Below are 72089 nucleotides of genomic sequence, written 5' to 3'. Positions count from 1 at the left end.
GCAAATCGAGGATATTAAAGCAATTTATAAATAGTATTGCACACTCCTTAACACGTATGACTTGTGAGTCATAGGTTTAAGATAATGCCAGACACAGGTGATACCAGGTATGCAGGATGACCATAGTGAATAACACAGTAAAACTCTACACTAGTAATTCCGTGATGTCTCTCGTGCGAAAGGGCTTAGCAGTGCCTTTTATTTACCCACGTTTCGACCGTTTCTAAATGTCATTCAGTAAAAAGGCTTTTGCTTATTTATATTTAATTGACCACTTGTCATCCGTTTCCCAGCTATGAGGACATTTTGACTGTGTCTTTCACTGTGGTTATGAAGCACAATGATACTTCTGCAGGAAACACGAGTGCACAAGCCAAGTCAACTATACAATGATATTTTTTGTTGCCTACTTCACATACGTTAGAAATATTTAATATACGACAGTGGAGACCTGAAGCTCTGTCTGTCTGTTTCCCCCCCCCTCTCTCTCTCATCAGTGCTAATATATATATATATATATATATATATATATATATATATATATATATATATATATATATATATATATATATATATATATATACAAACAAATACAATAGCTGGTTTACCCTCCAGGTATACCACCACTTTAGAAACCATGCAAAATTAAAAACTGAATGACGAGTGTATGGGTGAGAGCACACGCAGTCAACTGTACATGGTTTGCTATGGCTCAGGAAACAATGACAAGACTGGTTCTGGAGGTGACTGCTTTGGCCGGTAATAATAATATTTCTGCAGGTACATATACAACATAGCCGACATCAGTGATTTACTATATAGAAAGCCCCTTATTATGTAGAGCATGTCGGGCACTTTAGGTCAGTTTTGTCCCTAGGATGCGACCCACACCAGTCGACTAACATTCAGGTACCTACTTACTGTTAGGTGAACAGGGACAGCATGTGTCTTAAGGAAACACGTCCTAATATTGCCACCCGTATCGGGGATCGAACCACGGACCTGAGTGTGTGAACTGAGTGCCCTAGCAACCGAGCCACGGGACAAATATCAGCTAGTGGACTTGGCCCTCATACTTCAGAAGACAGCTAAACACTGTCGTTATGGACAAAATGCGTAATTACGGACTATTATGGTAGAGTCTTCGCGTGTTAGCAAACGGGCAGGAGCAGCGTCAGATTCACAGACGCAAAGGCAGCTGGAAAAGAAATCTTTGGAAAGTCATAATTGTCAGGGGTGGTGCCTCGTAAAACTGATTTAGAGGAAAAAAGCAACACCGTGGCTAATATTCCCTTTTCTTTCATCGGTCATATTCGGGCAATATGTCTTCTCCTTAGACCGGGAAAGAGGGTTCGATACGACGTAAGTTTTCAGTGGCCCTTTACAAACCCAACAAGATGTCCGAGTTAGTGCCTCAAGCAAGGTTAGACATTATTTATATTACACCGTCCGCGAGCGTTCATCTAGTACACACCATGAAGAATAAGACACATGTGCAACACTTGGTATCTGTATTACCAAAACGTTTCGTCTGCACAACAGACTTCTTCAGTTGGATACAGGCGAATATAACAATGGAGACAGTAGGATAATCTGTCAATCTTGGTAGGAAGTAGTCAGACCATCTCTCCTACTTGTCTCATGTATATTTAAGACGCTGTCCTTCCTTCATATAAGTCAATATACACTAATAAGTGTATATACACATTCAGTTTTGTTTACAAAACTTCTAAGAATACTTGACAGTCCCTGGATAAGTTGCAGTTCTCATATACTTGACAAGTTGTATGAAATAAATACAAATTGCAATTATAAGAAACTGCTTGACAGCTAAAAGTATTCAAATTGTTCATTTATGATCTCATTTCCTTTTTAAAAATACAAAGTATAACTCACTGGCAAAGTGTTAATGTTTATAGTATAAGTGGGAATTTTTGCATATAGTTAGCCACAAGTCATGTTAACTTCGTTTGTGTAAATGTACTTGTGGTGTTAAGAAATAAAGGTTGTGTTTAGTGTTTATGTATATAACGAGCTAAATGTGGTTTGTATAGTGTGTTTATCTGGAGAGAGTTCCGGGGGTCAATGCCCCCGCGGCCCGGTCTGTGACCAGGCCTCCTGGTGGATCAGAGCCTGATCAACCAGGCTCTTGTCCTGTAAGTCTGGAACCAGAGTCACTGGACAGGACGTCGAGGGCCTTAATATCGAAGGTGTTCGTCTTCGCAGATAAAATCCATTATATAATATAAGCATGGGGGAGCGCTAAACCCAGATAAAATTCATTGCAGTACTTCGCAGGAGCTGTCCTGGACATAGTCTGTGGTACAGAAAGGTCACTCACTTAGAGAGACGTACCTGAAAATGTCAGACAACGGTCGAAAGTCGAAAAAACAATTATCATGTTAGGAGAACTCTTTCAGTATTAACATTGAGACAATTCTCACATATCCTGTAATGTGATGCTCGAAGTAATATCGTCATTACGTCGCAGTTATATTTCTGGATAATGTAAACTAATTAATTATTTTCACCTTTGCTATCGTGTTTGTTTATTGTCTGGTATTTTTGCTTCATGTCTCAGTTTTGTTAAACATGAAGCCAGTGTGAGCTAAGCTATTATTGTAATCATATGTTAAATTATAATGGGTGTCCTTTGTATGTGTTATGTATATATATTGACGTTTCAATTAAGAGGAGGGGACAGCCAATAGTAAATATAGACCCACGGCGCCATGTAACTTCTTGCAAAGTGCCTGAGTCTACTCAGGTTAACATATGTACTAAATTGTCTACCTTCATTTAACAGCCAGAAACTAAATGAGCAAGACAGTCTCCTAGAGTCGATAATACGACAAAAAAAAAAACACTAAATCTTTCTCTAGAAGATGGACACTGCCATTAATGTATACTTCCGGTCGGCCTCGGGAAAATACGTGACCGGAAGGCTGTGTACACTGATAACAATTCCTGCATTCTTTGTCTGTGTGTTTATTAACATTAATGTCTATTATTATTATTTGTCTATGCGTGTGACGTCCAGCAAATTTTTGGCCGCTAGTCACACTAACTGCCCCAATCAAAATTTCTGGTTTCATGACTCAAATTACATTGAAGGAGCCATTCAGTAGGACACTCCAACAAGGTCCTTAGACTCGCTTCCACAAAAACCTTTAAATAGTTACTCTGAGGTAGCCCTACAGTGGAGAATATAGTTTCAACATCTGAGAAACTCACTGCCAGGAGGCAGTTGAGAGCAGGGGGTTTCTACTGGCTGTCCCTAATTCTTCCCTTGGCACTTAAGGAGGGTGCCTTGATGCTAAGGGGCTCATGATATGAGGAAGTGTATCTATCGTTCCCTTCCCTGAATCGAATCATATTGTCTACCATAACACATGCTGTATGACCCCTATGGGTTTAGCTCTTCCCTGATTATGTCTTCACCGAACACTGGGGGTATCATCGGCAGTGCATAAAAAAATTTAATACCATGGTTTTGGTTGCCGTGGATCAAAGAAAATGATCGTAAAGCAAGGCAAGGCTAACTACATCAAGAGAAGCCTTGCAACAGGCAGATGTTTAACAATAAGGGAGCCGCTCCAACTATGCGGATCCGATAGTAACCAATACACTAGTGAAGGTGCAGCTGCCCGCTTCTTAAGATTCAGAAGCCTAGAAAATAAATGAAATTTGTTCTTCAGTACACTTTTGTTGCTCAAGTTCATATACCCTCGGCTCGTGGGTAAAGTACATTCCTGAGGTGATTAGGGAGCTGTTGTCTGCTACAACCTCAGTGAAGTTTTACATACGTACTTGGTTGACTAATGTGGTAAGTTTATTCTGTTACACACAAATACAGTTATATAGATTATCATACATAGTATATGTGTAAAAAAAGTAGGATAACCCAGAAAAGTAAGAATGACTTATTTCCATTGGGGTCCTTTAAGCCTATCGACTACACAGGATAAGTGAGGCTACACGAAGCCTATTCATCACCTGTCAAGAATACTTAAATCCCTTAAATATAGATTAAAGGTTGAGGTTGAGATGGGTTGGGTGGATCCCGGCCCAGGTCTTCATGCAGTACCCAGCATCATGACCCTCAGGGGCTGCTCCAGGTCTTCATGCAGTACCCAGCATCATGACCCTCAGGGGCTGCTCCAGGTCTTCATGCAGTACCCAGCATCATGACCCTCAGGGGCTGCTCCAGGTCTTCATGCAGTACCCAGCATCATGACCCTCAGGGGCTGCTCCAGGTCTTCATGCAGTACCCAGCATCATGACCCTCAGGGGCTGCTCGAGGTGCTGCCAAATAAAAGGACACAGGGGACACTTTAACAAACAGAAAATTATTATAATTATAATCAAAAGAAGCGTTAAACCGCAAGGGTTATACAGCAAATAAACTGAGAAAAGACATTCAAAGTTTACAAATCGCAACTCCTAAATTAATAAAGATATTTGGATCTTTCAAATGGTGTTTTGTAGAACATATCCTTAGCTGATTTGTCTGTGAATTTCATATTATGTAGACTTAACAAGGCGTGTTAATTTATGTTACGGCCTTGTGACGGCTCTGGTTCATCAATAACAGCAACATCAATGATCAACACAGCACAGGACAACACAACACAGAACAACACAACACAGCACAGAACAACACAACACAGAACAACACAGCACATAACAACACAGCACAGAACAACACAACACAGAACAACACAGCACATAACAACACAGCACAGAACAACACAGCACAGAAAAACACAGCACAGAACAACACAACACAGAACAACACAACACAGAACAACACAACACAGAACAACACAGCACAGAACAACACAGCACATAACAACACAGAACATAACAACACAGCACAGAACAACACAACACAGAACAACACAATACAGCAGAGAACAACACAACACAGCACAGAACAACACAACACAATGCAGCACAGAACAACACAGCACAGAACAACACAGCACAGAACAACACAGCACAGAAAAACACAGCACAGAACAACACAGCACATAACACAGCACAGAACAACACAGCACAGAGCAACACAGCACAGAACATCACAGCACAGAACAACACAGCACAGAAAAACACAGCACAGAACAACACAGCACATAACACAGCACAGAACAACACAGCACAGAACAACACAGCACAGAGCAACACAGCACATAACAACACAGCACATAACAACACAGCACAGAACAACACAGCACAGAACAACACAGCACATAACACAGCACAGAACAACACAGCACAGAACAACACAGCACAGAGCAACACAGCACAGAACATCAGAGCACAGAACAACACAGCACATAACAACACAGCACATAACAACACAGCACAGAACAACACAGCACAGAACAACACAGCACATAACACAGCACAGAACAACACAGCACAGAACAACACAGCACAGAACAACACAGCACATAACAACACAGCACATAACAACACAGCATAGTACAACACAACACAGCATCAGAGACTCGTCGACACGACGGCCTCAAGTCGAGAGGTTAGTTAGTTAGTAAAGATTAGCCGGTATTCTCCCGGCCCGGGCCTTTTCCAAGTGGTGGCCCGGCCTTGGCTCCCTCTTTAGGGAGTGTCTGAGACCTAAGTCTCCCATGGGAGGAGGCACAAGTACCTCCTCATCTTTGGGACCAACTGTCCCCAGGCCTAGCCACAAGCTAGGCCTCTCTGGTCTGCCATCCCCGCCACAAGGGGGCTAATGGGAATGACAGTCTTATGAGCTAAAGGCTCGGGCTCAGGCACCTACCCTACCCTAGAAGGGTTAGGCATGGTGTCGATCAGTCGAGAGGTGAATCACTAGTCCATAATGTACTCATAATGTACTCTGAGGACTCACAGGTAAGGCCCCCAAGGGGCGAGGGGCGAGGGGCAAGTGGGGACAGGATGAAGAAGATAGTCATGGAGAGGAAAAAATCTTAAGGAGGAAAAGTGTCAGGACTATACCCAACTGCTAATCAAGGAAAACATAATATTCAGCATTATCTCTCTCGTGAGCATATCAACTCGCAATGACTGGACACAGCTCAGGCACATGTTACTGCAAAAGGCGACGCAAACGCACGTCGCAAGTACACTTCAGCTCAAAACGCACAAAGACACAGCTCCATGACAATGGCACTTTTAAGTTGGAATATTTAGGCTAATTAAATCAGGTAGTTTATTTGTATTGTGGTGGAGGTGCCGGGTCGTACAACGTTTGAAAGAGATTTACATCATTGTAAGGACGTCTGAGAGTATCTGCTAAGTATGTAGTCCAGTGGTCATTAGGGAGCGGTCAGGTTCACGAGCGCGGAGCAAAAAAAAATTCGACAAAATATGAAAATGGAGTTATTGTTACCAAAAAATAGCTGAACTTTCTGGCTACACTCTGGTATAATTATTATCCTTGTACGATGTTTCTAAAAGGAATTACAGCCATTTATAACAGGCATGGTGACAGTGCTGACGCGTCATATTGCGTAAAAAATGTGATGCCCTAGAGGGAAAAATTTCTATCGGTGTATCCCCTGAAGGTTCGTTCTCTCATACATGTGATGAGAGAAAACGAATTTACAATGGTTAACTGTAATAAAAACTCGTAGGTCACGCAAAAAGTGTAAAATAAAGCGAATTTTTCGGGGAAAAAAATTATTTCCCGGGCAGCTGGGGTGCCGCGCGCTTCGGCCTATTTCTCGAAAGTAACCTATTTACCTATTTAGGGCCACCCTATCTTTATTTATGATTGAATTGACTTGATTTTCACAACAAACATAGGAGAATGATTGATTTACAAGGTAGAGTGTACCTTTCTGAACTATCCCAAATATTTTTAGATTTATGTGGGAAACAAGACCGACATCTTCCAATATGAAAAAAAAGTTATGAAACTTATTTTTTTTAGCATGAAGATAAGGTTTATTTTAGAAATGGTACACTTACAGTGATGGAATTAGGTGTTCTATCAGCAGCAAGTGTCAAAACCACTTTTCCAAGTACCACTAAGTGGGACTTCGCTGCCAAATGCAATTTTTCGTAAATTTGGCATATTTCATTTCCTTTTTGGCCGATATGATTGAAACTTCAGCACAGGAGGTTTTATGTAAGCTTCTAATAGTACACCAAAAATGAACGTAATCGGTTGAAAAATAAAGAAGTCGACCCCGTGAACCTGACTGCTCCGCCAAGACAAACGCACTAAAATTCCAACGCATCCAGAATCGAGCATTACGTTGGGTGTTGGGAGTGAGGTGGGACGAATTTGCCACCAGTGAATCTCTCCACCTCACGACAAACACACCAGCTTTGAACGTATACTGGAAGACACTCAGTGACAAACAACTTGACAGACTTGAAGCATATAACGTCAGAGCGAGTGGAGAGTAAGAGAGTAGAGGTCGAATTAGTGCTTTGTAGAGATGTAGTTTTGTCTTGGGACTGGCTCCTCTCAGCTTATATAACCTTGAGAGTGCAATTCCCGCCTGTGCAGTCTTAGCAGTAATGTGAGATTTTAGGTTCAGTGTGTTGTCGAGGGTAACACCAAGGACAACTGTTGAGAAGGAGCGTGGGATGGGGGTACGGGAGGTGCTTGTTATGAGTTCGACAGGATTCGGGACATCGCGCCTTCTATGGAAGTAAGTGATCTTTGACTTATTTGGGTTGGTTATAATGCGACATAATAATTCCCAGGCGGTAATCCTGTCGACCTCTCTTTGTGTTCTGCGTGCAAGGAAACGAATGTTTTCATGTGTTGTGAGTTGTGTGATGTCTGCGTAAGAAAGGGTAAGTGTGTTTGGGTAAAGAGGTTCAGGTAAATCATTCGTGTAGAGTATATATAGGGTGGGAGATAGGACAGAGCCTTGGTGTACACCCGCTTTTAATGTGAAATAGTCAGAATAATGATCTCTGAACCGTATACGCATCGTTCGGCCATCTAAAAAGTGACATAATAATTTAATCATATTTACAGTTAATTCAAAGGACGTGTAAAGTTTATATTTTAATCCTTCATGCCAAACAGTGTCAAAAGCTTTCTCTACATCTTTGGCGACAAGGGCGGAGGTACAGTTCTGGGCCTTATTGATACGTACATAATTCAGGATTATATTCAAAACGTCTTGGGTGGAACGTTGTTGTCGGAAACCGAATTGTCTTTCAGTAAGCAAGTTATTTGTCTCTAGGTGAGTCCTGAGTCGTATATTTACAAGTCGTTCAAAGGTCTTACCCAAAATTTCAAGGAGGCTAATAGGAATAGGTCTATAGTTCTTGGGGTCAGTCAAGTCTTTTCCAGGTTTTGGTATGAGGCATGCAGTAGCAGATTTAAAGAATGGAGGGAAATAGCCAGATGCAAGGGAAGCATTAAAGAGGTCAGTGATAGCGGAAGCAACAGAAAGTGGAAGGTGACGAAGGACTGAATGTGATAGACCTGAAGCACCTGGAGCTTTTTTTGGAAGGTGTGTTAGTAAAGAGTGAACATCATCTACAGTAAAAGGAGAGTTTAGAGGATGCGTGGAAGATAGGGTGTTTAGGCTTATGATTGGATCAGGATTGGTTAAATCTTCATGATTTGATACCCATCTCTCTATGTCTAATGCATGTGCTATGACAGCTTGGTCTGGTGGATGTGGGTGGAAGATGTTTTTCCATATGTCTTTGAAAATATGTACAGCTTCAGCAGGGTCAGAGATCTGTTGTTGTGATTTATGTGTCTAAAACTTGTGGATGGAGGGGTGCCTGTAAGTCTCCGAATGGATGACCAGAATGCTTTGGGATCTCTTGTGCGCTGGACATCTGTTGTGTTTATAATTGATTGCCAATGTCGGGCATGGTCATCATCTAGGCTATGATAGATGATATGTGTACGTAAAATAGTGAGGTCCCATCGGATGATATTTAGTCTGTTTTGGTTTGCTAGGAAACGGTGTCTGTAACATATGAGTAGTCTTTTTGTTCTTTCTGATGGGCGGAAAGAGTAACGTACTTTGTGGTGTGTCATGGGAACAACCTCTGTAGCGGCTTGGGTAATTGATCGTTGAATGCGTTGAATTTGTGTGTCTATGTCTGATACTGGCCTATTGTCATAGTTGTGTGTGAGATCAAGAGTGTTTAGGCGTTGTTTGAACAGATCCCAATCCGCCTGAGAATAAGCTGGAGAGGGGCGAACTGGAATGAGTATAGGATTTGAGGAAATATGGAAAATTTTTTTTTTTTATATTTTATTTAAAAACTTCATGTACAGATATTAATAGGTACATATACAAAAAAAATGATCAAGGACAACATCAGTAAATCAATATATAAACACAAAACAATCCAGGCAACATCTGCCAGTCTACTATATACAAGTTTTTATAACATATCACAATTTAAGAAGGAATAAAGTTATAATAACAAAGGCCACAAAATGGCTATTAAGAAAACTCCTAAAATTACAACCTCAACACAATAATGCTCCAAGCTTAATGACAATCACCCATAATACCTCCCTCAACAAATACACCAGACCTACAATATGCCTTATTAAGAAACCTGTGCTGCAACACAGGTGACCCATCATCCCCCCCCCACTCACACATACACATTGAAAACTAACCCTATCACCAACCTGAATAATCATGACATTAATTATCCTCAATTTAGGATTATTATGTCACATGTCACTTGAGGAAGCATTATTTACAACCATGAATGGTACAGGACTACCAAAATTACAATACCTTAAATAAGAACAATAATAATAGGTAATTACTACCAAAACTGATGCTGGCCCACGTTACAATAAAACAAAAATAACTCAGTGCTTCAAGGAAATAGTGAAAGGAAAACCCTCTCAAGAAAATTCAAATTCAATTGCAATACCAGTGTAAGTGGAACATAATACGCTACCAAAGAAATATACATGTTATATAATTTATAGGTTATACATTAATACATGTTATATATTTAATCTGCTCCTTACACCTTCCCCATCAAGGGCACTAAGCAAAACTTATCTTGCACAACCTCTCATCTGGTCACACACTAGTACCTCCAATCACACCCAACCACATCACTGCATTCCCAAGGAGGTGAGCCCGTTGAAATCCCCTGAACCCCCCCCCCCTTTTACCAACCCACTCACCCCGGCAGTTAAAGCCCCTTATAACGCCAATAAAATCCCTATTGTTAGTCCTCTATAACCTTCAGAAAAATACTCTTCCCACCTTTTCCCAAAAATGTCTCTGTTGCGACACAAAGTTCGATAAAACGTCGCCGCCAAAGTCCTTCTCAGCACATCCCCACCCACCTTCCCCCTCATACCCCATAACACATATATGTAGTCCACGATGACATATGCTAAACCTCTTACCACACTCTCCTCCACACCACTCATATCAAGACTCAACGCTCGCAATACCGCCACACCTTGGCCCCCCACCCTCACCACTACCTTACGCATCCATACCCTGATGCACTCCAAACCTTCACAAAAATAGACGACATGATACGCAGTCTCTTCCCCACTGCATCTGCCACACCCCCCACCCTCAATAACCCTCCTGTCTCGGAGCATCGCTCCCGTTGGCAAAATCCCATGCAGGAAACGGTACATAACCTCACGCGCCCTAGGTCGTATCCTTAATGTACTAAACCTTCGCCATATTACATCCCATTCATACATGGGGTAGATCCCTTCAACCGGCGCCACCACATGTTTCTCTAACAATTTACACAACGTTCCCACCTTTACTTTTCCTGGTTCCCTGGCTAACATTAAGGCGCGTAACACTGTCTCGCATTCCTTCATTTCCGCCCCTCCATACCATTTCCTCAGGTGAGCATGCACCTTATCTAGCTGACCCTCCCTCCATCCACCTGCACTCATCACTTCCCTCTTAATAAACACACATTTCACGCGCTTTCTCAAGTCCAACAAACCCAACCCTCCCCTACATACCGGCAATGTCACTACCTCCCTTCGCAACCAGTTGCACCCTGAACCCCACAAAAATTTGAACACCATTCTAAGAATACTCGTGATCGTCGTTCCTGTTAACGGCATCACAGCCGAAACAAACCAGACTTTACTATATAGTAATACATTGATGACAATTACACGCTGCCTAAGGGTTAAATGGTGAGGTCGCAGCATTCCCAAACGTCGCTGCACCTGTTCCACCATCCTATTCGAATTGCTAACCCTTGCAGCACTCAGGTCAGCCTCATACATGACACCGCAGATTTTCAGACTCCCGGTCCTCCGCTGCACAACATCACATCCCCACTCTAATCTCTCTGTCCACTCTCCCAGCCCCATGATCATTGACTTTTCCAGATTTACCTTCATCCCAGTAGCTCTCCCAAAAGTGTGTACAACTTCCCCCAAAAGTCCTAACCGTGTCTCCTCACTTGCCAAAATAGTGGTATCATCAACATAGCCCACCAAACCAGGCCACGGCTTCAGCTCACCATCCCTCCCCCCCGGCCTTAGACGATCCTCCACCATCCTATAAAAGGGATCCTGAACACATGCAAACAATATTTGTGATAAAGGACATCCCTGCCGAAGACCCCGCTCCATGTTGACACCCCCCCCCACACACCCATTGATTTGCACCCTTACCTTCGCATTTGAGTACAGCGTATCCACCCACCCCACTATTTCTTCGCCAAACCCCTGTCGTAGGAGAATATCCCTCAAAGCCTTTCTTTCCACCCTATCATAAGCCCCTTGCCAATCCAACGCCACCAACGCTCCTCTTTCCCTTTCCATGTCCTCCAGGAACCCCTTGATAATCCCGTGGCCCACGCTCATTGACCTACCAGGTAAACCAAACTGAGACTCAAACACGACCCTCCCCACAACACATTTAAGCCGATTCCCAAGAATTTTCGCAAATAATTTATAATCAGCACAAAGCAATGAAATGGCTCGATAATCCCGAAGGGTACTCTGCTGTTTACCCTTTGGGACCAACACCACCACCGCCGTTGCCTGAGATTCTCCCATCTTACCTCCGTCTTTCATGGCATTCATTAACCTTACTAGGAAACCCCTAAGCAGACCCCAGTGCTGTACATAAAATTCGCTAGGTAAACCATCTATCCCGGGTGCCTTACCCTTCCTCATGTCCATAAGGGCTCTCCATATTTCCCCCTCCTCAATGACCCCTCCCAGTGCCTCCCGATCACTCCTCCCCAGTTTGCACGGCACATACTCACATACCTTCCCAAGAACCTCACCATCCACCCCACTACTTTTCCCGTATTCCTCAAACCATCTATCTGCATATGCACTCATCCCCTTGGTGTCCCTTAATACCTGACCCTCTCTAAAACCCCCCACAGAAGATATGACTTGCAAACCTGGTATTGTAGTCGTTCGCTGTCGTACCTTCTGTCCTCGCAGCACACAAGCTGATGGCTTGTCGCCCCAGAGTACTTCGTCTAACCCCGCCTGTACCCGTACAGCTGCAAAACGTTCTTCTTGCAAATCCCGTATTCTGTCCTTCAACATGTGTATATCCTCCACCGGGTACACCCCGGCCACCGCCCCCCCCTCGTAACAATTCCGTAATCTAGATTCTAAGTAATTTGACAAGCCATACCGCAATTGATTAATGCGTTTGCCCTCCCTCACATAAAAATGACGTATTCGTAACTTAGCCACACTATCCCACCATCCTACCACGTCTTCCTCAGTTCTTCTGTCGGCACAGAGCTGTTCCCAAAATGTTGCAAACGCTTCCACTCCCTCCCTATCCCCCAAAACCATCGTGTTCAGTTTCCAATAACTTCCCTGCCTACGAGCCAAAGCATCCCATCCCACCTCCACTAATACCGCCCTATGATCGGAAGACACCATCTCTATAGTTTTAAAAGACTCTACCAAAACCCTCCGAGATAAATATAACCTGTCCAAACGAGCCGCATATCCCCTTCTTATAAACGTATGTTCCACCTCCCACAGACCTCCCCCGAATGCATCACGTAACTGAAGATCTCTAAGCAGGCCCCCCAAGACTGAGGAAAAATATCCCGCTCCTCTGGGTTCCACGTCTGTCTTCTTAATTACACAATTCCAATCCCCCCCCACAATCGCGACAGACGGTAACGTGCGTAGGTAATACACGAGCTCCTCCCGCACAAAATCCATCTTCACTTTCACGTCACTTTCTGCTGGGGCATACACACACACAAACGCCACTCTCTCTCCCATCCACCATCCTTCCACACGTAAAACTCTCCCCCCTCCCCCCCCCTCTTTCCTATGCAATACAAACGGGCTCGCCTCCCTGATCAACACACCCACTCCTCCTTTTAAACGCTCAGACGGCAACACATAAGCCTGAAACCCAGGGACCACTAATTCACGACCAAGCTTAAAATTGTGCTCCTGCACAAAAGCTACGTCAACCTTATACCTATTCAAAAACATCCTGAAGCACTCCCGTTTAACACCATCACACAGACCATTAATATTTATTGTTACACACCTGAGGCCAGCTTAAGGTTTCCTTCCCCGCCTCATGTCAAGATTCTTCCCTTTCAGACTGTTCCCCTGGACTGTGCCTTTGCCACATTTTCCCCCCTCCTTCCCAACCATCCCCCCCCCTTCTGTTGTGGCCCTCTCGCAGAGTCACTCTGGGTACCAGAACCCCATGTCTTTTTCCCCGGCCTTTGCGCCGGTGTCAGAACATCGTCCGAATCTGACGCTGCTGCCCTTTTCCTTGTAGCTCCCTCAGTTTCCATATCTGAGTCCTGGGAGCCAGCACAATGGACTTCCACCTCTACCACCCTTAATCCGCCTCCATGCCCCTCCATGGCACTCGCACTGTCCACCACAGGTGCCACCTGATCCTCCCCTTCCCCACACACACCTTCTACCCTGATCCCAGGGTCTTGTTCGCTGTAACTCTCCCCCTGCGTAGACTGTAACATAGCCTGTATCACCGTCTCCAACTCCTCCTCAATAGCCTTCACTGCTGCGCCCTCCTGTACCTCCTCACTTGACAACTGTACTGTTGATGGGGCAGGTGATTCATGGATCACCACTTCTTCCGATTCCCCAGGAGGAGCCACCACCACTTCACTCCACATGCGACCACGCCCTCCTCCTTGCACCCGTTCTTCTTTAGGCATTGGGTGCTCATGCGCAGGTGCTCCGCCCCTTGCCGGCCCAGGAGCCACTGTTGATGGGCCAGGTGAGTCATGGATCACCACTTCTTCCGATTCCACTGGAGGAGCCACTACCTCTTCACTCCACATGCGACCACGCCCTCCTCCTTGCCCCCGTTCTTCCTTAGGCATTGGGTGCTCATGCGCAGGTGCTCCGCCCCTTGCCGGCCCAGGAGCCATACTCCGCTTGCCACAGTCTGCCGCCATATGGTCAAATTCGCCACACAGTCGGCACGTACGCCTCTGCCCCGCATACGCTACCATTACCTGGGTTCTAAACTCTTCGAGATATACATACGAGGGTATAGGATGCCTAAGCGTCATCTTGAGATTAAAAGAACCCTCAGGAAATCCTGTGTAAGCACCTTTTACCCATTTGCCAGGTTGGGCCAGATGTACAGTTCCATAACGTTCGAAAACATTTCGAATATCTACCTCATCAGCCTCAAAAGGCACGTTGCGGAGCTTAACCCACGAATAATGTCGTGAGACATCAATCAACTTGACCCTCACTGCCGGTGTTACAGTAATGCAGACGTCTTGGTAACGATCAACCCAAGCCTCGTATACTTGAGCAGTTAGCACTTTCACGAAAATTCTATATACACCGTTCAGTGCCACTCCATATAAATCCTCGTCTCTGATGCCATATGTCTCTCGTATAATTTTGGGCAATAACACATCGACTGACGTAGGTGTTAAAGCCCCACTAATAAGTTCAATGCCCACAGTATTCACTCTCCTGCGAACACCTGGCGCCATGTCGTTGACTGATTAGCTCGTCTGGGAAACAGTAGAGGGGTGCAAAGCACGTCCGCACTCTACCTCATCCAGGCAGCGAATGCACAACACCTCCTCGTACCACTGCTGTCAGGTTACTGAGGAGCGTCAGGCAAGGGGGTCTGCACGGCCCAATAGCGATGCAGACAATTCAATATGGAAAATGATAGGAATGTGGTCAGATCCAGAGAGCGGTCCTGGTGTTGTGTAGTGATGTAAGCGATTACTAGCTCTGTTTGTAAAAATTTTATCAGGGGTGCCTTGGCCATTGTATGTAAAGACTGTTTACCTGGAGTTTACCTGGAGCTGGAGAGAGTTCCGGGGGTCAACGCCCCCGCGGCCCGGTCTGTGACCAGGCCTCCTGGTGGATCAGAGCCTGATCAACCAGGCTGTTGCTGCTGGCTGCACGCAAACCAACGTACGAGCCACAGCCCGGCTGATCAGGAACTAACTTTAGGTGCTTGTCCAGTGCCAGCTTGAAGACTGCCAGGGGTCTGTTGGTAATCCCCCTTATGTGTGCTGAGAGGCAGTTGAACAGTCTCGGGCCCCTGACACTTATTGTATGGTCAGTTGGGAAGTAAGGTCCAAGGTGTATGAGATGTTTCTGTGTTACAAGTGTATGAAGTTGCCTACCATGCAAATTTGTGGAGTTGTCATGGAAGTCAGTGTGTTTGGCATTGAGGTCAGCAAGTAGGTATACAGGGAGATGTGTGTGATAAAAAAGAATGGTTAAATCATGAATGTTAATGTTTTGGTTGGGTCTGGTATATGTCGTGTAGAGGATGGTGGGTCCGTGTGTCGTGTAAATTTTCACAGCCATGCTGTGAGAATATGTAAATGGAAGGGATAAGAACTCATGTTTAATGGTGCCTTTAACAAGAATAGCTACGCCATTCCAGTTTTCAGAAAAAAAAAAAAAAAAATCTTAATGACGCTCATCATTGATCATATACCCCGCACCACCATTATATTTTTATTAATATCGCTATTTATATAATTATATTTTAATAAAATAAGGATAGTTTATAGAACACCACATGAGATTTTACATTCATAATTAAAAGTTTAATGTAGTGATATATATTCATATATTGGATATAAAGGGATATAAATCTATTAATTAATTCCTAACTGTTGTTCAGGTATAACTACTAAAATATTACATAAATATATATGCTTTATTTTAAAATATGTAAATAAATATATATTTAAAAGTGGTGTTAGATATTATTTGCCAAGATTTTCTCATGTGCAGTTTTAATGAGTCAAGTTTTGTGCTCCCTCATTAGCACCACAAGAAACAATATTCTGGAATATTCACCTCATACATGTATACCAAAGATACTCTTGGATAAAATTTCTATCCTTGGACCAGCAAGGGATGTTAGGAAGTATTTCTTCAGCCACAGAGTAGTCAGGAAGTGGAATAGTTTGGGAAGCGATGTAGTGGAGGCAGGATCCATACATAGCTTTAAGCAGAGGTACGATAAAGCTCATGGTTCAGGGAGAGTGACCTAGTAGCGACCAGTGAAGAGGCGGGGCCAGGAGCTTGGACTCGACCCCTGCAACCTCAACTAGGTGAGTACTTACTGCTCACATTAACCATGCCATTAGCGAACCTCTCATGAGGCATCTTACTCAAAATGTGACCTTTTAGGCCTTCAAGATTGGGATGCATATTGTCTCGCATGAGCCAGTAGGCCTTCTGCAGTGTTCCTCCATTCTTATGTTCTTATGTCACTATGTAAATGATGCCGAACAAGGTGACTGTCGTTCCAGTAGTAATAACCATAATTTTTAAATGGGTGGAGTGGTAAGCCAGCGGAAGGCCTCGGTCAAATGACCAAGAGCTCCAGCTGTAGGTCATCATATGACTAAGACCCGGGTGTTTCCTGACAAACCTTACCTAACTTAATCTTTCTAGTATCAGCTGTATCGACAACATGTAATAATCTTGTAACTACCGCCCACAGGAAGGGTATAGGATGCATGCTAAACATATTAAACTAAAACTCTGGACATATCGATCTTGATTATTATTATAATAAAAAAGAAGCGCTGGGTATGGGTTGTTATGTGGATGCGTGGTACGAGAAGAATGGTAAAAGTGTGGGGGTTAATTGTGAGGCATTAGGCGCAATGGGCAAATGGGTAAACTGTAATCTAGTGCATAGGGATCGATTAAGACTGAGTGGGCCTATACGTGAGGAGGAGATTAGGATGGCAGTGGACGGGATGAGCATGGGTAAATCGCCTGGTATTGACAGGATCTCTTGTGATTTTTATAGGGAAAACTGGGAGTGTTTGTGTGTTTTTTTAGTGGAGTTATTTAATGCCATGAAAACCAGGGGCAGGTTGGGGGAACAGCAGAGAACAGGTGTAGTGGTCATGGTCCCTAAAAAGAAGTCTTGTGAATGTGTGCATGACTACCATTCGATCACCTTAATGTATGGTGATTACAAGATCTTTGCTAAAGTGTTGGGAAATAGGTTGAAAGGTGTTCTTGCCAGAGTTTTGGACGAGGGTCAATATGGAGTGCCTGGGCGTTCGATGTGTGTGGGGCAGGGGATTATACGTAGGTTTATAGAAGAAAGTGGGGGGAACATCAAGGCTGGGGTTTTAGCATTAGATTGGGATGCAACATATGACTATGTGGAGCGTGAGGCATTGTGGAAGCTTATGTAATGGCAGGGGTTTGATAGGGAAATCGTCAGTTGGACTAAGGTGTTGTATGAGCAGGCAATGGTTAGGGTACAAGTGAATGGTAGATTAGGCCAACCTGTTAGGATGGAAAGGGGCTTAAGGCAGGGATGCCCTGTGTTGCAGCTTCTCTTTGCATTGCTCTAAGACCCGTTCTATAGGGCTGTGCGTTGAGGCATATGGGAAGGGATGGCGAGGGATGGGGTGTCTGTGGAACCGGGGATCGTTGGATATGTTGATGACACCACAGTGCTATTTAGAAGGTCTGAAGATTTACGTAGGGTTAGTGAGTTGGTGGAGAGTTTTGGCATGGCAACAGGGATGATGCTTAATAGAGATAAGTCGATGTTATTGAGGGTGGGGGATGGTGTGGGTGGGGTATTCGAACAGGGTGAAGGTTGGTCCCTGGTAAGTAGACTTAAGGTATGTGGGGTTGTTCACATGGAAAATCTCCTGGAGGCACGGAAGGTGAATTCGAAAGAAGCTGTGGATAGGGTTTTGGGTAGATTTTTTTTTTTTTTATATTTTATTTAAAACCAATACAGTTTAACATAAAAATAAAGAAACAGTATGGAACCTAATCAAATTAACTGACAAACGGATTGTACTTACATGCTCGCAAGATATTACAACAAAAACTTACATCTGGAGTTTACCTGGAGAGAGTTCCGGGGGTCAACGCCCCCGCGGCCCGGTCTGTGACCAGGCCTCCTGGTGGATCAGAGCCTGTGATTCTCGTGTGCAAGTTCGGTACTAGTCCCTCTAGGATTTTCCAGGTGTATATAATCATGTATCTCTCCCTCCTGCGTTCCAGGGAATACAGGTTTAGGAACCTCAAGCGCTCCCAATAATTGAGGTGTTTTATCTCCGTTATGCGCGCCGTGAAAGTTCTCTGTACATTTTCTAGGTCGGCAATTTCACCTGCCTTGAAAGGAGCTGTTAGTGTGCAGCAATATTCCAGCCTAGATAGAACAAGTGACCTGAAGAGTGTCATCATGGGCTTGGCCTCCCTAGTTTTGAAGGTTCTCATTATCCATCCTGTCATTTTTCTAGCAGATGCGATTGATACAATGTTATGGTCCTTGAAGGTGAGATCCTCCGACATGATCACTCCCAGGTCTTTGACGTTGGTGTTTCGCTCTATTTTGTGGCCAGAATTCGTTTTGTACTCTGATGAAGATTTAATTTCCTCATGTTTACCATATCTGAGTAATTGAAATTTCTCATCGTTGAACTTCATATTGTTTTCTGCAGCCCACTGAAAGATTTGGTTGATGTCCGCCTGGAGCTTTGCAGTGTCTGCAATGGAAGACACTGTCATGCAGATTCGGGTGTCATCTGCAAAGGAAGACACGGTGCTGTGGCTGACATCCTTGTCTATGTCGGATATGAGGATGAGGAACAAGATGGGAGCGAGTACTGTGCCTTGTGGAACAGAGCTTTTCACCGTAGCTGCCTCGGACTTTACTCTGTTGACGACTACTCTCTGTGTTCTGTTAGTGAGGAAATTATAGATCCATCGACCGACTTTTCCTGTTATTCCTTTAGCACGCATTTTGTGCGCTATTACGCCATGGTCACACTTGTCGAAGGCTTTTGCAAAGTCTGTATATATTACATCTGCATTCTTTTTGTCTTCTAGTGCATTTAGGACCTTGTCGTAGTGATCCAATAGTTGAGACAGACAAGAGCGACCTGTTCTAAACCCATGTTGCCCTGGGTTGTGTAACTGATGGGTTTCTAGATGGGTGGTGATCTTGCTTCTTAGGACCCTTTCAAAGATTTTTATGATATGGGATGTTAGTGCTATTGGTCTGTAGTTCTTTGCTGTTGCTTTACTGCCCCCTTTGTGGAGTGGGGCTATGTCTGTTGTTTTTAGTAACTGTGGGACGACCCCCGTGTCCATGCTCCCTCTCCATAGGATGGAAAAGGCTCGTGATAGGGGCTTCTTGCAGTTCTTGATGAACACAGAGTTCCATGAGTCTGGCCCTGGGGCAGAGTGCATGGGCATGTCATTTATCGCCTGTTCGAAGTCATTTGGCGTCAGGATAACATCGGATAGGCTTGTGTTCATCAAATTTTGTGGCTCTCTCATAAAAAATTCATTTTGATCTTAAACTCTCAGTCTGGTTAGCGGCTTGCTAAAAACTGAGTCATATTGGGACTTGAGTAGTTCACTCATTTCCTTGCTGTCATCCGTGTAGGACCCATCTTGTTTAAGTAGGGGCCCAATACTGGACGTTGTTCTCGATTTTGATTTGGCATAGGAGAAGAAATACTTTGGGTTTCTTTCGATTTCATTTATGGCTTTTAGTTCTTCCCGCGATTCCTGACTCCTAAAGGATTCTTTTAGCTTAAGTTCGATGCTTGCTATTTCTCTGACCAGTGTCTCCCTACGCATTTCAGAACATAACTAAAAACAAAATTACATGTCGCAGGGTCATGAATTGACATATATACAAAACCTTGCATATATATAAATTGTACATATAAATGACATCTGACAAAGGTTCAATACACTTGAACATAAAATATACAAAGAAGTTATATCAGTTAAATCCCATCCTTCACATTAATCAAAAAACCAAAACCTAACATCATAATCTGACTAGATAATCTACATACTTATCCCTAACAATACAGCTGAACATATCCCAACATACAAATAAACAGAAAAGAATACAGCTTAGAACACAATAACAAGCTCTATACTGTTACAATACACCCATATAAAACTTTCAGACAAATGGACTACGTCATTAAACTGTCTAGATATGTCTGTATACCATACAGACTAAAACTTAACATCAAGAACTTGCATGAACACCAAACCGGTATCAGGGTACAGACCTTAATTATAAACTTTAAAAAGAATCAATCATGCGTATATAAAGTATTACATAACGTCTGACCCATGACAAAGGCTCAATACAATAGAAAGAGATATATATTTATATATATACACATACACACCCACACACACACACCCACACCCACATCCACACACACACCCACACGTACACAAAAATTTTCACAAAATCACATTAATCATATGCACTGTATGCACAATGCAAAACAGGATATAAGTATCTCTCATCGTGCAAAAACCCAGCACGTAACATAAATACAAACTAAAACACACTGCATGTCGCAAATAACTTATTTCTCAAGAATCATGTTATACAAGACTGATACACATCATAATTATACATAAAAAATCTACTATATTATACCTACATTCTGAAAAGTGTTATATCTACCATAACGAGACCTTGAGCTCTACATCCACACTTGGATGCCATAAAGTCCCAATGAAAACCAGGAAACCATTCCAAACCCACATTCACAACACTCTCACGACCCCCCCCCCCAGGGAGGCGAGCCCGCTGTTGCCCCCTGACTCCCTCCAACCTATGAAAACCCCTTCATTCACTCATATCCAATCACAGATTTACGAGAATCCCTAACGTTAGCATTCTATACCCCTCTGAGAAAGCCTGATCCCACCTCCTCCCATACAAATCTCTGTTACGACACCTCGTACTATAGAACGTTACCGCAAGAACCTTTCTTCTCTCCTCACTATCCCCTCTCCCCCTCATCACCCACGACATATATATATAATCTACCATGATATAATCTAAAGCTCTTATGACACCCTCGTCTAACCCACCCATATCTAGACTTAGAGCACGCAAAACCGACACCCCACGGCCCCCCACCCTCTGTACCAACCTACTTAACCAGCACCTAACCTCCTCTAGCCCTTCACAAAAGTAAACTACATGGAACGCTGTCTCATCCCCTCCACAGATACCACACCCCCCACCCTCTACAACCTGTCTGTTTCGTAATATCTCACCAGACGGAAGGATCCCATGCAGAAAACGAAACATCACCTCACGCGCCCGAGGTTTTAACTTCAATTTACTAAATCTAAACCAAATACTCTTCCACGCATACATGGGGAACAAACCCTCAACTGGGACAACGCACCTACCTACAAGTAACCTACACAAAACCCTTATACGAACCTTTCTCAGTTCCCTAACCAACATAACAGCCCTCAAAACTATTTCACATTCCCTCAACTCCATTCCTCGATACCACATACCCAGCCTGTCGTGTATCCTTCCCAAACGCCCCGCGTTCACACCCTCACGCAACACTTCCCATTTAATGAACACACATTTAGCCCTCCGTCTCAAATCCAACAACCCCAACCCACCCTGACTTACAGGTAACATTACAACCTCCCTCCGTAACCAATCACAACGTGAACCCCATAAAAATTTGTACACCCGTCTTAGTATCCCCGCAATCGCTGTCCCTGTAATTGGGAACACAGCTGCAACATACCAAACCTTACTATACAATAAAATGTTCACGACTATCACTCGCTGTATCAGAGTTAGGTGCTGGGGTCTCAGAACACCTAGACGCCCCACGATCCTTTCCAATAACCTATCCGAATTTTCCTCCCGCACCGCAACCATGTCATCCCTATAAATAATACCACAAATCTTTAAAGACACCGCCCATTCTTTAACAACATTACATCTCCCCCCCACACCCCCCACCCAAGAACCCAACCCCATGCACCTTGACTTCGCACTATTTACCTGCATACCCGTGGCACTTCCAAATAATTGCACCACCTCGTCCAACACTCTCATTGACATCCCTGCACGAAAGAGAACAGTGGTGTCGTCAACATATCCAATTAACCCCGGCCAGGCCCTCCCACCCCCCACACTTCCCGCACATGGCGTACATAAGCTACGGTCAACCATTCTATAAAAGGGGTCCTGGAAACACGCAAACAATATTTGGGACATGGGGCATCCCTGTCTAAGGCCTCTTCCCATTGCAATTTCCCTCCCCATACACCCATTAATCTGTATCCTCATTTTCGCCCCCTTGTACAACGTATTTACCCACTCGACTATTTCCTCCCCAAAACCCTGTCTCCTAAGTATAACCTGCAAAGCTCCCCTTTCCACTCTATCATATGCTCCCTGCCAGTCTAGAGCCAACAAAGCCGCCCCTCCACCCCCACCCTTAGCTTCCACAAAACTTCTCAGTATCCCATGTCCTTCAATCATCGACCTTCCCGGCAACCCGAACTGAGATTTTGACACCACCCTCTCCACTACACATTTGAACCTATTACCTAAAATTTTTGCAAACACCTTATAGTCTGCACACATCAGTGATATGGCTCGGTACTCCCGAAGGGTGGGCTGCCCCTTGACCTTCGGGACCAGCACTACTACTGCTGTTTCCTGCTTCTCCCCCAACTTACCCTTCTCCTTCATACTATTAAATAACCTAACTATAAATTCCTTTATCAACGCCCAATGTTGTAAATAAAATTCTACCGGGAGACCATCAATACCGGGAGCTTTCCCCTTCCTCATTCCCCTTAACGCATTCTCTATTTCCTCTGCCGTAATCGTCCCACCTAAAGCCTTTCGATCACTATTTCCTAAATTACACGTCACATACGTACACACCTTGTCCAATGCCCCGTCACCCACCCCCCCACTGTTCCAGTATTTCTCGTACCAAGCCTCCGCATACGCACACATCCCCTTCGTGGTTCGTATCTCCTGCCCTACTCTATAATTCCCAACCATCTCCGTTACCTCTAAACATGGTATAGCCGTCAGCGCCTGCCTTTGCTTTTGATGCCGCAAAACACACGCTGACGGCTTGTCGCCCCAAAGCACTTCCTCCACCCCTGCCTGCATCCTTACAGCTTGAAACCTTTCATTTTGCAACACCCTCAACCTCCCCTTTATTTCAGCTATTTCATCCATAGGAAAATTATTCCCACCCACCCCCCTCCCATAGCAACCTCTTAACCTATCCTCTAAATAGTTAGCCAGTCCATATTTTAAATTATTAATACGTTTTCCTTCTCTCACATAAAACTTTCTAATCCTTTCCTTTGCGACACTATCCCACCATGTCACAATGTCATCCACTCCCTGTTCTTCCACACTAAGCTCCCTCCATAGGACTGAAAACCCCTCCAACCCCTCCTCATCTCCTAACACACTTATATTTAATTTCCAATAACTTCTATATATGTCCGCGAGCGTCCCCCACCCAACCTCCACCACCACTGCCCTATGATCTGACATTGTAGTCTCAACAGTACTGAAAGATTTCACGTTCACTCCCTGAGAAAGGTACACTATCTAGTCTCGCAGCATAACCACTCCTAACAAACGTATATTCAGTCTCCCACACCGCTCCCCCAAAGGCATCACGTAACCTAACATCCCTTAATAAATCCCTAAGAGCCACAGACACATATCCAGCTCCTCTTGGGTCCACATCAGCCACCCTGATTACACTATTCCAGTCCCCACCAACTATCGCCACCTCTGGCAGTGCACTTAAGAAAAACACAAGATCCTCACACACAAAATCATTCTTTACCTTTATGTTATTTTCTGCCGGCGCATACACACTCACAAAAGACACACGCTTACCCATCCACCACCCATCCACACGCAACACCCTCCCTCCCCCTCCTCCCTCGCTTCTCTGCAAAACAAACGGGCTCGTCTCCCTTATTAAAATTCCCACACCACCTTTTAGACGGGGAGATGGCAGGGTAACTACCCGAAATCCTGCCACCTCCAACACCCTACCCTCTTTGAAATTGTGCTCCTGCAGGAACACAACATCCACTCTAGATTTATTCAGAAAATTACGAAACCAATCTCTCTTCATACCGCTACATAACCCATTAACATTTACAGACATACACCTAAGGCCTATTAAAGTTTCCACCCCTGCTTCCTCTCATCACTCTTTACAACTCCAGAGCTTGAATTTACGTTCAACACCTTCAGAGTGCTCTCTTTCCCTCCCCCCTTCTTCCGGTGCCTCCTATCATGGCTACCACCACCTACACCACTACCTTCACACTTCACCTCAGTCTTTTTCCCAGGCCTTTGTGCAGGCGTAAGGACGTCATCAGAATCTGATGTAGCCGCCCTCTTTCTCGTGACAGTCATGTTACACATATCTTGATCAGATGTTACCTCTCGATGAACCTCCACCTCCACCTGAGAATGGTGTAATGAGTCAATGGATGACTCCAAACCACCATCACGTCCCAAATTATCATGTCTCAGACTTTCTGGAAGCGACGATTCTCCAATGACACCACGCTCAGATGTAACATCCCTCTCTGGTGGTGACAACGTCTTCAACACCTCCACCAATTCCTCCTCAATCTCAAGAACCTTCTCTTGTACTTGCTGCTCCTCCTTATCCACAGGAGACGACACCTGATCAGGCAGTTGGGGGCGGGACTCCAACTCACCACCAGTCCTGTGTGCCCGATCCACTATCTCGCTCCACAAAACACCACGCCCTCCATCCGATGTTTGTTCCTCACCTGCCACCTTTGAAGCAGGGGCTGCGACATCCACCACAGGTCCAGGCACATGTCTTCGCTTGTCACAGGTCGCCGCTATGTGATCATACTCACCACATAGGCGGCACATACGTCGTTGTCCTGGGTACATTACCATTACCTGCGTCCTGAAATCTTGTAGGTACACATAGGATGGTATTTGGTGCCTCAAAGTCATTTTGAGGTTGAAAGAACCCTCTGGAAAACCAGCATAGGCTCCTGCCGCCCACGTACCATGTTGAGCATAATGCACCGTCCCATACTTCTCAAAAACTTTCCTTATATCTGCCTCGTCCGCCTCAAAGGGAACGTTGCGTAACTTGATCCACGTATAATACCGTGAAACATCTATCATTCTTACAGTGACAGCTGGTGTGACGTTAAGACTCACGTCCTGAAACCTGGTGATTAACGATTCATAAACCGTTGCTGATAGCAGTTTGACGAAAATTCGTTGTCCTCCGTTCAATGCTACACCATACAAGTCACAATCTTGTACTCCATAAGTCTCCCGTATGATCTTTGGCAATAAGACTTGCGCAGAACTGGTCGTTATCGTTCCTTTAAGTAGCTCGATGCCTACAGTATTTATCCTTCGTTTCAGACTAACCGCCATCTTGACGATCACAGTGCACCTAAGTTGTTAGCCGAGGTGTGACAGCACCACTTCACACCACTGCAGCCAGGTAACTGACAAGGGCGCTCGCCTACACACAGCAGAGGGGTGCAGAGCACTACCGCACACTACCACACTACCGTGGTCAGGCAGCGAATCCTGTTATGTGGGGTTGTTCACATGGAAAATCTCCTGGAGGCACGGAAGGTGAATTCGAAAGAAGCTGTGGATAGGGTTTTGGGTAGATTAGCGGGTTTGCATACAGGAGGTTTGACGCTGCACCAGCATGCTATTGTGGTGAATGTGAAACTGTATGGTAAGCTGTGGCATGTGGCAGGTATATATCCCTTGGAAACATGTGATGAGAAGCGTCTGTTGAAGCACGTGTATCGATATATTTAGGGTTCGGGTTGTGAATGGTTGTCGAGAGATGTGTGTCTACCGGTATGCCAGGGAGGGCTGGGGTTAATGGCGCTGCATCAAAGGTTGTTGGGTACGTACGTTAAACACAGTTATTTGAGGGAGGGCAGAATCGCAGGTACAGGTTTGGCATGGGTGAGAAGGGACTTGGTACGTTGGGTGAGGGGTAGGGTTGTTCAGGTGTGTGAGGGAATGTTGAGGTTGTTGTGTTATGCAAGGGAACCCTGCGGGGTTAAGATAAGTACACTGGCTCGGGTGGGTGGTGGGGAGGTAGTTGCTAGGGTTGTGGGTTTGTATCCGATGTATGCATGGAGTGATATATGAGGGCGCCTGAAAGGGTTGCGATTGAAGGCTGTGGTGCGGGAGGTAATGTTTAAATTTCTCCATAATATATTGCCGTCGGGGGAGGTATTAGGTAATAGGCGTGTGCAGGAGTGACGGGAGTGTTGTGAGTGTGGGGGTATTGACACTGTTTTCCATGCAGTATATTTTTGTGAAAGGTTGGAACCAGTGAGAGAGTGGTTTAGCAGGGTTTTACGTATGGTGGGTGGGGGTGGTATTTGTGTTTTACGGGCATTAAGCTTGGATGTCGGGGGGGGGGGGGTGCCGGTACAAAATGCGATGGGTTATCTGGTAGCCGACTTCATGTAGACTTCGTGGGTTTTACGGAAAGCGCCGGTGGGGGAGCGAACTAGGGCCCTGGCAGCGATATTTTATGGGACACAAAGGAGGAATAAGGTTATCACTGGGAACAGATGGTATTTCAAATTTTCAGATGGATATTGTAGCTTTCGAGTGGAGGACTTATGGGCATTACATATTCAGGGGACGTGACGAGGCTGGCTTCTTGAGGAATGCGCGGGCGTGATTGGTGCATTTGGAGGACAAGAGGTGTAATGCGAGTTGTGTGGGTCAAGTGAGTGGCTTGGTGTCAGGGAACTTTTAATGACATGTGTTATGCGAAGTGAGGGGTTGAGACCTGGTGGTGGGTAAGTTTATGATTCTTCTTATTTTAATTTGGGGATATGAGAAACACGGGGGTTGTGAGGCAGTCAGATTCCCTTCAGGAAACTGGTATGAGTAAGATGGAGCTTTAATTTAGCAAGGTATGAAGTCTGGTACTTTATGTGACTGTGAGCCTCTTATGTGCAATATGACTGTGAAGGTTCTTATTATGCTAATGTATCATTTTTAACAAATGTACTTCCTGTGTCTTGCAGGGGTGTGGCTATGTGTCTTGCAGGGTGTGGCTATGTGTCTTGCAGGTGTGGCTATGTGTCTTGCAGGGTGTGGCTATGTGTCTTGCAGGGTGTGGCTGTGTCTTGCAGGGTGTGGCTATGTGTCTTGCAGGTGTGGCTATGTGTCTTGCAGGGTGTGGCTATGTGTCTTGCAGGGTGTGGCTATGTGTCTTGCAGGTGTGGCTATGTGTCTTGCAGGGTGTGGCTATGTGTCTTGCAGGGTGTGGCTATGTGTCTTGCAGGTGTGGCTATGTGTCTTGCAGGTGTGGCTATGTGTCTTGCAGGGTGTGGCTATGTGTCTTGCAGGGTGTGGCTATGTGTCTTGCAGGTGTGGCTATGTGTCTTGCAGGGTGTGGCTATGTGTCTTGCAGGGTGTGGCTATGTGTCTTGCAGGGTGTGGCTATGTGTCTTGCAGGGTGTGGCTGTGTCTTGCAGGGTGTGGCTGTGTCTTGCAGGGTGTGGCTACATGTCTTGCAGGGTGTGGCTGTGTCTTGCAGGGTGTGGCTATGTGTCTTGCAGGGTGTGGCTGTGTCTTGCAGGGTGTGGCTGTGTGTCTTGCAGGGTGTGGCTGTGTCTTGCAGGGTGTGGCTACATGTCTTGCAGGGTGTGGCTGTGTCTTGCAGGGTGTGGCTATGTGTCTTGCAGGGTGTGGCTGTGTCTTGCAGGGTGTGGCTGTGTCTTGCAGGGTGTGGCTATGTGTCTTGCAGGGTGTGGCTGTGTCTTGCAGGGTGTGGCTATGTGTCTTGCAGGGTGGGGCTGTGTCTTGCAGGGTGTGGCTGTGTCTTGCAGGGTGTGGCTGTGTCTTGCAGGGTGTGGTTATGTGTCTTGCAGGGTGTGGCTATGTGTCTTGCAGGGTGTGGCTATGTGTCTTGCAGGGTGTGGCTGTGTCTTGCAGGGTGTGGCTGTGTCTTGCAGGGTGTGGCTATGTGTCTTGCAGGGTGTGGCTGTGTCTTGCAGGGTGTGGCTGTGTCTTGCAGGGTGTGGCTATGTGTCTTGCAGGGTGTGGCTGTGTCTTGCAGGGTGTGGCTGTGTCTTGCAGGGTGTGGCTGTGTCTTGCAGGGTGTGGCTGTGTCTTGCAGGGTGTGGCTGTGTCTTGCAGGGTGTGGCTATGTGTCTTGCAGGGTGTGGCTGTGTCTTGCAGGGTGTGGCTGTCTTGCAGGGTGTGGCTGTGTCTTGCAGGGTGTGGCTATGTGTCTTGCAGGGTGTGGCTGTGTCTTGCAGGGTGTGGCTGTGTCTTGCAGGGTGTGGCTATGTGTCTTGCAGGGTGTGGCTATGTGTCTTGCAGGGTGTGGCTATGTGTCTTGCAGGGTGTGGCTGTGTCTTGCAGGGTGTGGCTGTGTCTTGCAGGGTGTGGCTATGTGTCTTGCAGGGTGTGGCTGTGTCTTGCAGGGTGTGGCTGTGTCTTGCAGGGTGTGGCTGTGTCTTGCAGGGTGTGGCTATGTGTCTTGCAGGGTGTGGCTGTGTCTTGCAGGGTGTGGCTGTGTCTTGCAGGGTGTGGCTGTGTCTTGCAGGGTGTGGCTGTGTCTTGCAGGGTGTAGCTGTGTGTCTTGCAGGGTGTGGCTATGTGTCTTGCAGGGTGTGGCTGTGTCTTGCAGGGTGTGGCTGTGTCTTGCAGGGTGTGGCTATGTGTCTTGCAGGGTGTGGCTATGTCTTGCAGGGTGTGGCTGTGTGTCTTGCAGGGTGTGGCTATGTGTCTTGCAGGGTGTGGCTGTGTCTTGCAGGGTGTGGCTGTGTCTTGCAGGGTGTGGCTGTGTCTTGCAGGGTGTGGCTGTGTCTTGCAGGGTGTGGCTGTGTCTTGCAGGGTGTGGCTGTGTCTTGCAGGGTGTGGCTGTGTCTTGCAGGGTGTGGCTGTGTCTTGCAGGGTGTGGCTGTGTCTTGCAGGTGTGGCTGTGTCTTGCAGGGTGTGGCTGTGTCTTGCAGGTGTGGCTGTGTCTTGCAGGGTGTGGCTGTGTCTTGCAGGGTGTGGCTATGTGTCTTGCAGGGTGTGGCTGTGTCTTGCAGGGTGTGGCTGTGTCTTGCAGGGTGTGGCTATGTGTCTTGCAGGGTGTGGCTATGTGTCTTGCAGGGTGTGGCTATGTGTCTTGCAGGGTGTGGCTATGTGTCTTGCAGGTGTGGCTATGTGTCTTGCAGGTGTGGCTATGTGTCTTGCAGGGTGTGGCTATGTGTCTTGCAGGGTGTGGCTATGTGTCTTGCAGGGTGTGGCTATGTGTCTTGCAGGGTGTGGCTATGTGTCTTGCAGGGTGTGGCTATGTGTCTTGCAGGTGTGGCTATGTGTCTTGCAGGTGTGGCTATGTGTCTTGCAGGGTGTGGCTATGTGTCTTGCAGGGTGTGGCTATGTGTCTTGCAGGTGTGGCTATGTGTCTTGCAGGGTGTGGCTATGTGTCTTGCATTGTGTGGCTATGTGTCTTGCAGGTGTGGCTATGTGTCTTGCAGGTGTGGCTATGTGTCTTGCAGGGTGTGGCTATGTGTCTTGCAGGGTGTGGCTATGTGTCTTGCAGGTGTGGCTATGTGTCTTGCAGGTGTGGCTATGTGTCTTGCAGGTGTGGCTATGTGTCTTGCAGGGTGTGGCTATGTGTCTTGCAGGGTGTGGCTATGTGTCTTGCAGGGTGTGGCTATGTGTCTTGCAGGGTGTGGCTATGTGTCTTGCAGGGTGTGGCTATGTGTCTTGCAGGTGTGGCTATGTGTCTTGCAGGTGTGGCTATGTGTCTTGCAGGGTGTGGCTATGTGTCTTGCAGGGTGTGGCTATGTGTCTTGCAGGTGTGGCTATGTGTCTTGCAGGGTGTGGCTATGTGTCTTGCAGGGTGTGGCTATGTGTCTTGCAGGTGTGGCTATGTGTCTTGAAGGTGTGGCTATGTGTCTTGCAGGGTGTGGCTATGTGTCTTGCAGGGTGTGGCTATGTGTCTTGCAGGTGTGGCTATGTGTCTTGCAGGGTGTGGCTATGTGTCTTGCAGGGTGTGGCTATGTGTCTTGCAGGGTGTGGCTGTGTATGAAACATGTTTAAGAAAGCATCTGTATTAAGATATGTTGATTTTTTGGGGGGGGGATTTTATTGGACTGTTCAACTGCCTCTCAGCACACATAAGGGGGATTACCAACAGACCCCTGGCAGTCTTCAAGCTGGCACTGGACAAGCACCTAAAGTCGGTTCCTGATCAGCCGGGCTGTGGCTCGTACGTTGGCTTGCGTGCAGCCAGCAGCAACAGCCTGGTTGATCAGGCGCTGATCCACCAGGAGGCCTGGTCACAGACCGGGCCGCGGGGGCGTTGACCCCCGAAACTCTCTCCAGGTCTCCAGGTATTATTATTAATACTTAGTACTTGTATGAAGTGATGGTATGTTTACGTAGACTATTTTATTATGTTGTATTGTTATGTAGGGGTTTAATTACGTGTTTGGAGAGGTATGTTTTGTCTATGTATACCGCTGTATTCATTGTGGTTTTTGTACGTATATAATACATGTGTTTATGCATTTGTATTTCCTCTGTTTTGCAGGAATGTTGTTATGTATGAAGCGTGTTTCAGAATGTTTATATTTTTAACAATGTTAATTAATGTTATTTTATAGTTTTGGTTATGATGGTGACGGCAGATACATTATTATTATAATCAAGGGGAAGCGCTAAACCCGGAGGATTATACAGCGCCTGGGGGGGGGGGATGTGGAAGGCATTCAGGCTTAATTCGGGGAACTGGAGCACAGATCCAGTTCCCTAAATCAAGAGCCCCTCACCAACATCAAGGAACCTTCCTTGAGGGGACGGCAGATACAGCTGTTGGGACTAGGGGGGGCGGGGGGGTTGTAGTGTGTGCTGTATTCTTATAGTAACTATTTCCACAGTGATGTTGCATCCTGGAGTTTACCTGGAGAGAGTTTCGGGGGTCAACGCCCCCGCGGCCCGGTCTGTGACCAGGCCTCCTGGTGGATCAGCGCCTGATCAACCAGGCTGTTGCTGCTGGCTGCACGCAAACCAACGTACGAGCCACAGCCCGGCTGATCAGGAACTGACTTTAGTTGCTTGTCCAGTGCCAGCTTGAAGACTGCCAGGGGTCTGTTGGTAATCCCCCTTATGTGTGCTGGGAGGCAGTTGAACAGTCTCGGGCCCCTGACACTTATTGTATGGTCTCTTAACGTGCTAGTGACACCCCTGCTTTTCATTGGGGGGATGGTGCATCGTCTGCCAAGTCTTTTGCTTTCGTAGTGAGTGATTTTCGTGTGCAAGTTTGGTACTAGTCCCTCTAGGATTTTCCAGGTGTATATAATCATGTATCTCTCCCTCCTGCGTTCCAGGGAATACAGGTTTAGAAACCTCAAGCGCTCCCAGTAATTGAGGTGTTTTATCTCCGTTATGCGCGCCGTGAAAGTTCTCTGTACATTTTCTAGGTCGGCAATTTCACCTGCCTTGAAAGGTGCTGTTAGAGTGCAGCAATATTCCAGCCTAGATAGAACAAGTGACCTGAAGAGTGTCATCATGGGCTTGGCCTCCCTAGTTTTGAAGGTTCTCATTATCCATCCTGTCATTTTTCTAGCAGATGCGATTGATACAATGTTATGGTCCTTGAAGGTGAGATCCTCCGACATAATCACTCCTAGGTCTTTGACGTTGGTGTTTCGCTCTATTTTGTGGCCAGAATTTGTTTTGTACTCTGATGAAGATTTAATTTCCTCATGTTTACCATATCTGAGTAATTGAAATTTCTCATCGTTGAACTTCATATTGTTTTCTGCAGCCCACTGAAAGATTTGGTTGATGTCCGCCTGGAGCCTTTCAGTGTCTGCAATGGAAGACACTGTCATGCAGATTCGGGTGTCATCTGCAAAGGAAGACACGGTGCTGTGGCTGACATCCTTGTCTATGTCGGATATGAGGATGAGGAACAAGATGGGAGCTAGTACTGTGCCTTGTGGGACAGAGCTTTTCACCGTAGCTGCCTCGGACTTTACTCTGTTGACGACTACTCTCTGTGTTCTGTTAGTGAGGAAATTATAGATCCATCGACCGACTTTTCCTGTTATTCCTTTAGCGCGCATTTTGTGCGCTATTACGCCATGGTCACACTTGTCGAAGGCTTTTGCAAAGTCTGTATATATTACATCTGCATTCTTTTTGTCTTCTAGTGCATTTAGGACCTTGTCGTAGTGATCCAGTAGTTGAGACAGACAGGAGCGACCTGTTCTAAACCCATGTTGCCCTGGGTTGTGTAACTGATGGGTTTCTAGATGGGTGGTGATCTTGCTTCTTAGGACCCTTTCAAAGATTTTTATGATATGGGATGTTAGTGCTATTGGTCTGTAGTTCTTTGCTGTTGCTTTACTGCCCCCTTTGTGGAGTGGGGCTATGTCTGTTGTTTTTAGTAACTGAGGGACGACCCCCGTGTCCATGCTCCCTCTCCATAGGATGGAAAAGGCTCGTGATAGGGGCTTCTTGCAGTTCTTGATGAACACAGAGTTCCATGAGTCTGGCCCTGGGGCAGAGTGCATGGGCATGTCATTTATCGCCTGTTCGAAGTCATTTGGCGTCAGGATAACATCGGATAGGCTTGTGTTAGTCAAATTTTGTGGCTCTCTCATAAAAAATTCATTTTGGTCTTCGACTCTCAGTCTGGTTAGCGGCTTGCTAAAAACTGAGTCATATTGGGACTTGAGTAGCTCACTCATTTCCTTGCTGTCATCTGTGTAGGACCCATCTTGTTTAAGTAGGGGCCCAATACTGGACGTTGTTCTCGATTTTGATTTGGCATAGGAGAAGAAATACTTTGGGTTTCTTTCGATTTCATTTATGGCTTTTAGTTCTTCCCGCGATTCCTGACTCCTAAAGGATTCTTTTAGCTTAAGTTCGATGCTTGCTATTTCTCTGACCAGTGTCTCCCTGCGCATTTCAGATATATTGACCTCTTTTAGCCGCTCTGTTATTCTTTTCCGTCGCCTGTAAAGGGAGCGCCTGTCTCTTTCTATTTTACATCTACTCCTCCTTTTTCTTAGAGGAATAAGCCTTGTGCATACATCGAGTGCCACCGAGTTAATCTGTTCTAGGCATAAGTTTGGGTCTGTGTTGCTTAGTATATCTTCCCAGCTTATATCGGTTAGGACTTGGTTTACTTGGTCCCACTTTATGTTTTTGTTATTGAAGTTGAATTTGGTGAATGCTCCCTCGTGACTAGTCTCATTTTGTCGGTCTGGGGCTCCATGCATACATGTCTGAACCTCAATTATGTTGTGATCTGAGTATATTGTTTTTGATATGGTGACATTTCTTATCAGATCATCATTGTTAGTGAAGATGAGGTCTAGTGTATTCTCCAGTCTTGTAGGCTCTATTATTTGCTGGTTTAAATTGAATTTTGTGCAGAGATTTAAAAGCTCGTGTGAGTGTGAGTTTTCATCAGAGCTGCCTCCTGGTGTTATTACTGCAACAATATTATTTGCTATATTCCTCCATTTTAGGTGCCTTAAGTTGAAATCCCCCAGGAGCAAGATGTTGGGTGCAGGAGCTGGAAGATTTTCCAGACAGTGGTCAATTTTTAACAGCTGTTCCTGGAATTGCTGGGATGTTGCATCCGGAGGCTTGTAGACTACCACAATGACTAGGTTTTGGTTCTCGACCTTTACTGCTAAAACTTCCACTACGTCATTTGAGGCATTAAGCAGTTCTGTGCAAACAAGTGACTCTGCAATGTACAGGCCAACCCCCCCCTTTTGCCTGTTCACTCTGTCACATCTGTATAGGTTGTAACCTGGGATCCATACTTCGTTGTCCAAGTGATCCTTTATGTGGGTCTCAGTGAAAGCCGCGAACATTGCCTTTGCCTCTGCAAGCAGTCCACGGATGAAAGGTATTTTGTTGTTTGTAGCTGGCTTTAGACCCTGTATATTTGCAAAGAAGAATGTTATCGGACTGGTGGTATTGTTGGTACTGGGGGGGATTTTTTTTCCGGCATTAGTATCTGTATCTGTTGGTTTGGAGTGGAGGCCATCGACTGTGGTTCCACTCCAGGAATGACTGGATTTGGTGTACGATTTCTGCCATTTCCTGCCAGTTTTTTTTCCTTCCTGGCACTAAAAAACCTCTCCCTCTTGAGTGGCTGTGGCTACCCAGGTTTTCCCATGGCCTGGATGTTTTGTATCTTTTTGTCCCCTTTAGATGGTATGCCTGGCAATTTAAGTTATAGCACAGTCTTTCCTGTACTGAAGAGGTACACATTTCAGGGTGAAAAAGCTTACAGGAAGGGAGTTTGCATTTTCCTGTTTTCATATGGGCATGGCATTTTCTAGGGTGGTCATAGTTGCATGTCCCATCTGTTTTTCCAGATTTCCCATGCCAGCAGATACCAAGTGCATAGTATGTGCACAGGCTTGGTTTCCGCTTGCCTTGGGTTTCTGTGACTGTATTCCCTGTTGGTGCATGTTTCCCTGTCTTACTTCTATCCTCCCTAGCACCAACAATGGAGCTCCCACCAGTTGTTTTTGGTAATTTATCCTCACTATTGCTATTGGAGTCCTCTTGTTTGCTATTTCCTGCGGTATTTCTAGTTTGCAATATTGGTTTTATCTTATCTTTGACTACACTTGTTTCCCTACTATGGCTCCTGTCCCCTATGAGATCATTTATATGTATTCCTTCCTGCGTATAATTCCCGACTACCTGGACAATATCTCCAGCTTCACCATTTCTGTCTCCCAGGACAGTATCTCCAGCTTCACCATTTCTGTCTCCCAGGACAGCACCTCCAGCTTCACCATTACTGTCTCCCAGGACAGTATCTCCAGCTTCACCATTTCTGTCTCCCAGGACAGCACCTCCAGCTTCACCATTTCTGTCTCCCAGGACAGTATCTCCAGCTTCACCATTTCTGTCTCCCAGGACAGCACCTCCAGCTTCACCATTACTGTCTCCCAGGACAGCACCTCCAGCTTCACCATTACTGTCTCCCAGGACAGCACCTCCAGCTTCACCATTACTGTCTCCCAGGACAGCACTATCAGCCCCACATTTACTGACTACCAGGACATCACCTCCAGCCTTACAGTTTATGACTACATGGCCAGTATCAAGGGCAGTACCATTCAGCCCAGACATTTTATGTTCCCATCTGTTGTAGAAAGCTTCCAGGTTTTCTATGAAAGCAGCTTTGATGTTGTCCTCTTTTAATACCCTTGTGATTTTAGTCCACAGATTTTCCTCATTTGAGCATACCCAAAAACACTTCTCTGTTTTAATACTGCTTGTAGCTAGTTCTGGGATATCTGCACAAGGGGCGTGACACCAATTTCCACAAAAATGACAATTTATCCATGTGGAAGCCCGTTTGTTTGACTGACCACAGACTACACAGGGCTTCATAATGATTTGAATGGTTGATTTACTGCAAATTCTACTAGCAACCTCTTGAAAATTCTATTAATAACCTTAAATGAAGCTCTAGCTATTTGTATTTCTGTTTCTAACTCTTTTTGTATATTGGACAGCTTACCGTCACGTTCCTGATTTTTAATGTTTGTGTTTATAGGGCGCCTACAACCCCATCCGTTTACAGTCTGCTTTATTGTCCAACGAAACTGTTTGAAACCAGTCCCGGGTTCGGACCAGTCAAGGGTTCGGACCAGGCAAGGGTTCGGGCCAGACGATCTGCTCTGATCAGTGGGTCACTTATTTAAAACATACTGGTCGGTGATTTGAGCTAACACATGAAGGATCTACTGGAAATTATCTACCCGAGTAATATGTGATTTGACTGATACAAAAGTATAACTTGCGTGTTGAAGAGCCGGTGATATCTGGCAGCTCCTACAATGACGAACGGTCACCTCCTTGTTTATCAATCGCTGTATCTGGCTTTTCTCTTTTTTTTTTTTTTTTTCTTTTTTCCGTCTCCACCACCGGGTTGTTATAATGTTTCATTTCTAGGTTTCCATGAGCATCTGTTTTAAGTCTGCATGTTAAACTATATGCTTCCTTGTGTTACGATTTAAGTTATATGTTATATGTTATATGTTTTATTTTCATTTATATAGTGTTATTATAGGTTCGAACCACTGTAATGTAACATTAGGTATTATTTCTTGGATGCTTGGTATTTTTTTATACACCGTTTTTAAATAAAATATAAAAAAAAATCAGTGAACTGGAGCAGAGATCTAGTTCTCTAGATCAAGAGCCCCTCACCAGCATCAAGGAACCTTCCTTGAGGGGAAGAGAGAGCAACAATATTGTTCTGCACTGAGGTGGTCAGTCCGTTGACCTTGATAGAGGTGAACGAACGAAGAGACTCAGGTAAGACCCACAAGTGGGTAAGAAGGGGAAGGGGAGACAGACGGAATAATAACCTGTGAAAGGAATGTCCGAAGTCGTAGAAAAAGACCCGGAGCTAGACCCAGCAGCTAGGCAATATAAAACATTTATAAAAGCGAGGAAAATCAGAAGTATCTCTGCCGAGTATTGAATGTATGAAGATGATGACTGAAGGATGTAGATTCCCCTCTCCAAAGGGGATCGTCAGGAGACGAGAGACGAGTTAGTGTTGCAACTGACCAGGTCAGGGCTTCACAGAGAAGAAATTTTATTGTACGTTTCTTTGATAAAGGTGGAGAGGCCATTTTCAGATGATAATGAGACTAGCCAATCAGGTCATACTGATGGTAACAGCCAATCAGGTCATACTGATGAGAACAGTCAATTAGCAACGAGGGACAGCAGCCAGTCAGCGACGAGGGACAGCAGCCAGTCAGCGACGAGGGACAGCAGCCAGTCAGCGACGAGGGACAGCAACCAGCGACGAGGGACAGCAGCCAGTCGGCGACGAGGGACAGCAACCAGTCAGAGACGAGGGACAGCAGCCAGCGACGAGGGACAGCAGCCAGTCAGCGACAAGGGACAGCAGCCAGTCAGCGACGAGGGACAGCAGCCAGTCAGCGACAAGGGACAGCAGCCAGTCATCGACGAGGGACAGCAGCCAGTCAGCGACGAGGGACAGTAGCCAGTCAGCGACAAGGGACAGCAGCCAGTCAGCGACGAGGGACAGCAGCCAGTCAGCGACGAGGGACAGCAACCAGTCCGCGACGAGGGACAGCAACAGCTAATCAGTGACGAGGCAGGGAGTAACAACCATTGGGAAACAAGGGAAGGAACAACATCCAATCATTATAGAGGGAGGAAGCAGCAGTCAGTCAGAGGAAGAACAGCCAGTGAGCGAGGAGGGAGGGAGGAAAGCAGCCAATAGGAAGGCAGGTAGTATGTGTGAGACAGGTTGAGGGGTCAAGAACAAGCAACGCTCACTCCATCATAAACATCAGTAGGGTCAACATGGTCACTCTCATCTCTCTACTATTGTAAGTTTCCTTCATCAGTTAACTTAACTTCCACTTCCTTGGCTCAACACGAGTACTTTCTAAATACAGTTAAGTCAAGTTTGTCAGGAAACACAACGAATGTTTATTGACGCGGGTCTTTAGTTGTATGATGACCCACAGCTGGAGCTTTAGGTCATTGACAGATACCTTCCACTGGCTTACCACTCCATCACTTAAAAAAAAAATATGGTCATGATTATAACCACTAGAAACTAGTCCTAAATACATTTAGGTGTTATATGCAGATGTTTAGCTGAACTGAAAGCTAAGGTTGTACTAGTCAATATTTCATGACTTAACTGTGACTTTTTGCATGACTGTCAGACAATGATCATTGATGTAAGTTAAATACACTTAAGTGACAGTTTATCACTCGTGTTGGTCAAACAAGCGTGAAGGTTGTCAAGTGGCACAGTTCAGTTGTCAGTATATAGACAATGACAAACCAAATAACGAGTCAGAAATCTGCAATATTTCTGCTGATACAAAATGTAAAGAAATGTGTAATTATCAAGCTGGAGAAGTTGAGATGAACTAAGGTATTCAGGTACAACGGTTGGCCGGACTTGAGTACTGTAGGTAGGAAGGTCATTGCATGGATCAACGCTGATCCATTTGTTTAGTGCTCAGTTATGATTATAATAATGGAAGTGGGTTGGATGTGGCAGTCAGAGGGTAATCTAAATTGGTAATTTACAGAAATAAAGTATAAAAATTTTTTTTAGGTGGCTCGTGTGTGGTGTTGAAGGGGAGATATGCAAGTCCCCTCGTGACCTGATAATGGGCGATGTTACTGGAGGAACTACACTACACTTACCACAATATACAAGAAAACTGAAGGCAAGTACGATCCGGGGATGTTTTAGGAACCTCGGGATACTAAAAAATATTTTAGTATTTAAAAATGACTGGAGGAACAGGTTGAATAAGAGTGCGTATATAGCTGACAGATAGAGGGTTGGAGGGGGTATATAAGTGGGGAGTTCTTAGATATAAAAACTCCCCACTTGTATACCCCCTCCAACCCTCTTTCCCTCACTGCCAACTATATACACACCCTTTTATTCAACCTGTTCTTCCTGATGTCGGTCTGTCATGATGACCCGCAGCTGGAGCTTCTGGTCATCTGACAGAGGCCTTCCACTGGCCCTTTAAAAATTATGGTTAATATATGGGGACAATTCCATGTTTATGGAGTATGGGAGAGGCATGGGAGCTGCTGATCAGGATTTAATTCCCCCCCCCCCCTCGTGTCTGCTCGTGGTGTAGTTTACCAGGGCAGGTTCTCCTATGAAATTAATGGAACCTAAGCTTCAGGGCCCCTAATCCCAAAGGGGCCCCAGAAGTGACTTTCATCTACACAGCTGAAGAATTAAGGGTTGTGAAGGCCCCCCCATCCCCTATATTATAATAAAAAAGAAGCGCTAAACCACAAGGGCTATACAGCACTGCCCCATCCCCTATAACAGATCATGAGTCAGGGCCTTAAAAAATGTAGGGCTGCCACTGGGTTTACCGGGTATGATACTCAGTGTAACAAGTTTTAAACAATGAGTATCTCAGCATGGCCAGTTAATTTTTATCCTGCTTGTTAGTGGTTTAGATCCTGTACTTGGGTTTTACCTGTCAAGTTAAGCTGCTACTAGACCAAGATTCAATTCAAAGTTTATTCTCTATAAGGCTTACAATGCTGAGTATACAGAATTTGGTTATTGTGTGGTTTACATGTAGTAAAATAATTAGTGTACCATTAGAACACCTAGCATGGCTAGGCATTTTGGGCAGACTTAGTTTAATTCTTAATTCATTCGTCGCTCGACCTCTGTAGTGAGCGGACGTGTTACACTGCCCTCTGCTGGCCGTTGAGACGAGCCGAGATTTTCTCGATATGGCGGAACAAACACGAAGGCAGATCAACATTGTCTGTATACAGCTGGTGTGTGGGGCTGTGACGGCCCAAACAGCTTCAGTTATCCTACCAGCCATCATCAAGGAGACTTATGGTGTAGCTGATGAACTTTATGGAGTGGCACTTAATGGAGCCTATAGGGTCTTTGTTAAGCTAAGAACGAGTGTCTAAGAGCAGTTAGTCAACAAATATCAAGACCGTTGTGTGGTTGTCAACCCGGCAGTCAGTGAGACTCATCGATTTTTCACGTTACTACACATGGGTTAAGGTACAAAACTTACCTTTTGAAGCTGATGAGACTGACTTACAGCAGGTATTCGGCAGGTATGGGACTGTACATGTGGCGGCCGTCGGAAAGTGGATGGAGGGCGCATATGCTGGCCTCCTTGAAGGTACCTTCTCGCTGAAAATGTCTTTGAAACATCCCATACTGTCGTCTGTAGTGTTGCATGAATTTCGTATGCAAGAGATGGTGTCCTATGCTGGGCAACACCGCACTTGTCTTTGTGGAGAGTACGATCACATTGCAGCACAATGTGGTTGCCAACAGTGGAAGGAGGACGTAGGGCGGCCGCCAATGGAAGAGACCGTCCAGGAGGTGACTCTTGTGCCTGAGTTGGGTGCACGTCCAAAGTCGTCATTGTGGAGTGAAGAGGTGGAGTGAGAGGAGCTGATTGAGGAGTCTTGTATGACTACCTGGAGATCCTTCCTCCATTGGCCCAGTCATGCTGGGCGTGGAGGGCAGGATGGTCGTGGAGGAGAGTGGACAACACATTAGCAAATGTGCTGAAGGGATTGTTGGACACACCGGGAGAGGTAGAAGAGGAGGGGATTGAATTATCCCTTGGGAATGTGTCTTGTGTACAGTCCCAGGATGTGGAGGAGCTGGTTGAGAAACAGGCTGCTGGGATGGATGTCATCACTGTAGAGGTGGTGGTGCACAACGAAGGCCTTCTGGAGGTAGCTATGGAGGCAGTGGGAGGATCGTGCAAACGAGCAGCGGCATTGTCAGACTGATGATGTCCTCACCCCGGAGCAGAGGCCTGGCAAGGTGTGGGCAGAGGTGGCCCTAAGGGGCCAAGGGGTCCGGCGGTGGACACTGGAGGACCTCTGGCGTCTGGTCATGTACATGGTGGTAAACACCTGCAGGCATCTAAAAGCGGATCAGTGCCAACAGGGCACAAGGTATAGATGGCTTAGTGTGTTTCAGTAAATGTAAATGGGTTGCGAGACAGTGAAGTGCATGTGGTTTGTGGGTTTTCTACAAAGGTATGGAGTGGATGTGGCTTTTGTGCAAGAACACAATTATAAAGCCGGGTGTGAGTTGGTACTGGATGGATTTCAGGCGTTTGTTGCACATTCACCTCGATTGAAAGGGGGGGGTTGCCATCTTTTTGCAAAACCAGCCCATTTGTTGTGTATCGTAGTGAGGTAGGGGAGGAAGGACGGGTCGTGCGAGTGGATGGGCTGTGGATGGGGGGGAGGGTCGTGCTAGTGTCTATGGGCCTGCAGAGGGAGATGGTCGTGTCAAGACTGCCTTTGTGAGGGATATGTTAGTGTACCACTTCTGGTCGCTTCCCCCCATGGCGGTTGTGGGGGGGTGACTGGAATTGTGTGGTGAGAAGGAAAGATGTGGAGCCTAGAGGTGCGGGGTTTCACTGTAGTGTTAGGGGATCTTTTGAGAGGGGTGGGGTTGTGGGATGTAGCTACAGGTGAGGCATGAGAGGTGCAGCACACGTTTGTACGATGAGGGTATGCTGCTCGTCTGGACCGTTTGTACATAAGACTGCAAGGGTGGAAAGGATGTGGTGGACGTAGCATATTCAGATCATTGAGCGGTAATTGTTGAAGTAGGGTGGGACGGGTTGCCTAAGAGGCATAGGAGTTTTTGGAAATTGAATGTTCAGCTCCTTGAAGATGGAGGGGGGAGGGAGGAGGGAGGGGTTTGCGCAATTGTGGAGAGAGTTGTGGTTGGGAGGGGAAGCTGTTGGGGATATGTTGGCATGGTGGGATGGAGTGGCAAAGGGGAGAATTAGGGCATATTATGTTAGACAGGGCAAGGGGGAGGCTCAAATGACTTTTGGGCTTATAAGATATTTAGAGGAGCAGTTGAGGGATTATGGGAGGGGTGGGGGGCAGGGGTTATCCTGTGGAGGAAATAGAGAGGCTGAAGCAACGCATCAGGGAATTGCAGAATCAGAAGTTTGATGCAGTGCGGGTTAAGGGTGGGTTAGAGGAAGTTTCGTGGAGCGACAGGCCATCGGCATGCGTTCTGCGGGGGCAGCAGAAACATAGAGGCTACAGAGATGGAATGTTTGTTAGTGCAGGAGGAGGTTGGAGATTTTCGTGTGGGTACAGGTGCTTTGTACGACAGCAGGGATGGGTTATGTGGATGAATGGTTTGGGACTTCTTTGAGGAGTGGTGGAGTGCATGGGGGAGGGTGTTAGAGCAGTTGGGAGAGCATGTGGTCAATGTACTGAGCAGGGGGGGACCGTATGGTGCTGGGTGGGGACATTGACGAAGGGGAGGTGTGGCGGGCATTATCGGGAATGAGTAGAGGTAAATCCCCAGGAATAGACGGTCTGCCCTGTGAGTTACTTAAAAAATTGGGACATGCTTAAGGAGTTCTTGGTGAGGTTGCTGAACGCGATGAAAAACACAGGTGAGCTGGGGTTTTTGCAAGCAACTGCAGTGGTAGTCTTGGTCCCGAAGGTGGCCAGTCTGCACACGGTGAAGGACTATAGGGTTATTTCTTTACTGTGTGCGGATTATAAGTTATTTGCTAAAATATTGGGGAATAGGTTGAAGTGTGTGATCAATAGGGTGGCGGCAGCAGGCCAGTATGGGGTGCCGGGAAGGACCATGTATGAGGGGCACGGGGTGATTCGGGGGTTTGTGGAGTGTGTGCAAGGAATGGAGGGGGGGTATTGGCCTTAGATTGGAGGGCTGCATATATTAGTGTCGAGAGATGCGTTGTGGTGGATACTGAGGAGACAAGGGTTTGGGGATGAGATTGTGAGGATACAAACGTTGTATCATAGTGGGTGTTCGGGTGCAGGTGAATAGAAGGGTGGGGGAGTGGATCCCTATGGGTAGAGGTCTGCGGCAGGGATGTCCTTTATCCCAACTACTTTTTGCATGTTTGCAGGATCCGTTTTATAGAGCAGTGGAGGTATGTGTGAGGGGGAGCGACGGGTGGGTGGGGCCAGGCGTGCCGGGAATTGTCGGTTATGTAGATGACACGACTATTCTTGTGCGGGAGGGGGAAGGTTTAGGAGGGGTGGGGAAGATTGTGGACCTGTTTGGAGAGGTGACTTGTATGAGGGTGAATGTAGAGAAATCTAAGTTTATGGGGTTGGGGATTGGGAGGAGGTGGGGGGGGAGGATAGCGGGAGGTGGGGTGTTGTGAATCGGGTTAAGATTTGTGGGATTGAGCATACGCAGGATGTACAGCAAGCTAGGATGGTTAATTCTGGGAGTGTCGTGGAAAGGGTGAATATACAGTTGGATGGGTTGCGGCCAGGACATTTAACACTTCATCAGAGGGTTATTGTAGTAAACATCTTACTATATAGTAAAATTTGGCATATAGTCACTATGTACCCTTTGTTGCAATCAGATATTGCGGCATTATTGAGGAGTCTTTAGGTTTATTTGGGGGTTAGAATGTGATTGCTTATGGAGAGGGGTTGTAACTCTCCCAGTGCACAGAGGCAGGCTGGGGTTAATTAATTTAAAGTAGGATTATGAGTATATGTAAAAAGGGGGTTTCTCCGAGTGGGGGGGGGGGTGTAAAGGTGGTGGGTTGCACCTTTTGTATGAGGATGTCAGAAGATGGTGGGGAGGGAAGGATTTGCGTGTGCGAGGACATGTTGCGGGTGCTCTTGTATGTTAGGGATATGACACACATGAGGGTGGTGGTTTTAGAGAAAGTGGTGGGGGAAAGGGAAGTGGCGACTGTGGAAGGAGTGTATCCAATGTATGCATGGGGGGATATTTGGGATAGGTTGTGTAGGCTATGCATCCGGCCGCGGGAGCGGGAGGTGATGTTCCGGTTCTTGCATGGTATTCTGCCATCAGGTGCGGTTGTTCGAGACAGGAGGATTTGTGAGGAGGGCGTCTGGGGCTTGTGGGGGTGAGGATACAGCCTTTCATGCAGTCTATTTCTGTGAACGATTGGGGGATGTGCAGGAGTGGATGGGGAGAGTGGTACAATGGGTGGGAGGGGGTATTTCAGTCTTGTGGGCTCTAAGTTTGGATGTGGGAGGGGTGGGAATCCCTGTGCAGCGGGCACTTGGTTACCTTATTGTGGATTTTGTCGTGGGCAATGAGGGGTCAGGTGGAGGGGGGGGTGTGTAAGAGTATTGGCGGCAACATTTTATCGTACGCTGTCGGAATCTGGTTCTTTATGGGATAAGGTGGGAGAGGGACTTCCCTGTAAGCTATCGTGGTGGGAATTCTCTTGGGGATGTAGGAGGGGAGGGGGTCGGGATGTGGTGGGCTGGTCTCCCCAGGGGGGGGAGGGCGACTAGTGCGAGTATGCTGGAACACCTCTTATATGTTAGAGACATGGTGTTTTATGGTGTGTAGGTTGAGAGAGTATTGGGTATGAGGTTTGCCATGTGTTGTAGCATCAGTATATATTGTGCTTTTATTATGGTAAAGCGGTATGCATGTGGGGGGGGGACAAGAGAAGCTTATAACGTCACTATTGGTAATCTTAGTTTTTTATGCCACGTGTAGATGTGGAGCCCATGGTCTCGATATGAATGTTAGATGTTATTTCATGAATGTTAGGTGTAATCGAAGGTTTTTGTTTGTATTTTGGACGCATATTTTGGTCTTGGACACAATTCTCGAGTAATTTCCTCCCCCCCCCCCCCGAGTCATGACGTGTTTTTATTTTTGGTTTGTATGTATATGTGGTAGGTGTGATAGTTTTGTGATAAATCTTTATATATGATGGCTTGTTTTCATTTCACGTTTATATAATAGGTTATAAACCTGGTATTGTGTTGCTGTTAAGTGTAGTTTCTTGATGCAAGTTCTTGGCTAGATCACAAAAGGTTGTTGTAAAGTAGTAATGAATTAAAATTACAAGAACTGTTTCATTATAACATGTATATTGGTGTGTTTTCACTGTGGTGGTCTACATGCAGGTTGTAGCGAGTGTTAAGACGTATTCTTTTTCCGATTTAGTATAGGGGTTAATGTAACAGAAAAAGTTTCAGGTTTTGTGATTTCAGATGTTTTCTTTAATGTTTGTTTATATATGTAATGCTGTATTGGTTTTAAATATAAAAAAAAATTCTTAATTCTAAAATATTACAAATTATGAGGTAAGTTGGTATTATGTTTAAGTGACTAAACACTAGTTTGTGAGTTTAGCAATGTGAATGCTTTTGTTTTGGCACAGTACATAGTTTCAGTATTGGAGTATCACAGGCCAACTTATGACTAGTTTGGATTCATTATTTTAAGATTGAGATTAATATTTCTGTTTATGGTCAAATGGGTAAGTGAGTGTAAGTGTGGATCACCAGGTGGTATTCGTGTTGCTAGTTGACGTGGTGTATCAGGGAGATAAGATGTTTTCTAACGGTAGTTTTGAAGGTGATGAATGTGTGTGCAGTTCTAGAGTTCTCAGGTAGGGTGTTCCAGATTTTAGGGCCTTTGACATGCATTGAATTTTTGTAAAGGTTTAGTCGGACACAGGGAATGTCATGGAGATGTTTGTGTCTGGTGTTATGCCTGTGGGTTCTGTCACAACTGTCAAGAAAGCGTTTTAGGTCAAGGTTAATATTGGAATTTAAGGTCCTGTAGATGTAGACTGCACAGTAGTAAGTGTGGATGTATTGAACAGGGAGTAAGTTTAGATCTATGAAGAGTGGGGGGAGGTGTTGCCAGGGATGGGATTTAGTGATTATTCTTACTGTGGCTTTTTGTTGGATTATTATTGGCTTTAGGTGTGTTGCTGCAGTTGATCCCCAAGCACAAATAGCATAGGTGAGGTATAGATAAATGAGTGGTATAGTGCGAGAAGGGCATTTTGCGGCACGCAGTATCATATCTTGGAGAGGATCCCAACCGTTTTGGATACTTTTTTGGGTATGTGTTGGATATGGGTGCTGAAATTCAGGTTGTCTAGGAATTTGCCCTCATTATGCCTGGTAATTGGAGTGTTGTCAATCTTAATGTTAATTTGCGCAACTCCTGCTCTGCTACCAAACATAATATAGTAGGTTTTGTCAGTGTTAAGCATAAGTTTATTGGCTGTCATGCAAGTCGATATTTTGATCAGCTCCTCGTTAACAATGGTGTTGAGGGTGGCAAGATTAGGGTGAGATGACACAAGTCGTGTCGTCAGCAAAGAGAATGGGTTTCAGGTGTTGGGATATGTTTGGAAGATCATTGATGTATACGAGGAAGAGCAGGGGACCAAGGACATTTCCCTGCGGAACTCCAGTATCAAGTGTTTTAGTTTAGTTTAATATGTTTATTATGCACCCCATAGTATCAAGTGGCCGTGTTGCTGATGCTGTGTCTTTAATGGTGACATACTGATACCTATTAGTAAGGTAAGATTTGAAATATGCAAGTGCATGGCCTCTTATACTGTAATGGTAAAGTTTGTGGAGTAGTATGCCGTGGTCTACTGTGTCAAAAGCTTTTCTTAGGTCAATAAAAATTCCTAGTGGATATTCCTTGTTTTCCAATGCTGTGTAAAGCAGATCTAGCATTTTTATGATTGCATCATTAGTGCTTTTATTTTTCCTGAATCCAAATTGGCAGGGGTTTAGTATGTTTTGTGCAGTTATAAATGAATAGTCTCCTGTGCACGAGTTTCTCAGATTTTGGATAGCAATGGTAAGTTTGATATTGGCCTATAGTTGTTTGTCTGTAGGGTCACCACCTTTATGTATTGGTGTAACCCTTGCCATCTTGAGTAGTTTCGGGAATGTGCTAGTTTCTAGTGACTTGTTAAAAAGTAGTGAAATAGCATGCGAAAGAACATTGGCCGCTCGCTTGTACAATAATGGTGGGACATGACAGATTCCCAGAGTTATTTTTAAGTGACTTTATAATCTCGGTGACTTCCATGGGCTCAGTAGGTGCAAGATAGAAAGAATTTGGGAAATTCCCATCTAGGTAGTCCCCGGCATGGGCATTGGTACGTGGGATTTTATTGGCAAGATTAGATCCTATGGTTGAGAAGAAGGCATTTATCTTGTTAGCTGTGTCAGTGGGATGCAGTGGTGTTTAATTAGGTTTAGTTAGGACAATATTCTTGGTTTTTTCAGTTTGTGGGTCCCTAGAATCTGAGTGTTTTCCAGGTCTTTTTTATATCTCTTGTGTCTGTGAATCTACTGGAGTAGTATAGTTGTTTGGCTTTCTTTATTACTTTGGTGAGAACTGATGAATAGTGTTTAAGAATATCTGTATTAAGCCCTGTCTATATTGCTTTTCATATTGGTGTTTATCAATGAATTTCAGAATGGTGGTTAACCATGGGCAACCAAGCCGTTTGTGATGTTTCGTTTTTATAGGACAATGTTTGTTGTATAGTCTAAGTAATTTAAGAAAAATGTCTGTCCAGTCATCAATACCATTGGCCTTGGAGAATTCTGTAGGCCAGTCAACAGTCTCTAGGTCAGCTGTGAGCTTCCTTATTGAGGCCTCATCATGGAGTCTAAATGAAACTTTGTTGTATTCAAGAGGAAGGTAGGGTAGTGGTCTGTAGTGCTATCTGTGATTATCCCTGATTTAAGGGTGGCCAAAAAAGGCCTGAGCTTGCTATCACCTGCAGCTCACAAGACTGCCATCCCCACGAGCCCCTTTGGGGCGGGGCAGACGGCAGACGGCAGACGGCAGACCAGAGGCCTAGCTTCTCCCTACGAGCCCCGTGAGGGCGGGGAATGTGGTTAGGCCTGGGGACAGTTGGTCCCAAAGATGAGGGGGTACTTGTACCTCCTCCCATGGGAGACTTAAGTCTCGAGACACTCCCCAGATAGGGAGCCAAGGCCGGGTCACCACTACTTGGAAAAGACCCGGGCCGGGAGAATACCGGCGAATAAAAAAAAAAAAAAAAAAGGGTGGCTAGTATATTGGTCCATATGTGGTCTATTATGGTTGCACTTGTCTCAGTGAACCTGGTTGGTTTAGTCATTGTTGGTATGAGAAGCGTGTTCATGTTGATGAAATCAGTTACAGGCTGATCATCTAGTATGCCAAGGTTGATGTTGAAGTCTCCAGCTAAGAGAAGGTGGTGCTTATTCATTTGTCTGCTTGTTATTAGTAACTTTAATTTCTCACTGAAATTTGGGATGTTTGTGTGGGGTATCCGGTAAATGGCACAGATTATAGGCGTCTTAACTTTTTTTACAGTAAAATTAGCAAAAATGTATTCCCCATATTCATCACTAAAGCAAGTGGTGCTAATACAAGATAATTGGTTAGAGTAATAGATTGCAATACCACCCCCAACTTGGTTTGGTCTGCAGTTGTGAATTGCTGTGTATCCTGGTAGAGGGTAGATATCTATTGTCCTGCTTAAGCCAGGTCTCAGTAAGAATAATGCAGGAGAAGGGTGTCTTTAGTGATTCAAGGAGTGCTAGGAGGTCATCATAGTGTTTGCTTAAGGACCTGATGTTGTAGTTAAGTACTGATAGACTTTTAGCATTGTTTAGGATAGTGGTGGCTTGTGATGCTGTGTAATAAAGGCAGTTACTTTCCAATAGGTTTTGATTGGGTGTCAGATTGTAGGTTTAGATCAGGGTCAACGTGATCAATCATCTTCTAGGTTTAAATTATGGTTATTTATATCCTGAGTTGTGTGTTGAGTTCTAGTACTGATATCTGTAGTGGTAGGAAGTTTGGACAAGTATATAGCTAGAGTATTTTGGTCCGAGTATAGTCACTACTACACATAATGAAGTTGGTGTTGTGCTGGAATGAACTAAAGTACAACTAGGTATAAACTAGTAATATAAAAATACAAATTAAAAATAGCACAAGACTCGCTTGTAATTGCACTAAGGTCTAATATAATGACTTTTGTGATGTCTGTTTGGTATGGAATTTGGTATGATCATTATTATTATTAAAGATTCGCCGGTATTCTCCCGGCCCGGGCCTTTTCCAAGTGGTGGCCCGGCCTTGGCTCCCTCTTTAGGGAGTATGACACCTAGGTCTCCCATGGGAGGAGGCACAAGTACCTCCTCATCTTTGGGACCAACTGTCCCCAGGCCTAGCCACAAGCCAGGCCTCTCTGGTCTGTCATCCCCGCCCCAAAGGAGCAAGTGGGAATGACAGTCTTATGAGCTAAAAGCTCGGACTCGGGCACCTACCCTACCCTAGAATGGTTAGGCATGGTGTCGATGTGGTATAAGCAACCGAGTTTAATGATAAAAAAGGCACAAGACTCTCAATTGTAATTACACTAAGGTCTTATATAAGTTTACAAGAACTAGAGTACAACTAGATTTAAATTGACAGGATAAAATACACAAGTTAAGGTAGCAAAAGAATAATAAAAAAAAAATAATAAAAATAAAAATGGCAATGTCTTGGTTATAATATGCTAGTAAGATGGTAGACAGGATAATATAAGTTATAGTTGAAAATACTAGTTTAAAAAAGTATAGAATAAAAATGGGCAATAAAAAAAGTTTACAATAAGTTTGGTCAATATAGTTTAAAGTAAAATTGGGCAGTAATAGGGATTATAGAATAAAATTGGGCAATTGAGTATTTCTTAGTTTAATGTGTTTATTATGCACCCCATACCCATCCTGTGGGCGGTAGTCAAAAGATTAGAGGTACATAATGGGTCCAGGGACTGGACTCCAAAGTTTTGATAGCTGAGCAAGTTAGAGGTAATGAACTCACAATTTGCAAAGGTAATGAACTCACAATTTGCAAAGGTAATGAACTCACAATTTGCAAAGGTAATGAACTCACAATTTGCAAAGGTAATGAACTCACAATTTGCAAAGGTAATGAACTCACAATTTGCAAAGGTAATGAACTCACAATTTGCAAAGGTAATGAACTCACAATTTGCAAAGGTAATGAACTCACAATTTGCAAAGGTAATGAACTCACAATTTGCAAAGGTAATGAACTCACAATTTGCAAAGGTAATGAACTCACAATTTGCAAAGGTAATGAACTCACAATTTGCAAAGGTAATGAACTCACAATTTGCAAAGGTAATGAACTCACAATTTGCAAAGGTAATGAACTCACAATTTGCAAAGGTAATGAACTCACAATTTGCAAAGGTAATGAACTCACAATTTGCAAAGGTAATGAACTCACAATTTGCAAAGGTAATGAACTCACAATTTGCAAAGGTAATGAACTCACAATTTGCAAAGGTAATGAACTCACAATTTGCAAAGGTAATGAACTCACAATTTGCAAAGGTAATGAACTCACAATTTGCAAAGGTAATGAACTCACAATTTGCAAAGGTAATGAACTCCAGGTAGGTCTGGTCACAATCATGACAAGTTAAAGGTATTTACAGAGGTAGAATTATTGAGGACAAGTTATGGTTAGTTTAAAATAAGATAGAACAGTGATAAGATAAGATTTCGTTCGGATTTTTAACCCTGGAGGGTTAGCCACCCAGGATAACCCAAGAAAGTGCGTCATCGAGGACTGTAACTTATTTCCATTGGGGTCCCTAATCTTGTCCCCCAGGATGCCACCCACACCAGTCGACTAACACCCAGGTACCTATTTGCTGCTAGGTGAACAGGACAACAGGTGCAAGGAAACGTGTCGAATGTTTCCACCCGCCGGGAATCGAACCCGGGCCCTCTGTGTGTGAAGCGGGAGCTGTAGCCACCAGGCCACTCTGATGTGGTAAGATGTAAAAAAAGGAGATAGATTCTGTAGATATTAATCACAATTAAGACTGAGGTAGAATGGTCGTTGAATACAACAATGATAATTAAAAGTAGTTGGGGTATTAGAATTTTAGGGGGGCACAAATTTATGACAATATAACACTAACGGTGGACTATGGGTATTATCTGCACTTTGATTTAGTCCAGCCTCACTTAGGAATGTTTTAAGGTCATGTTCTGTAGAGATGATGTATCTCTTCCCAGTGGGCTGTTTCCTAACTGCGATTTTTCCGTCCCTCACAAAGCACTGGTGGATTTTTTTGGGCTTAGCGTAATTTTCTTAGCCGATAAAGGAGGTTTTGTCTTGTTTTGGTAAGGCATCATTGACGTAAACATCAGTTTTCATAGAAATGGAAGTTTTTAGTATGTTTTCTTTGTAGGCTAGTTTGGAATTTTAGCAGCACTCTTTTACCCGCTTGGTAGTCCATCAGTTTGTAATCCTTTAGGTCATCACTACGTATGTCAAGGTGAAGGTGGTCCTTGATAAGTTGTAGGGTGGTCTCCATGAAGGTGGTCCTTGATAAGCTGTAGGGTAGTCTCCATGAAGGTGGTCCTTGATAAGCTGTAGGGTGGTCTCCATGAAGGTGGTCCTTGATAAGCTGTAGGGTGGTCTCCATGAAGGTGGTCCTTGATAAGCTGTAGGGTGGTCTCCATGAAGGTGGTCCTTGATAAGCTGTAGGGTGGTCTCCATGAAGGTGGTCCTTGATAAGCTGTAGGGTGGTCTCCATGAAGGTGGTCCTTGATAAGCTGTAGGGTGGTCTCCATGAAGGTGGTCCTTGATAAGCTGTAGGGTGGTCTCCATGCAGGTCTCTTGGGTGACTGTGGGTGGGAGATGTTTGCTGTTAACTACAACAGCGTCAGATAGCTGTTGGTGGTCATTATGGTCTTGGAAGTTGGTTATGACATTCAATTCAATTTAAAGTTCCTTCTCTATAAGGATTACAATGTTGAATTTACAGTATTTGGTTGTGTGGTTTACATGTAGTTAAATAATGATTACAGAGTGTACCACATTGGCAAGTTGTTGGTCCACTCTTGATGTTTCCTCTATAATGTTGGTAGTAAGGAGGGCGACTTGGTCTTAGTGTTAATGGTGTCTAGGGACTGGGTGTGGGTGTTGCTTTGTTCCAGTGTGTCTAGTTTGTTCTAGAGCAGTGATGCTGTATAGCCCTTGTGATTTAGCGCTTTTTTTATAATAATCTAGAGCAGTGATCTTGCTGAGGTAATCTGCATTACTAGCTTTTAGATTAGTTTACCCTCGTGACAGCAGTCGCTACCCTGTCTGGCTAACTTATAACATAGTTTATGACGGTTTATAATACTATTAGATGTTGACACAGGTGACTGTGATGATGGAGAGGAAGAATATCTCAGGTGTGTCAGTACTGAGGCTGACACCGGCTGATATGGACGCCTCAAAATGCAATAATACAACCCCAGAGTCTGCTGTTACTGAGGAAGATGTCTACTGCTACAAGTACATGGAAATACGCTGGAGCAGCAGCAGTAGCGGCTCTGACCATGCAATACAAGGTCAGTCCTGGTAAAAATAAATTTACCTAACTCTTAAATGTTTTCTTTGAGTTGCACAGATTTTTTTTCAGAAATATTGGACAATTTTTATAAATTGTCGCCCCTCAAGGAAGGTTCCTTGATGCTGGTGAGGGGCTCTTGATTTAGGGAATTGGATCTGTGCTCCAGTTCCCCGAATTAAGCCTGAATGCCTTCCACATCCCCCCCCCAGGCGCTGTATAATCCTCCGGGTTTAGCGCTTCCCCCTTGATTATAATAATTTATAAATAGTCGTAATCACAAACTTCAACTAAAAATAATTTCCTCATCGTCAAATTATAATGGAAGATTCTTTAAAAACTAAATTTAAGTAATTTTCCACAACCATTCAGACGCAGATCTCAGATTTGTTTAATCTTTTATATTTAGTTTCATAACTTGCATAAACTCTATAGACAAAAGTATTTGATCCTTCCATTGAAGTTACATTCACTTAATCTCGCATCTTAAAGACCATCTCGACTTATGTCAAATGCTCAAGAAATTTCTTTAATATAATAATATACGTATCTCAAATTATATACAGTGATGGATATAAGCAGGAGTCCGGGGGGGGGGGGGGCTGGCAGGAGTCCGGGGGGGGGGGGGTTTGGCAGGAGTCCGGGGGGGGTTGGCAGGAGTCCGGGGGGGGGGGGGTTGGCAGGAGTCCGGGGGGGGGGTTGGCAGGAGTCCGGGGGGGGGTTGGCAGGAGTCTGGGGGGGGGGGGGTTGGCAGGAGTCTGGGGGTGGGGCTGGCAGGAGTCCGGGGGGGGTGGGCTGGCAGGAGCCCGGGGGGGGGGCTGGCAGGAGCCCGGGGGGGGGGCTGGCAGGAGCCCGGGGGGGGCTGACAGGAGCCTGGGGGGGCTGGCAGGAGTCCTGGGGGGGGGCTGGCAGGAGCCGGGTGGCAAGGCTGCAACTGCTCTTGGTGTTCCTTGATGTTAGTGAGGGGCTCTTGATCTAGGAAATTACATCGGCTCCAGTTCCCAGAATTAAGCCTGAATACCTTCGACGTCCCTTCCCCAACAGGTGCTGCATAATCCTATAGGTTTAGCGCTCCCTCTTGATTATAATAATAAATGCTCTTCTTGGTACCTCTCATAAAACAATTCTACACTACAAACTGATATTAAAACTGCTTTTCAATATACAGTGGACCCCCGCATAGCGAACTTAATCCATGCAAGAGGGCTGGTCGTTATGCGAAATGTTCGCTATGCGAATTAATTTTCCCCATAAGAAATAATGGAAATAAAATTAATCCGTGCAAGACACCCAAAAGTATGAAAAAAAAATTTTTTTACCACAAAAAAATGTTAATTTTAGTACACACAAACTGAAAAAGGCATGCACAATTACATGACACTTACTTTTATTGAAGATCTGGTGATGATTGATGGGATGGGAGGAGGGGAGAGCATTATCTTCTTACTGTTTAGAAGGGGAATCCCCTTCCATTAGGACTTGAGGTAGCAAGTCCTTTTCTGGGGTTACTTCCCTTCTTCTTTTAATGCCACTAGGACCAGCTTGAGTCACTGGACCTCTGTCGCACAACAAATCTGTCCATAGAGCTCTGTACCTCCCGTTCCTTCAAGACTTTCCTAAAATGGGCCATAACATTGTCATTGAAATAGTCACCAGCACGGCTTGCAACAGCTGTGTCAGGGTGATTTTCATCCATAAAGGTTTGCAGTTCAACCCACTGTGCACACATTTCCTTAATTTTTGAAGTAGGCACAATGGATTCCACAACTGGCATAGGCTTCTCAGGGTTAGCCCCAAACCCTTCAAAATCTTTCTTAATTTCCATACTAATTCTCACCCTTTTTACCACAGGGTTGGCACTAGAAGCTTTCTTGGGGCCCATGGTCACTTATTTTCCAGAAACAGCACCGAAAACACTGTAATAATACGAAATATTCCGAGTGTATGCTTGAATGTTACCGCGGAGGCTAGCTGGTAAACAATGGGACGGGCGGCACATGTGAGGCTGGCTGAGGGCCCACATTGGACGCGTCTCGGACGAAGTTCGCTGAGCGGGTTTTTGTCTACTATGCGGGGCAAAATTTCAGCGAACAAAGCGTTCGCTATGCGGATTGTTCACTATGCAAGGCGTTCGCTATGCGGGGTCCACTGTACAGTGGACCCCCGAGTTTCGTGATTAATCCGTTCCAGAGAACCCGCCGAAGGTCGAAATTCAAGAAACTCGACAGTTTTCCCCATAAGAAATAATGGAAATAAAATTAATCCGTTCCAGACACCCAAAAATATTAAAATAAAATTTTTTTTTTTTTAAATTAAGTAAAGATTTACATAATGAAAATCGGAAATAAAGTACAGTGGACCCCCGGTTAACGATATTTTTTCACTCCATAAGTATGTTCAGGTGCCAGTACTGACCGAATTTATTCCCATAAGGAATATTGTGAAGTAGATTAGTCCATTTCAGACCCCCAAACATACACGTACAAACGCACTTACATAAATACACTTGCATAATTGGTTGCATTCGGAGGTAATCGTCATGCGGGGGCATTTAAAAAAATATTACTTACCTTTACTGAAGACTTCTGGGTGGATGGACGACGGGAGGAGCGGATAGGAGGATGTACACTATTGTTTGGAAGGAGAATCTCCTTCCATTAGGACTTTAGGTAGCAAGTCCTTATCTGGGGTTACTTCCCTTCTTTTAATGCCACTGGGAACAACTTGAATCACTGGACCCCTGTTGCACAAAATATCTGTCCAGAGGTCTTTTTCTGGCGTTCCTTTAAGATTTCCCTGAAGTGGGACACAACACTGTCATTGTACGTGTTGCAGATATGGCTTGTTTCAGCTTGGTCAGGGTGATACTTTTTAATAAAACTTTGCAACTCATTCCACATTCTGCACATGTCCTTAATCACTGAAGAAGGCACCTCATCCACTCGCTCTTCCTCCTCCTCTGAAGCAAGTTCCTCGGCTGTGGTCTGATGCTGTTCCAGTTGAAGCTCTTGCAGTTCGTCAATAGTTAGCTCTTCCCTGTGGTCCTCCAACTCTTCCACATCCCTGTCACTCACTTTATTTACCAAAGGGCTTGCACTAGCTTTCCTTGGGTCCATGATTACTTATTTAGCAGTTGCAAGCACAAAAAACAATGGATTATGAAATGTATGAACCTGCGGGGTGAGGGTCACATGTTGGTTAACAATGGCACACTGAGCGTGAATGGCATGGGAGACTGGTTTGGTGTGCGTGGTGACGGGCGGACGGGTACCGGACGGCCGCTGAAACAAGTCTTTTCACGAAACTTGAGGCCAAATTTTTCCAAAAAAAATTCGCTGAAGGTCGAATTTCACAAAAGTCAAGGCTGCCGAAACTTGAGGGTCTACTGTACTACATAGGTACCAATGAATGGTACATTTCTCTTGAACAGTCAACACCTGTACTACTGCAGTCCACTGAGTTAATACACAATATTGGGCTAAGACAAACCTAATACACCTACACACTACCTCTAAATACACAATGCTATGCAATAACAGATCTTCATAATACTGATACTCACATCCTACACTTCTACAACCCCCCCTCCCCCAGGTTAAAACCATGTCAGCTATACCTTTAAACACTAAAATGAACGTACTATCAATAAGTTTGCAATACAAATTATGAACATATATCATCACTGGTTTTGTACATGCATGCACAAGGCTTTCATAAATATCATTAACCGAAATTAATTTAGGTATACCAGTTACAATAGTACATAACAATTGGGTTGGGCAAATATTTTGTTAGTGGGAAGGATTGTGAAGGACCTGCCTAGTATGGGCCAACAGGCCTGCTGCAGTGATCCTCCTTTATGTTCTAATAACAATGGCATATATAACAATTTATGCCATCCTCATCGCACTGAAGCTAATGACAGCTTTGTTACTGATTCTGCACCCACTGAAGGCACTTTATTCTCAGAATAACTTTAAATGCTTATTGTAGTCAGATATTATAATTAAGGGGAGTGCTAAACCCTCAGGGATTATACAGCACTTGTAACAGTATATAATGTGCAGTTTTTATGCATTGTCACATGGAATCCCTCCTCCATGGTAGTTGTCAAACATGAATTATGCAGTAACTAATAGGTAGCCAGGTATATAAGACTTGGTTACAAGCACTAATGGCAGCTTGGCATATCTACAGATCAAACTAGATAAAGTACGTGGTCAGCCTTAAGGTCACTTTGTACATTGCTTGACCATCCACTTGAGAAATATATAGTTAATAACCTACATGTTGCCAATGCACCTTTATTTATTTATTTATTTATTTATTATTTATTTATTTAGTAATTTAAGCATACATACAGAGGTACAAAAAATACAGGTAAGAGCAGCATGCCAAAGCCACTTATATGCATAGCATTACGGGCTGGCTTAAAATTAACTTAAGATTAACTAAGCAATGATGAAATCAGTGATAAAACATTATTGTAAACAGATAACTATAAAACACAAATGAGTATTACAAAGACAGGTCATGTGGTTGCTTGCATTGCTGTACATTCAGTAGAATGGAGTATTCTGTTAGGTAGTGTATTTAAAAAAATAGTTAGATTGGGTCCTAGGTTTAACATTTGTGATATAATTGTGAGTAACATATAGGATATACAATTTATAAGGTTCAGTTATTCAGTATTTATTTGGTTTTGAGTGAGTAAGTGATCTTTGAGAAGAGACTTGAATTTATAAACAGGTAGTGTTTCTTTTATATTTACAGGTAATGAATTCCAGATTTTAGGGCCTTTTATGTGCATTGAGTTTTTGCGTAGCGTGAGATGGACACGAGGAACATCAAAGTGATCTGTGCCTTGTGTTATGGTCATGTGTTCTGTTGAGGTTGGCAAGGAGATGTTTGAGGGGAGGGTTAATATCAGAGTTAAGTGTTCTATTTATGTAATAGGTGCAGTAATAAGTATGGATGTTTTGTATTGTGAGTAGGTTGAGTGTTTTGAATATTGGTGGAGTGTGCTGCCTGTAGTGAGAATTTATCATTCTAACTGCAGCCTTTTGTTGGGTAATTAGTGGTCTGAGATGGTTAATTGTTGTTGAGCCCCATGCACAAATTCAATAGGTGAGATAGGGGTAAATAAGAGTGATAAAGGGCCAGGAGGGCTGACTGTGGAACATAGTACCGTATCTTCGATAGTATGCCTACAGTCTTGGAAATTCTTAGAAATTTGTTGTATATGTGTGAAATTTGAGTATTATCGAGGTGGATTCCTAGGAATTTTCCCTCTGTTAGCTTTGTGATAGGTGATCCATTTATTATGTTAAGAGGGACATCTGTAGCTCTGTTACCAAACTGAATGAAGTAGGTTTTGTCAATGTTTAGTGTAAGTTTTAGTCCTCATCCAGGTAGATATTTTCTGTAATTCGGTGTTTACAGTATTGGCTAGCGTGACTGGGCTCGGGTGAGAGAAGACGTATGTAGTGTCATCTGCAGAAAGTGTGGGTTTGAGTAATTGCGAAGCATTTGGTAGGTCATTTATGTATAGGAGAAAGAGAAGAGGGCCAAGGACACTTCCCTGTGAGACACCAACTGTAATTGGTTGTGCGGAAGAGCTTGCCCCATTTGCGTACATATATTGGCTTCTGTTGCTGAGGTAGTTGAGGTAGTTGAGGTAGTTGAGGTAGTTGAGGTAGTTGAGGTAGTTGAGGTAGTTGAGGTAGTTGAGGTAGTTGAGGTAGTTGAGGTAGTTGAGGTAGTTGAGGTAGTTGAGGTAGTTGAGGTAGTTGAGGTAGTTGAGGTAGTTGAGGTAGTTGAGGTAGTTGAGGTAGTTGAGGTAGTTGAGGTAGTTGAGGTAGTTGAGGTAGTTGAGGTAGTTGAGGTAGTTGAGGTAGTTGAGGTAGTTGAGGTAGTTGAGGGAGTGCCCTCTTATACCATAGTGTGACAATTTTACGTGGAGCAAGTCATGGTCAACTGTATCAAAAGCTTTACGTAAGTCAATGAAGATCCCCAGTGGGACTTCTTTTTTCTCTATTGCAGTGTATATATATGTTCTAGCATGTGTATAATAGCATCATTAGTATTTTTATTAGGCCTGAATCCAAATTGGCAGGGGTTGAGAATGTTTTGGGAGATGAGGTAGGAGTAGATTCGTTTATGAATTAATTTTTTGAAGATTTTTGAGAGGGTGTAAATTGGATATTGGCCTATAGTTATTCAACTCTGTTTGGTCTCCTCCTTTATGGATCGGGGTGACCCTTGCTGTTTTGAGAACTGTAGGGAATGTGGAGGATTCAATGGATTTTAGTGTTGCAATGATTGGTGATAGTACTTGTGACTCTTTTTTGTATACAAAGGGTGGTAAGGTATTTAAATCTCCTGCCTTGTTTTTCAGTGCGTTGATAATAAGGGAGACTTCGTATGGGTCGGAGCTAGGAACAGCGTGTTCGGGTAGTTGCCAGTGAGGTAGTCATTTGGTGGAGTATCTGAGCTTAGGATTATATTGGCAAGTTTTTGACCTATAGTGGAGAAGAAATCATTGAGTCCGTTTGCTGTTTCTGTTGATGGGAGTTGGGGTTCATCTGATTTTGCTAATTTTATTTCGCTATGTCGTGATGTCTTTTTTGTTCCCAGAATTTCTGACAGGGTCTTCAAGGTGTTTTTTATATCACCTCGTAAGTTGGATAATCTGTTCTCATAATACAATTTTTTTGCCCTTATCAGGCTGGTTAGGATTGACAAGTAACGTTTTGTTTGGTCTCTGGTTATGCGACCCATTCTGTACTGTTTTTCATATCGGTGTTTTGTATTTATGGATTTGAGAATGCTGGGTGTTAGCCAGGGACTGTTCAGTCTCTTAGTTGTCATCTGTTTAGTTTCTTTAGGGCAGTGCTTGTTATAGAGGTATTGGGTCTTTTTTAGAAAATTATTAAAACATTCGTCAATATCTGTATAGATTTCTAGCTGTGTATGCCAGTCAATGTTTGTTACTGCTGCTGTTGTGAAGTTATTAATGGCTGCCTCATTGTGAAGTCTGAAGGTGACTTTAGTAGTGTCTTGGGGTATTTTACCAAGAGTTATGAGGAAAGTAGGGTAGTGGTCTGTGGTATTATCTGTAATTATGCCTGATTTTAAAGGGGATATGGTGTTGGTCCAGATGTGGTCAAGTAGGGAAACACTAGTCTCCGTAACTCTTGTAGGTTTTGTTACTGTTGGTAGCAACAAGCAGTTACTCATTGTGTTTGTGAATTCAGTAACGTGTGGGTCCTGGTCTTGCAGGAGATTTGTATTGAAGTCACCTGAGAGTAGTAAGTGATCTTTGTTCATGCGTGCATCAGTTATCATACTTCCTAGGTTTTGACTAAATTGGCTAATGTTTGACTGTGGAACTCTGTAGATGTTTATCAATGTGAGAGGTTTTTGTAGGTATTTGGATTTGAATTTAGCTATTATATATTCCCCATGTTCATTCCTTGTGCAAGTATTAGTGATACATTCTAGTTGGTCTGAGTAGTATATAGCAGTGCCACCCCCTTGTTGGTCTGGCCTACAGTTGTGTATGGCTGTGTAACCAGGAATGGCATAGACATCTGTAGTATCAGGCTTTAGCCAGGTTTCAGTTAGTGTAATGATGGACATATTGGCATGCAAGGAATTTAGTAATGCTAGGAGGTCATCATAATGCTTGCTTAAAGATCTGATATTGTAGTTAAAGATAGTTATGTTGTTGTTGGCTCTGAGAAGTGCCTTTGATTGTTCTGCTGTGTAGTAATTACAGTAACTGTTTGAATCATTTAAGTCATTAAATAAGAGGTTGGTATCAGGATCAATGCTTGTAATCATAAGATTTGTAGTGAATCTATAGTTAGAATTAAGTAAAAAATAAAGTAAATATTCTAAAGCTAAAAAAAAATAGCACCTGAATTATTTAACAAATGTAAAAATGAGCTAAGGTAGTTTTTTAAAGCTAAAATAAAGGAGACAATATAAAAGGGACTAAAATAATTTGTGGTGAACAAATAGTGATGATCAAATAATGGAGCTTGGGAATATGATAGTAGGTAGTACTTTAAAGGTAATTCTTTAAAGTTAGAATTATAATATAAAATTATAATATAAAAGGGACTAATGTAAGTTGTGGTGAACAATAAGGTGGTAATCAAATAATTGCACTAAGGTCTAATATAATGACTTTTGTGGAGTCTGTTTTGAGCTAGAATGAGCTATAGTACAACTAGATTTAATCTAATAATATAACAATACAAATTAAAAATAGCACCAGTCTCTCACTAGTAATTGCAATATGGTCTAATATAATGAATTTGGTATTGACTATAGTACAACTGAGTTTAATCTAATAATATAAAAAAGGCACAAGACTCTCAATTGTAATTGCACTAAGGTGTTATATAAGTTGTTTACAAGAATTAGAGTATAACTAGATTTAAATTGACAAGATAAAATATGCAAGTTAAGGTAGCAAAAGAATAAAAAAAGTAGAAAAAAAAATGAGGTAGTTGGTACTAGTTGGCAAAAGATAGTTAAGGGCCTTGAATAATAATATAATTGAAAAATACACTAATTGCACACACACAATATAGTCACTAAGATATGAAAACAATCTTAGAGTAGGAATTATAATACAAACTTATAATATAAAAATACAAATTGAAATGGTACTTGCAATTGCACTAGTCTGGTATAGGTTGTTGACAAGATCAAGAGTATAACTAGATTTAAATTGACAAAATATAATTCACAATTAAAGTACCAAAAGAATAATAGTAAAAAATAACAAGGGTAATGTCTTGGTTATAATATGATAGTAAGATGGTAGAAAGGTACACAGGTACAAAGGATAATATAAAGGTTGGAGTTGAATATACAAACTTGAAAATTTGGCAACAAAATGTTATGGGAAGTATAAAATAATGTTTAATGTACAAAAGTAAAATTGACTGGTAGTAAATATGGTGTTTAATAAAATTTTAGTAAGTAATAATGATTACAAAAAAGTGAAAGTAATGTTTATTTCATTCAATATTGCACTGGTAGTTTATTTATTTATTTAAAATTTGAGCACACATACAGAGGTACAAAAAAATAGATAAGAGCAGCATGCCAAAGCCACTTGTACTATGCATAGCATTACGGGCTGGCTTAAAATTAACTTAAGATTAACTAAGCAATGATGAAATCAGTGATAAAACATTAATGTAAACAGATTACTATAAAGCACAAGTGAGTATTACAAAGACAGGTCATATGGTTGCATGCATTGTTGTACATTCAGTAGAATGGAGTATTCTGTTAGGTAGTGTATTTAAAAAATAATAGTTAGATTGGGTTTTAGGTTTAACATTTATGTGATGTAATTGTGAGAAACATTTAAGATATACAATTTATAAGGTTCAGTTATTCAGTATTTATTTGGTTTTGGGTGAGTAAGTGATCTTTGAGAAGACTTGAATTTATAAACAGGTAGTGTTTCTTTTATATTTACAGGTAATGAATTCCAGATTTTAGGGCCTTTTATGTGCATTGAGTTTTTGCATAGCGTGAGATGGACACGAGGAACATCAAAGAGTGATCTGTGCCTTGTGTTATGGTCATGTGTTCTGTTGAGGTTGGCAAGGAGATGTTTGAGGGGAGGGTTAATATCAGAGTTAAGTGTTCTATGTATGTAATAGGTGCAGTAATAAGTATGGATGTTTTGTATGGTGAGTAGGTTGAGTGTATTGAATATTGGAGTGTGCTGCCTGTAGTGAGAATTTGTCATCATTCTAACTGCAGCCTTTTGTTGGGTAATTAGTGGTCTGAGATGGTTACTTGTTGTTGAGCCCCATGCACAAATTCCATAGGTGAGATAGGGGTAAATAAGAGTGATATAGGGCCAGGAGGGCTGACTGTGGAGCATAGTACCGTATCTTCGATAGTATGCCTACAGTCTTGGAAATTTTCTTAGAAATTTGTTGTATATGTGTATGAAATTTGAGTATTATCAAGGTGGATTCCTAAGAATTTTCCCTCTGTTAGCTTTGTGATAGGTGATCCGTTTATCATTATGTTAAGAGGGACATCTGTAGCTCTTTTACCAAACTGAATGAAGTAGGTTTTGTCAATGTTTAGTGTAAGTTTGTTAGTCCTCATCCAGGTAGATATTTTCTGTAATTCGGTATTTACAGTATTGGCTAGCGTGACTGGGCTCGGGTGGGAGAAGACGTATGTAGTGTCATCTGCAAATAGTGGGTTTGAGTAATTGCGAAGCATTTGGTAGGTCATTTATGTATAGGAGAAAGAGAAGAGGGCCAAGGACACTTCCCTGTGGGACACCAACTGTAATTGGTTGTGCAGAAGAGTTTGCCCCATTTGCGTACACATATTGGCTTCTGTTGCTGAGGTATGACTTGAGGTAGTTGAGGGAGTGCCCTCTTATACCATAGTGTGACAATTTTACGTGGAGCAAGTCATGGTCAACTGTATCAAAAGCTTTACGTAAGTCAATGAAGATCCCCAGTGGGACTTTTTTCTCTATTGCAGTGTATATATGTTCTAGATTGTGTATAATAGCATCATTAGTATTTTTATTAGGCCTGAATCCAAATTGGCAGGGGTTGAGTATGTTTTGGGAGATAAAGTAGGAGTAGATTCGTTTATGAATTAATTTTTCGAAGATTTTTGAGAGGGTGTAAGTTGGATATTGGCCTATAGTTATTCAACTCTGTTTGGTCTCCTCCTTTGTGGATCGGGGTGACCCTTGCTATTTTGAGTACTGTACTAGAGGTTATATGGCAGTACAAGGTAATTAAGAGTACTCTAAGATAGTAAATGTGGTATAAAACAGGTAAAGGTAATTAGACAAGTAATGGTTATTAAATGTCAAAAATGTTAAGAGTAAATTGAAATTATAGTAAAAATGATAATTATTAATTTTAGTAAGTAATATCAATTGATAGTATTTAAAAAATATGAAGTAATAATATGGACAGAGAAAGTATCAATTCAGCTAATGTTTAAGCAAACAATAGTAAATAAGAAAATTACACAAGGTGACTTATGCTTACTAGTAAAATCACAAAATGAGGTAGTTGATTATTTAATTACTAAGAGATTGTACAATGAAATTTGAACAATAATGGAGCAAAACATTCACTACACTACGTAGGCTTTTAGGTTGGACATTTAGTTATTCTCTGTAAGATTAGTATCCCTGAGAAATCGTGATAGATTATTCTCGTTCGTTATTGTGTACAGTTGACCTACATTTGTTTTCCTAACAAGAATTTTCCCATCTCGTGTGAAGCATTGGTGTATTGTCATTATTCTCCCGCTTAAGTTTTCCGACTCTATAAAGGAGGTTCTGACATTTTTTGGTAAGACACTCGTTTATGTACACCTCTTTCATTAAGGTTTATGTATACCTCTGAGAATAAGTATAAATATCCTAAATTACTTGCAACAGATAGGACAAATTGTAGATATAAATTCAGAAATACTCCTGTTAGAACTTTTTGAGCCTAGCTCCTAGTCCTTTCATGCATACTGTCCACAGGATGAACATGGATGCACACTGAACTAGCTGCTTTGGAGGCAAAATAAAAATAAACCTTCAGTGACCAGTATTATATCCTTCATAGACTGTCTTGTTGGAACATCCCTTGTACACAACTTTCCTAATATGAATCCTAGTCCTGGCTTTCTCTGTAGGTGCCTTCCTCTTTAATTACATTATCAAAGGCACCAAACTTCAGAGCACCTGTGACTTGACCTGGTCTTTCTCTCTTGACCTTTCCTTTCTGCCTTTTTTCTTCTGCCTAGATGGATACTGTGTCCAGTGTAGCACATGTTTCCAGCATTACAAACTTGTGCCACACTGCACTATTCCTATCATGTGCATTAAGGTTCAGGGGGCTGGGGTTATGCAATGTGGGGGCTACCTTTCTCAGATTGCTGTTACCAAAATACACCTGACTCGGAATTAGGAAGTCCTGACGTTGGAACTTTTACTCATCGAAAGGACTTTAGACTTGACAGTTCGCATGAAAAATTATTAAAGATCAAGCATAGTATGTTATAAACTTGTTCGGTAAGTGCGTGTAGGCTGAAAAAATATTCAGTGAATGTTTTATTTTTTAATAGGAAAGAGATCTGACATGGAAATTCAACATTACCTGCGTCGCACTCAAGGCAACATGACTAAGACGCCGGTGGCTGTGGGTGTGTTAACACATTCTATGGCAGAGCAACATAGTCTTCCTAACACACCATACAAGGTGATAATACCCACCTCAGTCTACAGATAGTTATGGCTAATTGTGCTCATTTAAAAGCTTCAATTAAGCATTATTAGGCAATAAAAATACAATAAGAAGTATGAGAAACTGTTAAATAGGTTAGTTTCAATTTATTGGTAAGAACAAGGCTATTTATAGGAAACTGCTGAAATCTTGAGTTAGACAGCACCTGGGGAATGGTAGACAATCAGGTTAGATTCAAGGAAGAAGGAAAGTTTAATTGCTTGTCTCGCATGACAGCAGCAGTAACAGCCTGGTTGATCAGGCTCTGATCCACCAGGAAGCCTGGTCACAGACCAGGCCGCGGGGGCGTTGACCCCCGGAACTCTCTCCAGGTCTCCTGACCAGCATTAAGGAATCCCATTGAAGGAAAGGGGGATGGGGAGTAAGGATAAGATGGAATCATACACTGATGACTGGGTTGGAAAGTGGTGATACATGTGTGGCTTCTCAAAGGTACATGGGAAAGGGTCACTTAAAAGAATCTGGGGTAGTGTTAGGTGAGATTACATTTTGCAATACCTTGTGATGCTGGATCATAATACTATAGGGGGTCTCGCCATCTGTGCTGGATCATATTGTAGTGGGTCGCCTTACTGTTGGTGTTTATGCTTCCAGTGCTGGATTATAGTGTGGGGTTTGTGCCCCCCCCCCCCTGCTAGGTAACCTATAATTCTTGTATTGGAGACACCTGGCTGGGGAAATAAAACTGAACTTATAGTACTAGAGTTCAGGGGAAAGTGGGTGGAGGAAAGTTTAGACTGGCAGACAGTTAAGATAGTGACCCTTTAAAAGGGATGGGAGAGGATCTTGGCTGGTGTGACCCTAAAGGGTGGGGGGAAGTGGAATGCTTAGTCTGGTTACCTTCAATGGGATGCCTTGATGCTGGCAAAGGGTTCTTGATTGAAGAAATTCAAGCTACTCCTTTTGTCAGTTTTTTCCCATTATCCATTATCTCGATGGATTTACCACTTTTCCAAGAATATACACTGAAAATAAACTGGAAGAGGTACTGACAATAGTATTTGTTTGTACTATGTTGATTATAATTATGGGCAAATATTAAACCCATAGGAGTTAGTTATCAGTGGCTGTAAATCATCTTAAAATTACTTTCAGAGGGCAGTTGCTGATATTGTGAAATTGCTTAAAAATGAGACCCAGAAGATGAACTTAACCATGGAAGACCTCCTGCCTCCAGTGGACCAGCCCTACTATCAGTACAGGTCAGTGGATGAGCTGTGCTGCTGCTGGTACAAGTCAGTAATCATACACAGTTAGGTAAAAGGACACTTGCAACTAATGCAGTTATTTACTGTGGTAATGTTTTGCTCCGCAGAAGCAGCATCAAGCTTAAGTTCCTGGAGAGCGAAACGTTGCCACAATAAAATGTTGCAACAGTTGCACGTCCCCCCCCTTTTTTTTTAACCTAACATTGTCGACAATTCTGCCAACATTATCATACACCCTAAACTTACTCTTGTTCCCTCCTTCCTCCTCAGCCTCTGAAGTTGTAGCATTCTTCCACCTAGCACTGATGTAAATTTAGACTAGTACCCCTACATTGAAGGATTTAGTGTTGAAGGCCTCTTTAGTCTTATTATAATCAAAACTAAGTGCTAAACACACCAGTGTTATATAGCCTCTTGGTCTAAAGAATTGGAACTATCCTCTTTCCTCAATTATACCTGCTTAATCTCTTCCTGCATACAGTTTTCTAGGTGCTATATGACCCAGGCAAGTGTTTACCAATGAATATTTTAAAGTAACTGTCACTGTAATAGAAAACTGTTTGCAGTGGCAGTGTTCCTGGCTCTTGTTCAGAGGAAACGGAGTGGTTGGTATATGAAGTAGAGATGAACACAACCTCTGAACTGCTACACACACTCAGGATGCAGTCAGACGTGCAATCTTTCTTTGACATGGTTCAAGCTTCCTCCGATATATTTTACTCAAACTGGTGAGTAGCATGCTAGTATAGTTTGCATGGTTATGCCCCTTTTCCCCATCTGAATGAAGCACCTTGATGCCAGGGAATGTCTTGATTGAATGAATTAATGCTGCTGCTCTTGCATCTTGCCACTGATAACTCAAGTTTTCCCAGGTGCTGTATGACTTAGATTTAGTAAGTCCATACTAATTCTATTAGTTATGATCAGAAGTTAATTTGATTGTGTATATACATTACAAGGAGGTAGATTATAGACAGCAATTGCCCAGGGAGGTACTACCGTCCTGCCAAGTGAGTGAAACCGAAACCTGTAATTGTTTTACATGATAGGATTGCTGGTGTCTTTTCAGTCTCCTAAACCTGCAAGGTTTCAGGGACATCTTGCTACTTCTAGTTACTTAGGTCATAAGACACATACATGTACAAGCATATATACACACCCCCTCTGGGTTTTCCTCTATTTTCTTACTAGTTCTTGCTTATTTCCTCTAATCTCCATGGGAAAATGGAACAGATTCTTCCTCCGTGAGCCATGCGTGTCGTAAGAGGAGACTAAAAATAAATATATACATATATATTTAAAAGTAGAAACTTTAGTTTTTCATTTTGGTTCACCTGGCCTCTGGGATACTACCAGTTTGTTGAAAGGACATATTAACAACTGCAATTGCTTATTTTAACTATTTACAGGAGTGGAGCATCAAATGGCATTAAACTACAGGCTGCAAAGATGCAACCCAATGAGATAAATGAAACTTCATCAGAAATGGAAACTCCTGAAGCTAACAAGAATGTCATGGAGCCTGCAGAGGGCACACTTAGTATCCTTATGCCAGTATCGAATACAGTGCCCATTTTCCCAGAGGCAACTCTTGTTGCATCAGAAGTTATTAGCATGAGCCTTCAGAGTGTTGTACCAGAGAGGACAAGAACCCAGAACACAACTTTACCATTTTCTACTTCAAGAAGCACCACCCATTCCAATATTGACTCGTTAGAAAAGGCACCATCAAGCAATGGCTCGAGCACTAACCAATTAAACCAGGAAATGTCACATACTGCCCCATCAAGTGAGCTACAGACCACTACTTCAGTACACACAATTACCCCAGTAGACAGTGGGCTAGAAAGCAATTTCAACATGCATGCAAATGGCACATCATCAAGCAGTGGGCTAGAGAGCCCTTTAGTGCACACACAAACTACTGAAACACTGGGTTCCCAAGGAATGGCACCAGTGCCAAAGCTGTTTGCTTTTGTTGGAGTGATTGTAACTATTTTTTTTATATTATAGTTAAGCTGCATTGTTTTTATGCCTTTTATTAAAATTACAAATGTATATTTTCTTCCAACCAATGGATAACATTGCTTGATGGCAAAATTTAAGTACTGGATAATGTCCCTGGAATTCAAATTTAAGATACCTTGATGCTGAAGTGCTCTTGATCACTGGCATTAAAAGTACTCTTTCCTATTTGGATTTGAACTTAATCACAATTTTTTTTAATAACTGGGGGGGGAAGGGGGCAATAATCAGGTTGACATCATTCTCTATTTGATAATTTTGGAGTCTTCCAGGCTGGAATAACGTCTGAGTAACCATCGTTGCTGCTGGGATATACAGATAACCCAGTGGTTAAGTTGGAGACTAATGCATTTCTTTTTTCTTGGGGGGGGGGGGGGGGGAGATATAGGTCAAAACTGTTTTTTTTACTTGATATTATTTTCATGGGGAAGTGTTAAGCCCATAGGCATCAAACAGTCTTTGGGGAATAGGAGGTAATGTTTGATTCAAGGTTAGTGGCTCCAATTACTTGGATGGAAAAACCCTTAACTGGCACTGAGTACCCTTGAAGGGAACCATGTGGTTTTGTTACCAAAATAAGTAAAATTAATTTCACTTATTTGTGACATTCAAAACAAATTGATCACTTGGACCTTTTTTTTTTTTTTTTTTTTTTTTTTTTTTTTTTTTTTAAACTAAAGGGAAACTCCTCCATTCTTGTGGACAATCAGATGTCCACTCGATTGTCTACCAAGACAATTTTTTAATAACTGGGAGGCAATAACCAGGTTATTTAAGACTTCATACTTTCTTTGATAGATTTTGTAGTCTTCCAGGCTGGCATAACATCTGTATCTGAGTAGCCATCACTGCTGCTCGAGTCATCAGATTCCAGTTTATTTGGTGTGGTGGTCAATGAGGCTTCAGCTGAGCCTTTGTAAGGTGACTGGCTGGGTTCAGTGTCAGAGTCACTGTCAGTTTTCGTACTTTCTTCCTCAAATGTTTTTTTACATTTTCTTGTATTCTCAGATCGTCATCACTAGAGAATGAATCAAGAGTTTCTTTAGTTCCTAAGTAATTTACTTTAGTTTCAAACATAGAAAAAGTTGGTGCAGATATTTCTTTGCCTTTTTATTTTGATTTTGCAATGTCACTATGACTTGTACCTTTCACTGCCTTTGATTTCACATAACCATCACTGGATAACTTATCTTTAGACTGCAAAGACTCACTTTTGTTCTCGTTCTTTTTCTTTTTAAACTCAACATTTTTATTATTCTTGCCAGATAATCAGCAGTAAAGTCGTCATCGCTGTTCTCTGGAGAAGTTAGCCTCACTTGTTTTTCCCACTGTCTTCTGCTTCCGTGGGCTTAAATAAACAGGATACTTTTTATTAGGATACAATTCTTCAAATATATCATGTTGAAAGAATGTAAACAATGTCTTGCGATGAACGCCAAGATACAATCTACGTGAATTTTTGTTCATGTTTTCCACATACTGTAATATTTGTTCTGCATATTTTTCCTTAAGTTCTTCACAACGTTCAGTATATCTTTGCTTCTCATCCTTGGACAGGTTTTTCCATTCTTTTAAACACTCATTTTTGATCTGGGACTGTGATTCATATTTATCTTGGGCCAAATGTTTTACCTTCATAAAGAAGAGCATAAAAGGGCTCTTAGGATCAAATGCTTCGGATGGTTTTAACAGTTGATGGGTACTTGCAGATGGGGCGGTTTTCTTAGGATTTTCTCCTCTTCAAGGGGGGGGCTCCTTGGCGTGGTGAAGAGGCTCTTGGTCTGAGGAATTAGACCTGTTGATCTCCTTCCTCAGTCCGAACCTAATTACCCCCCAATCTCCCCTTCCCTATCCCATCCTCCCCCTTTTTCCTTTCCTCCTCCTCCCCACCCCTCCCTTTTGCCCTTCCTCTTTTTGGCTTTTGGGATTTTTCCCACAGGCGCGCTAGTTCCTAGGTAGGGGAAAGGGTACCGGGGTCCATCCCATTCCGTTGAGGTTCTTGGCGGTGGCGTGGTTTGCCGTGGAATCTGGATCGCCTGGGGATGTCCAGATCCCTCTCCGGTATCCCGGAGGGTGGCTTTGGGTGACTGGTGTATCTCGGGAAGCCACCTTTCAGATTCCAGGGGTGGTGGCTGAAGGAAGTATGCTTTGTGGCGGATATCCAGCCACCCTCTTTTGTCCACTGTGGTAGCTCTGCAGATGTGGGGTTGCTATCCCGGATTGCTGGTTTACTGGCATGAAGGGTAGGGTATAGCATGGGTTCCATGCTGCATCTGCGCTACTTGCGGTGCTGAGGTCTTCTTGGGCGTGGAGGGAGATTTCTGGCCCTTTCATTCCTCCTAGGAACTATCCCTCCCTGCTCCCCCCCCCTTTTTTTTTTTTATTTTTACTTCTTTTTTTTCTTAAAGTAGTAACCTAACCATGGAGTCCCATATCCATGACCCCGCTACCCCCGGGCCCCTTATTGTTACCGCACCCTGTTCTGACCTCGCCTCGCCTTTTGGCCACTCTTTGGACACCCCTAAGGCCCCTGTACCTCTTGCTGGTGCTGTTTCGTCACCCGCTTCAAGTGCTGGGGTTTCGACTGACTAATTCGATTTGTCTGACCTCTGCTCTTTGACCATGCTTCCGGCCTCTCCCTCTATGGTATGGCAATTTTCGAATCTCCAGCCCGTCCCATGTCGGACTGACTCTGGTCCCACTTCTAAATCCCAACGACTCTCTCCTGATGTTACTTCTTTACCTTCCCATTCTACTTGGAAAAGACCGACACGTCATGCACTCCCTCTCCACACTCGGTTTTGGACCACACAATGGACTAAATTCTTTACTTTAAGACAGACTTCTTCTACTGCCTATCTTTCCAACCATAGTATTGGTAAAGTGCTCCTACGCCACGTTGAAAGAGATATTTCCTTTCATGCTCTTAAGAGTGGTACGCACATCATCACAGTCCAGAATTCTACCCAAGCTCATGATCTTTCTCTTTCACATATCGATACTATTCCTATCACTATCGAAAAACATCATTCCCTCAATTCTTGTGGTACTGTTATTCTGCCCCATACCATAGTCCAACAGAATTTCCAGACGTGTCAATGACATTCTCGAACAGCTGGAACTCCAAGATCTCCCAATTCTCAAGGTAGACACTTGCGTTCTTTCTGCCCGCGGGCGAAGACGATACCCTTGCAATGTGGCTTGTTTAACTTTTGACAGCCGTGAACTCCCATCCTGTTTATGTAGCAGGACATCGGTTACAAGTACGGAAGGTGATCCCTACACCGCAACAGTGTAGGAATTGCTGGCGATCTGTCCACCCAGCAAAATATTGCAGATCTATAGCCGAATGCCCAGTCTGTGGTGCCGATGACCATTCTAATACGCCTTGCAGTCACTCCCTCTTGCCTTAATTGTCATGAGGCTCACCCTTCGTACTCTCGCCTTTGCCAGGTCTACTTAAATGAGCGTGAAATTCGTTGCCTCAAAAAGGCAGAAGGTCTCCCTTATGCTATGGCAGTTTCTCATCTTCGCTTCCAAGGGAGACTACCCAGTGTTTCTTATTCTCGTGTTTCAAAACTCCCCCCCCACTTCTGGGGTCCCATCTTCTGCAGCCTCCTCTGTGGTTGCCAGTCCCATAGTCACTCCTGTATCTAATTCTTTTGCTGTCCTGGGCTCAGACGTCCCTACTTCAACACCTCAGTCTGTCCTCACTTCGTGTTCTCCCTCACAAACCCCGGTATCGACAAGACCTCGTATGACACCTCCCAATCATCCCTCTACTTCTCAGAGATCAAAAAAATCTCCTTTAACCCCTCCTTCCCTTCATCCACCTCCATATTTTACCTTCCCGGTCTCTGTACCTGGGTCTTCACCTTTCACTGGCTGTTACAAGTGTGGAGGTTCATCATCCTTGTTCCTTGTACTGTGCCTTCCTCCCCTGTCCCCTCCCAAGTTTCCTCTTCTGCCACCTCCCAGGTTTCTGCCTCTTGTCCCCTCCCACACTTCTCTAGTTCCCTCCACCCTCTCGCCTCCCTCCCCCATACCTTGGTACAGTCCATTACAGTTCCGATCTTTACTCAAACTCCTTCTCCTTCCATCTCCAATATTCTCTCGTACGACGTCTCTGAACTCCGAAACACTTGAAGCAATCTCTGAATATATTGGAGACCAAACCATCAGTGGACACTGATCCACCCTCTGTTCCTTCTCTTTCCTCTTCTCCATCTGCGCAGCAACTCCTTTCTTCACAGCACGCCGTTCCTTCGCTGCTTGAACGTTTTCCTTTGCCATGGCATGTGGACTTCTTTGACCCCTCTAGTCCGTAGGTACCTTTACCTGCGGATTTCAGGCGTCTTTATCATTGCCAATCATGGCAACGATGGCAACGGGGTGAGCTTCAGATGTTGCTCTCCCAGTTTTCTCCTGTTGGTGTTTGCTTACAGGAAC

At 43.8% G+C, this 72089-nt stretch overlaps 2 protein-coding genes across 5 annotated transcripts in view; both read left to right on the top strand.

Annotated features, from left to right (window-relative positions):
* The window catches only part of LOC128703956 (glycine receptor subunit alpha-4), a 70578-nt gene extending 67601 nt beyond the window's left edge, over window positions 1-2977 (top strand). For all 3 annotated transcript variants that reach the window (XM_053798843.2, XM_070104813.1, XM_070104814.1), the window contains exon 11: window positions 1-2977. This exon is cut by the window's left edge and continues 342 nt beyond it. The gene's annotated coding sequence lies outside the window, so the exon portion shown is untranslated.
* Window positions 2978-37550: 34573 nt separating this feature from the next.
* Window positions 37551-67643, top strand: LOC128703912 (probable serine/threonine-protein kinase dyrk2). 2 transcript variants are annotated; one of them, XM_070104811.1, is made up of 7 exons: window positions 37551-37708; window positions 38455-38569; window positions 51896-52088; window positions 64229-64362; window positions 65503-65609; window positions 66182-66343; window positions 67025-67643. In XM_070104811.1, the coding sequence occupies exons 1-7, from the start codon at window positions 37683-37685 to the stop codon at window positions 67626-67628; spliced, it is 1341 nt and encodes a 446-aa protein (XP_069960912.1). In that variant the 5' UTR covers window positions 37551-37682; the 3' UTR covers window positions 67629-67643. The 2 variants fall into 2 exon arrangements, with proteins under 2 accessions (XP_069960912.1, XP_069960913.1); XM_070104812.1 differs by lacking the exon at window positions 66182-66343.
* The last annotated feature ends 4446 nt before the right edge of the window (window positions 67644-72089 follow it).

This window comes from Cherax quadricarinatus, chromosome 95 (assembly GCF_038502225.1).
Source record: "Cherax quadricarinatus isolate ZL_2023a chromosome 95, ASM3850222v1, whole genome shotgun sequence".
Taxonomy (NCBI): domain Eukaryota; kingdom Metazoa; phylum Arthropoda; class Malacostraca; order Decapoda; family Parastacidae; genus Cherax; species Cherax quadricarinatus.
This window is presented reverse-complemented; position numbering and strand designations above follow the sequence as displayed.

What these genes read in the sequence shown, in the direction of transcription:
- LOC128703912 (XM_070104811.1), top strand. Translation starts at nt 37,683, where the DNA reads ATGGTCACTCTCATCTCTCTACTATT. An exon ending in ACTCTCATCTCTCTACTATT is followed by an intron (nt 37,709 to 38,454) that starts GTAAGTTTCCTT and finishes AATTTTTTTTAG; the next exon opens with GTGGCTCGTGTGTGGTGTTG. An exon ending in CAGCCCTACTATCAGTACAG is followed by an intron (nt 65,610 to 66,181) that starts GTCAGTGGATGA and finishes AACTGTTTGCAG; the next exon opens with TGGCAGTGTTCCTGGCTCTT.